Below are 72,089 nucleotides of genomic sequence, written 5' to 3' on the forward strand. Positions count from 1 at the left end.
TTTCACTTCTTATAACAATGGAATTAATGTTGGTTCTTTACAGAAATTATTAATTTTAATTCTCTCCACAAGCTCATAAGGCAGATATTCTTCCCTCACAGTACTATTTAGAGATGTTCATTTACTTAAGAGACATGCACACTTGAACAGAAACAGGCTTTGTGAAGTTGATGATATGGCTGATCACTCCTCCTGTGGTCACAAATGAGACCCTCTCTCATGAACATGTCAGAAGTAATAAAATACCAATACAGTGGTGACCTATGCACTTTTACTTGGCTAATTAGTGTATTGAAGTAAGGGGTTTTAAGTAATTTATAGTAATCAATCCATGGCATGATTTTGGTATCTAGAGGGAAAGAGACAAGTAGCTCACACAGAAAAGCCTTAGTGTAGAAGAAGAAAGCCATGAAATAAGCAATTTGATTAAGCTTTTGCTATATGGGTGTGTAAGATGAAATCTAATTTCACATTGCCCCAGTATCTTCAGTAAATTTTGAAATTCTTAGTGGTTTGATTTATTTATTGGATAGAATACTAATAGTTGAGATTTAATGAACTCTTTTTCTTAGTCAAATGCATGATCACATTTATTCTTCAATGTTGTTAACAGTATATTATTGCTATTGTTATTTCTACTTTAGATGAAGAAACTGATGCTATGAGAGGTGTTTTCATTTGCTCAAGATTATTTAGTTGACAAATGGTAGAGTGGAGATTTTAACAAAGGCCCTCTGATTCCTTAGAAAACATTCCCAAGTACTGGTTGGTGCTGCTATGGTTTATCCTTTTTGAGAACAAAATCTGTTCACATGATCCTGTTAAGATTGGTAGATTTTTTTTTAATAGATGAAACTATATCTTAAAGAGATTATCACAGAATGAGTTACTTTCTATGGGGAAGGGTCTGAACTTGATTCCTGTCCATCCAATTCCACAACTCCTCAATTCACCATTCACATTTTAAGTAAGTGTGCTCAATCTTCCTTAATGAGGCAACAGCTTTACTGCCTTAAGTGATATTTATTATACTTTTAATATGGTTGATTTAGTCTGGGTTAATGTATACCTTTAATTGTCCTGATAAAGAGCCTAACTCCATTTTTCATATTTGAATTCTAAAAAATTTTAAGCCCCACAGCTCTTTCCACTTTGCTCCATATTTGAACAAACTAGTAGAAAACATGGATGTTTACTCCCTTTAGTATTTGTAAGAAGATCAAATTATGCAACTTAGTTTGCTGCATATAAGAAACTTCATCCAGCTATGCTGCTGACCACCATAATGCTAGACCTAGCTCCTTTTTCCACTCTTTAAAGACATTTTCTGGCCAATTTGGGAGCCAGTAACACCCTTCCCAGCATGTCTCCTACTGCATTTAATAAACTCCTTGTCTCCTTGGTGTGTATTGTATGATCAGTTTTGATACAGAACCACATTTTAGGTGAACATCCATCTTGTTTTAGCTGCCATGGTTCCTAGAATACTTTTTTTTAAACTCAAGCAAAAAAGAAAGAATTTGCTGGAAGGATATGTTGTAGCTCATGATATAAACAGAAGTCTGAAAAAACAGGTTCAGAAATTGGGCAACTACCAAGAGACTCTAGGGAGCAGGAAAGAGAGCCAATGTCATGGCTCAGGGACTGTCTGGTTAGGATATTGCTGCTGGCACTAACATCACTGAGCATTTATCAGTGTCTCCATTGCTAAACTTTCACAGTGCTGACTGCCAATAGTGCATGAAAAATGCCTTATGTATCCATATCATTTGGCCTCTTTTTCAAGACCCAAACCTGGAGGTATAAGCATTTAAGGATCAGAGTCTGAATATCTGCCTTCTAGCCAGCTACAAAAAAAGGCAAATGGATTAACTGGATTCTAATTTAATTCTATCTTCTCTAAAACATGAACAGATGAGGATAACTTGAAGTAGAAATTCAGTAACACTATTCCTAAGGGGTTATTATTTCTTTTTTGAAATCCTTTCTTAATTAAGCCTCATGAGGTTTTTATAATTGAATTAGCCATATTTACTTCTAAGTTTTTATTTTTCTTTGAATATTTTCCTTTACACTCATTTCTTTTTTCTTTTTCTTTTTCTTTTTATTTTTTTGTTACTGGGGATTGAATCCAGGGCACTTAACCATTGAGTCATATCTCTAGTCCTTTGTTGTATTTTATTTAGAGACAGGGTCTCACTAAATTAAATTTAGGGTTTCACCAAATTGCTGAGGCTGATTTTGAACTCACAATCCTCTTGCCTCAGCCTCCCAAACCACTGGGATTACAGGCATGTACCACCATGCCAGACTTCCTTTACACTCTTTTCTTAAAGATAGCCTCTTACTATTATCCAATAGCGATAGCACTCATCTTTAGAGTCTCAGATATTACCTATATGTATGGTACTAAATCTACATCAGTAACCCAAACATCTGTGTATCAATCTTTAATTTCTATTTTCTCTCTAGATATTTAAAACCAGATTTTTTTCCCTACAAGTTCAAAGTGGAAATCACTAATACCCAGACAACTCCCTCCAAACCCAGGTCTTTTTTATTTATTTACCTCTGTAGGATACATTGTCTTCAATCATTCTACTTCTTCCCATGGAATGTGCTTACTTTTTCATGGCCTACATCACTTAGGATTATCATATGTCATGCTTTCAATGATTAGAAATAATGGCAAAGTTCATAAATGAAACTGGATCTCTTTTTTAGAGAAAATTTTGTATTTCCAAACTGTGATAAGTGTATTTAACCTATGCAACAAAAATCATGAAACAGGAAAGAAAAATTCATATAATACAAAATAATTATATGTTAGTAGTTTCAATGAGCTTGGAGAAATCATTATAAAATAAGTCTGTAGATTGTGAAGCATTCTTGATTTATTTCTCAATTATCACTGACATTGAGATTTTAGACATTATTTATCCCATTACCACTACCTTTCAATTTTTATAAATTGTGTGTGTGTGTGTGTGTGTGTGTGTGTGTGTGTGTGTGTGTATGGGGTACAATGTGGCAATTTAAAAATAAGTACAATTGATAATGTTCAAATCAGGGAAATTAGCACTTGTCATATCTTTATGCTTATAACTTTTAAACTTATCCTGTCTAGTTCTTTATGAAGTATGTAATAAATTGTTGTAAATATTTTTATCCTTCTGTACTGTAGGACTCTCAAATTTATTCATCCTTACTTATGAGTATATTTTGATACCAATTTTTCAACCTTCTCTTACCCCACTCCTGAATACCCTTTCTAAATTATAGTGACCACTATTTTACTCTCTACTTCTGGGACTTCAATGCAGTGTATTGAGGATATAATTAAATGATCTATTAAAAATAATTTAGTTTTGGATACCTGAGTTTTTTTCTTTTTATATAATAGTTGAACAGCATTTATCATTGTACAACATTAATACATATTAATTTCTGTTTAAAAGAAATAATCTTTCCTGCTATTCTAGTTGCCAAAATTTTATATGTTGAAATCTACAGAATCTTTACATAAGAAAGATCAGATTTAATTGCTTTTTAAAAGTAAAACTCAAACAAATATGGTTTTTGATTTCTAGTTAAAATAAAGAAATAATAAATTGAAGTCTATCCATAATTTTAATCATTTTGAAATTAATTTTGGCACTAAGAGAATATGATGGTTTGCTTTCAAAAGAAAATATCAAGTAAATTGACTATAAAATGAATTCTCAAGAAATAACCAATCTTTTCTGCCCACCTTCGAAATAGCTGGATGGCCCTGCCTACCACTGTTGGCCACAAGAAACAGTCAGTGAGCCCCTCATCCCTCCTGCTGCCCCGGGAAGTAGCCAGGCAGCCAGAGTTACTGACTTGGCCAGGAGACACCTTGAGAAACTGATAAATGATCTTATTCTCACACCTTTGGTCCTGGGAAGCAGCTAGGCAACCCAGCTTGAGCAGTTTGCACCCAGAATCCCCTCAATGTCATTTCACTGTCTCAAACACTGATAGGCAGCATGCCCAATTCTACCTGTATTGTTCATGTGCTTTGTGACACTTGCATGGCTCTGAGTTACTGACAGATGCCTTGACCAGCTATTGAGAAGACTTCTCCACACACCAGGCCTACCAGACCAGTCCCAATATGTACGTGACTTTCAGAAGTTAATGAGTGCCCTGCCACTGATGCCATGGCATTAGTACCTTGCTTGCACAGGACTGCCAGAGTGAACCCATGCCACGTGACCCACATAAACATAGGAACTTCAAACCTGTAGCCAGGCACACCATGGTCAGTATCACAGGTGTATACATCCACCTAAAAGAGCTGTCCCAGTTGGTGTTATAATTCCTCAATCTTTTCAGAATATGGCACTAAAAAATATTTTCCCCAAGCCCAACTGCATAGGAATTCTGAGACTACTGCAGCTATGGTCCCAAAACATTTGGATACTGCTTGAGAAGTGGCAGATCATGGTTGCCATTAACCATGTCATTTTGGTTCTGCAGAAGTGCAGGATGCTGTAGTTAGGGGATCATGGAAGTTTCCATCAAAATTGCAGAGGAAGACCTGGGAAGCCAGGCAAAGTGTTGAAGAGTCAAAGAGTCTCTGCAGGCTGTCCCTGAGAGGCTGATGCATGAAAATGTGAGAAGAAAGTCAAAATAGCAGTGGAGACATCCATGATTAAGAGATGCCAGTTACACAGGACATCTGCCAAGGAAAGCCATAGGCCTCCAATAGAAATAATACAAGAGAGAGGGCATGTGGGTTGCAACCATTAAGGGCACAGGGGAGGAGTTATGCAAGCATCGGAGAGAACATCACAAGGCCATGTGCCCCAGATCCTGAATGTGTACCCCAGAACTTGTTTCCCCAGGAGGACTTTGCTCTTGCTTTGATCCCATCCCTTCTTTCTATATCTCTATTTTTCTCTTGTGGAATGGAAAGTTCTACTCTTTGCCATTATTTATGGGAATAATGTAACTTGCTTTTGATCTTTACAGGGGAAAACATTCATGACTTTTCCTTAAGTTTTAGGTGAGATTTTGAATGAGAACTTTTGGATAATGCTAGAATTGTTATGACTAGAGTAGCTCTTGAAAGTGGAATAAAAGTATTTTGCATGAGCTGTTGGGGGTCAAGGATGGAATGTTAATGTTTAGATATGAGGTGTTCCTGAAAGCTCATTTTTCTAATTGGTAGAAATTTTGAACATTTTTTCATATATTTGTTGAACATTTGTATTTATTCTTTTGAGAGGAATCTGTTTAGTTCCTTTTCCAATTTATTGATTGGAGTATTTGTTTCTTTGTTTTTGAATTCTTTGTATAACTTGGAGATTAATGCTCTAAGATGCAGGTGATAAAGACTCTCCCATTTTTAGACTCTCTCTTTACTTTCTTGATTGTTTCCTTTGCTGCAAAGAAATTTCGATGCCATTCTATTTGTTGATTCTTGATTTTACTTCTTGTGCTTTAGGAGTCTTGTTGAGGAAGTTGGTCCCTAAGTCAATATTTTGGAGAATTGGGTCCATATTTTCTTCTAGTAGGTACAGGGTCTCTGGTCTAATCTCAGATCCTTGATTCACTTTGAGTTGAGTTTTGTGCATTGTGAGGTATAGGATTTTATTTTGTTCTCCTAAATATGGATTTCCAGTTTTGCCAATACCATTTTTTGAAGATGCTATCTATTCTCCAATGTATGTTGATGGTGCTTTTAAGTATGAGACAACTGTAATCATGTGGGTATGTCTCTGTGTCTTCTATTCTGGTCCATTGGTCTTTATGTCTGTTTTGGTGCCAATACTGTGCCATTTTTGTTAATAAAGTTGTGTAGTATAATTTAAGTTCTTGTATTGTGATGCTTTCTGCTTTGCTTTTCTCATGCAGGATTGTTTTAGCTAATTTGGACCTCTTATTTTTTCCAAATGAAGTTTATGATTGCTTTTTCCATTTCTATGAAAAAATCATTGAAATTTTAATAGGAGTTGCATTAAATCTGTGGTTTTTGGTAGTATGGCCATTTTGACAATATTAATTCTGCTTATCCAAGAATATGGGAGATATTTCCATCTTCTAAGGTCTTCTTCAATTTCTTTCTTTAGTGTTCTGTAGTTTTTATTGTAGAGGTCTTTCACCTCTATTGTTAGGTTTATACCCAAGTGGTTTTTTCTTTTGAGAGTATTGTGAATGGTATGGTTTTCTTAATTTCTTTTTCAGTTGAGATTGGTGTATAGGAACCAAATTGATTAATGGGTACTATGCTGACTTTATTTATGATTTCTAGTTTTCTGTTCTTCTAAATGTAGAATTATGGCATCAGCATGTAGGAATCATTTGAGTTCTTTTCCTATTCATATCCATTTAAGTTTTTTTCTTCTAATTTCTCTGACTGGAGTTTCAAGGATTCTGTTGAATAGAAGTGGTGAAAAGGGACATCCTTGTCTCGTTCCAGGTTTTAAAGGGAATGTTTTCAGTATTTCTCCATTTAGAATGATGTTGACCTTGTGTTTAACATATAGAACTTTTATAATATTGACATATGTTCCTACTATCCCTAGTTTCTCTGGAGTTTTGAACATGAATGGATGCTATGTTTTGTCAAATGCTTTTTTTGAATCTATTGAGGTAATCATGTGATTCTGGTCTTTAAGTCTATTGATGTGCTGAATTACATTTCTTGATTTCCGTAGGTTGAACCATCCTTGCATCCCTAGGATGAACCTCACTTGATCATGGTGCACTGCCTTTTCAATATATTTTTGTATGTAACTTGCCAGTGTGTGATCAAGATTTTATGCATCAATGTTCTCAGGGATATTGGTCTGAAGTTTCCTCTCTATTTTTTGTCTTTGTCTGGTTTTGGTGTCAGGGTAATATTGGTTTCATAGAAGAAGTTTGGAAGGTACACTTCTTAATTTCATGAAAAAAAAAATGAGGATTGGTGTTATTTCTTCTTTGAAGGTCTGGTAGAATTCAGCTGAGAATGTGTTTGGTCTTGGGCTTTTCTCCATTGGTAGGTTTTTGATGGCATCTTCAATTTTATTGCTTGAAATTGATATGTTTAAATTGTGTATGTCTCCTGATTCAATTTGGGTAAGTCATATTTCTCTAGAAATTTGTTGTTGTCTTTAAACTTTTCTATTTTAATGGTGTGTAAATTTTCAAAATAGTTTGTGATTATTGTCTAAATTTCAGTAGTGTCTGTGTGGTATTTCCTTTTTCATCATGAATTTTAGTAATTTGAGTTTTCTCTCTTGGTTAACTTTGCTAAAGTATTATCAATTTTATTTGCTTTTGGTGTTGATTTGTTCTTCTTTTTGTAGAGCTCTGAGGTTATTTATGTTAGGTTATTTATTTGATAACTTTCTATTCTTTTAATTAATGAGTTGAATGCAATTAACTTTTCCCTTATAACTGCTTCATAGTATCCCAGACATTTTGATGTGTTGTGTGTCTATTCTCATTTACCTCTAAGCATTTTTTTTATTTTATTCCAGATTTCTACTGCTATCATTGGTCACTCTATAGTGTATTATTTAGACTTCAAGTGTTAAAGTAGCTTCTATTTTTCATTTTATTGTTGATTTTTTATTTCATTCCATTCTGAGCTGATAGAATGCAGGGTATTATTTCTATTTTTATTTTTATTTTTTGGATTTGCTAAGAGTTTCGTTGTGGCTTAAGATATCTTCTATTTTAGAGAAGGATTCAGATGCTGCTGAGAAGAAAGTGTATTCAGTCCTTGATGGATGAAGTATTCTACATATGTCTGCTAAGTCTAAATTATTAATTGTCTTTTTTGTTCTATAATTTCTTTATTTAGTGTTTGTTTAGAGCATCTATCCAGAGATGAGAGATGCCTTTTAAAGCCACCCAGTGTTATTATGTAGTGGGTTATTTAGTTCTTGAAATTGAGAAGTGTTTGTTTAATGTATATGGGCACTCCATGGTTTGGGCAATAAATATTAATAATTATTATGCCTTGTTTATGTATGACTCCCTTAAGCAGTGTGAAATGACCTTCTTGGTTTCTTCTGATTATCTTTGGCTTGAAGTCCATTTTATCTCATATGAGGATGGAAACCCCTGCTTATTTATGAGATCTATGTGAATGACATATTTTTTCCCATGTTTTACCTTCAATCTGTGGATGTCTTTGCCTATGAGGTGAATCTCTTAGAGTCAGCATACTGGTGGGTCTTTTTTTAATTCAATCTGCCAGTCTATGTTTGTTGATTGATGAGTTTAGGTCATTTGTATTCAATGTTATTATTAAAAAGTGATTTTTCCCTCCATGTCATTTTGATTAATTTTTGTTTTTTAATTTGAATTCATTCTCTTTTGATTGTCTATTCTTCTAGTGTGGTTCCTCCCTTTGCTTGTTTTCAGTTTTGTATTTCATTTATTCTTCATGTAGTATTTTAATGAGTATGTTTCATACTGCTGGTTTTCTAGTAATGATTTTTTTTAACTTTTGTTTATCTTGAAAGATATTATTTCATTGTGCATTCTGAAGCTTAATGTTGCTGGGTATAGAATTCTTGACTGTCATCCATTTTCTGTAAAAGCTTGATACTTATCTTTTCAAGATTTCCTACCTTCTAGGATCTGGGTTGAGAAATCAGCTGAGATCTGGATTGTTTTCCATATACATGAGACCTGCTGTTTTTCATTGGCAGTCTTTAAAATTCTATCTTTATTCTGGAAGTTCCATATTTTCTTAATAATGTGCCTTGATATAGTCTGTTGTAATTTTGTATATTTGGTATCCTTTAAGTCTCCTGTATTTGATTTTCCATTTCATTCTTGTGTTTGGGAAATTTTCAAATATTATTTCATCAAATATTGTGCATTCCTTTGGATTTTATCTCTGAGCCTTAATCTATCCTGATAAATGATTTTGGATATTTTATATTACCCCATATATTTTGGAATTTCTGCTTATGGTCTCATAAGATCTTTTATCCATGGTCAACTTTATTTTCAAGAATATATATTTTGTTTTTATCACCTCAAATCCTGTTTTCCATGTGGGCTAGTGTGCTGATGATGTTTTCCATTAGAGTTTTAATTTGGTCTACTGATTTCTTTATTTTGAGGATTTCTTTCCTGTATTTTCCATCATATTTTACTGCTTACATCATCCTTTCTCTTGAAGATAATTTTACTGTGAACATATTAACTCCTTCTCTGACATTTTTTTTTCACTGTAGTGCCAGGGGATTATTTTATTATAATATCATGGTTTATTTAGGTTGATTTCTTCCCTTGTTTTTTGATGTTGTGTGTGTACCCATCTACCTGTATGAATCTGAGGCAGTAGAATTTCTACCCTGTGGACTTATAGAATTCCTGAAATTCGCCAGTATCTCACTGTTTATGGGGAGACAAATAATAACAACAACCAATGCAAACAATATACAGCATTAAGCCAAATATTTCCTGCTATGACATCTACAATAGTAATTGTCACAATAAACAGAAATGACATGATCACTACTTCCCAAAGTAATAACAGTAAGTTTTCAAAAACATTTACAATTTTAAATGGTGGACATATTTTAAATATGTGGAGAAATGATGTAGGATTCAATGGTTATGAGGGTGGAGGAGAGAAAACAGAAGTAAAAAATTAAAGGACAAGTGAAATAGAACAATAAAGATTGGCTGTTGGCAGAGGAAAAGAGAGAAAAAGAATCAAGGATAATAATTTATTGAGAAAAAACTTATAAAGTATAAATTTTTAAAAATTAAAAATAAAAATAAAGAATCCAAAACAAAGAATACTAATCAAACATCCTAGTTCTCAAAATTCTGATCCAAGAAATAAACTGGTTTCATAAATGCTAGAAATAAGAAAAAAAGAAACCAATATGAATATGTGTCTCCAAACCATTCAGATTACAATTAAACAGAAAAAAATGAAAAAGAAAAAATTAAAATTAAAATATAAAATAAGATCTTGATGAAAAGATAAAGCATTTTTCCCATTGGAGTTCAAAAATTTCTCAGCCTCCTTTCTCAGCAGTGTTATGTGAGAGGACTTGGAATGTGATGCCTGCTTCACCCTCAGAATGGGGTTGTTGGAGTCAGAGATGAAGTCCCAAACATAGAAATCATGGAGGCAGGGTTAATCTTAAGTATTCTCCAGGTTATTTGTTGAATGGTGATTATTCTGAAGATTTTAAATTAGCACAGCTCATGGCTCTAGCAGTTGCAGGTCCATGCTGGATGGTTGCATCTCAGGAATCTCCCCTGGGTTCCACTCATGTTATGGAGCAGCCAATTCTTAATCCTCTCCATTCCCTTTTTTCCTGGTATCGTGGGTTCAGCCTCCCAAATCCATCTCTCCTACCCCTTCATTTTCAAATTCCTGGTAAATCTGAAGCTGTAAGCCCACAAACAATCTTTTCCTCCTTTAAATTGTTCTTATTATGGCTTTTGTTCACATCAACAAAAAAGCTGACTAAAACAGAAATTAGTACCGAGTAGTGGTTGTTGTTGTGCCTACCCTGACCACATGATTCAGGAGTTTTTTTGGAGTTTGTGGGATTTTGAAAAGTTTAGCAATGTAACCTGTTAAAGCTTTAGATTGTTGTAATTGGAGCTTAATAGATATTTCTCATGGGAGTTCAGAAAACCATAATTCCAATAGTACTGTGAACAGTAAAGACAGGGCTCATGAGGTTCAGAGGAGAAGAAGGACTCTATTGGAAATTGAACTAGAGGTCATTTATATTATGTTCAGGTCAAGAACATAGTATGTGTCCTGAGACTTTCTGTAAGTTTGATTTTAAAAGTGATGGACTTCTTAATCTGGCAGAAAAAATTTATAGAAAGTGTAGTATTCAGGCAGTGGCATGGGTATTGCTGGTGTCTTGTAGTCAATTTTATTGTTACATTCAGGAGTAGAAGTCAGAACAGAAAGATTTGAAAGACCCTGGCTTGAAAGATAAGAGTAAAACTGGGTTGAAGGATATTGCAGTTGTTAAAGACATTACTATAATGAAAGACATGCTAGATTTTTCCCAGAGTAAATAAGAAAGATGGTTTGAGAACCTATTATGAATTGGCAAGATCATACCCATCTTAGGCTTAAGGGAGTAAAACTAAAACTTTCTTTGAGAAGAGAACAGTGGAGCACCCTGGTTGTACAGAGTGTCCTAGGAAGTTGTTTACCTTGCTTAGATATCTAGGTACTCAGGGACTACTACAGCTGTGGGCTCTGAATGCTTGGCTACTTCTTGAGAGGGCAGCAGACATTGATGGCAACCAAGTGGTTCTGGTTCTCCAGGACTGCAGGGTTCTGGAGTTAGGGGGTCATGGAAGCTTCCACTGAGATTTCAAAAGAAGGTCTGGGAGACCAGGGAAAATGAAGCAGTGTTGGAGTCCCTGTAGGTTGCCTGTGATAGGCAATGAGTAGAGATATGTGAGGAAGTCAAAGTTACAATACTGCTTTGCATACTGGTTGCACTAATTTTCAGTCCTCACAGCAATGTATGAGGGTTCATTTTCTCCCACATCCTTGCCAACTTTTATTGTTGCTTGTATTCTTGATAACTGCCATTCTGACTAGAGTGAGAGAAAATCTTGGAGTAGTTTTATTTGCATTTCTCTAATTGCTAGAGATATTGAACATTTTTAATATTTTTGTTGATTGATTGTATATCTTCTTTGAAGTATTTGTTCAGTTCCTTAACTGACAAATTGATTGGGTTTTTTGTTTTTTGGTGTTTTTGAGTTCTTTTTATACCTCAGAGATTAGGGCTCTATTGAATGTATGCACAGTAAAGATTTTCTCCCATTCTTCAGGCTCTCTCTTCACATTATTGATTGTTTCCTTCGCTGAGAACAAGCTTTTTAGTTTGACACCATCCCACTTATTGATTCTTGGTTTTACTTCTTGCACTTTAGGAATCTTTTAAAGAAGTCAGTTCCTAAGCCAATATGGTGAATATTTGGGCCTACTATTTTTTTCTTCTATTACGCACAGGGTTTCTGTTCTAGTGCCTATGTCTTTGATCCACTTTGAGTTATGTTTCATACATGGTCAGAGATGGGGGTTTAATTTCTTTTTGTTACATATGAATTTCCAGTTTTCCCGGCACCATTTTTGAACAGGTTATCTTTTCTCCAATTAAAGTTTTTGGTACCTTTATTATGAGATAACAGTATTTATAATGTTTTTTCTCTGTCTTCTATTCTGTACCATTGGTCTATGTGTCTGTTTTGGTGCCAATAGAAAGCCATTTTTGTTACTAAGGCTCTGTAATATAGTTTAAGGTCTGGTATTGTGATGCTTCCTGCTTCACCCTTCTTGCTAAGCATTACTTTGACTATTCTGGGTCTCTTATTTTCCAAATTAATTTCATGATTGCTTTTTCTAGTTCTATGAAGAATGTCATTCAGATTTTAGTTGGAGTTGCATTAAATCTGTGTAACTCTTTTGGTAGTATGGCCATTTTGACATAATTAATTTTACCTATCCAGGAGCATGGGAGATCTTTCCATATTTTAAGGTCTTGTTTAATTTTTTTCTTTAGTGTTCTGTAATTTTCATTGTAGAGGTCTTCCACCTTGTTTGTTAGATTGATTCCCAATTATTTTATTTTAGTGTTTTGAGGTTATTGTGAATGGAGTAGTTTTCCTAATTTCTCTTTCAGTAGATTCATCATTGGTGTATAGAAGCTCATTTTATTGATTTTGTATCTTGCTACTTTTCTAAATTTATTTATTAGTTCTAGATGATATCTGGTGGGTCTTTCTCAATTTTTTAAATCTGGAATCATGTCTTTGACAAATAATGATAGTTTTAGTTCTTCCTATCCTCTTCATATCCTTTAATTTCTTTATTCTGTCTAATTTCTTTGGCTAGAATTTCAAGGACTATATTGAATAAAAGTGGGGAAAGAGGGCGTCCTTTGCTTGTTTCAGCTTTTAGAGGGAATATTTTCAATTTTTCTCCATTTAGAATGATGTTTGCCTTGGGTTTAGCATGCATAGCTTTTGAAATGTTGAGATATGTTCCTAATATCCATAGCTTTTTTAGTGTTTTTAACATGAAGGGATTTTGTATTTTCTCAAGTGGTTTTTCTGCATCTGTTGAGATGATCATGTGATTCTTAAGTGTATTGATGTGATGAATTATAATTATTGATTTCTATACATTGAGCCAATTTTGCATCCCTGGAATGAACCACACTTGATGGTGGTACACTATAAATTTAATACACATTTGTATTCAATTTGTCAGAATTTTATTGAGAATTTTTGCATCTATGTTCATCAGGGATATTGGTCTGAAGTTTTCTTTCCTTGATGTGTCTTTGTCTGGTTTTGGTATTAGGGTGATACTAGCTTCAAAGAATGAGTTTGGAAGGGTTCCCTCCTTTTCCATTTCATGGAATATTGATGTTAATTCTTGTTTGAAGGTCTTGTAGAACTCGGCTTAGAATCCATCGGTCCTAGGCTTTTCTAGATTTGTAGACTTTTGATGGCATCCTCTATTTCATTGCTTGAATCTGAATTTGACCTGTTTAAATGGTGTGTGTCCTGATTGATTTTGTGTAGGTCATATGTCTGTAGACATTTTTTGATGTCTTCAAGTATAAATTGTCACAATAGTTTATAATTATCTTCCATATTTCAATAGTGTCTGTTAAGATCTTTCCTATCTCATCACAGATTTTAGTAATTTGAGTTCTCTCTCTCTTCATTAGTATGGCTAAGAGTTTATCAATTTTATTTTTTTTTCAAAGAACCAACTTTTCATGTCAATTTTTTGATTTGTTTCTTTTGTTTCAATTTCACTGATTTCAGTTCTGATTTTAATTATTTCCTGTCTTCTACTGTTTTTGGTGTTGATTTGTTTCTCTTTTTTTAGGGCTTTGAGATGTAATGTTAGGTCATTTATTCATTGACTTTCTATTCATTTCATTTATGAATGAGCACAATGAAATGATCTTTCCTCTTAGCACTGCCTTCATAGTGTCCAAGAGAATTTAATGTATTAGTGTTCTCATTTACCTCTAAGAATTTTTTTCACTTCATCCCAATTTCTTCTACCGTCCTTTCATCATTCAATAGCATATTATTTAGTCTCCATATGTTACAGTATCTTCTATTTTAATCCTATCATTGATTTCTAATTTCATTCCATTATGATTTCATAGAATGCAGTGTATTATCTCTATTTTTTCATATTTGCTAAGAGTTGCTTTGTGGCATAAGGAATGGTCCATTTTAGAGAGGAATCCTTGTGCTGCTAATAAGAAAGTGTCTTTAGTTCTTGATGGATAAAATATTCTATTTATTTCTATTCAGTCTAAATTATTAATTGTATATTGTGTTCTCTAACTTTTTAATTTAGTTTTTGTTTGGAGGGTCTATCCAGTGATGAAAGATGACTCTTAAATTCACCCATTATTTTTGTGCTGTGTTCTATTTGATTCTTGAAATTGAGAAGGGTTTGTTTGATATACAAAATGGTCTATTGTTTGGAACAGAAATATTTACAACTGTTTTTTCTTGTTTTAACAGTAGGCTCCTAGCAGGAGAAAAGAGATAAAAATAATCCAGGGAAACAGATAATTGAGAGGAAGAATATACACAAAGTAAAAATAAATAAATAAGAAAATAAGGTAAAAATACAAGAATAAACAACAAAACTATAATGTAGTATTTAGATGTCCCCATCCTCAATAAACTGATGCCTTAAAAAATACTTGGTTTCAAAAATTGTAGAGATGTGAGGAACAGGGGGAAAACAATTTCAATGGAAAATTAAATAATTTTTTTCATTGGCATTCAAAAGTTTCTCATCTTCCCTTCTCTGCCAATAGGTGGGGTTGTCTGGAGTTTGATGTCAGCTCTACTCCAGTGAGTGCAGGACCAGATGTTTGGGCAAGCAGATAGCAAGATGCCCTCTTACCCTCTTCTAACCTTCTGACCCATTGTAGTCAGCCTAGGCTGTCCCTACAAACTTAAGGACTCACTGAGTTGGGGAGAATCCAGCTCTATTCAGTCTTTCCAATCTGTGATCCTCCAGGTGAAATGACCCCAGTCTCCAACTTTCAACAGGATTGCCAGGTCCAGTGTGGCCCACACAGACCTGGCTGAAAATGGACAAATCTGGACTTCAGATTCCCAGGTTCCAGTATGACACAGTTCCAAAATATCAATGCCATTTTAATTTTAAATCAGAGAGACCACCAGTGATGTGCTCACATAAAGGAGCAACCATGCAAAAAATCAGAAAGATGGTGATCACCAGCACACCCAACATAAAGACCTCAGGTGCAGCCAAACCCACAGGCACCCTGGCCCTGGTCCCCTAGACCCTGTCCAGTGACCCCAGGAGGCAGCCACATGCAACCAAACTTGTGGGCACCTTGACAATGGATATCCAGGCTCTGGTTGGGTGGCAGTAACAGCAGCAATGGTGGCCACCATATTCAGTAAATTTTAATTAATGTTTGGTTTAAGATTGTGTATCAAGAGCAATTTGTTAATCCATTTACAATTCTAGCATTCATGATTCCTTCTTAAAAAAACAAAGTTAAGCACAACATTTGATTTGATGACTATTAGAGATAACTTGAGATTTAATAGGCAGAATAAAACAAACATATGCACTCCCCTTAGGATATTCATACTTCAACTTCAGAATAATTGTTGGTTTGTATATTAAGGCTTTTGAACAGGATAGGTTGACCTTTACTATAGTCATGAATATTCACTCTTCTAAGTATCTAAATATCACACAAGTTTATTTCTCATTTCCAAAAGGGCTACTGGGGACTTTGATCATCAGTGCCTTTTGGTAGTGTATAGTTTACAATCACCAGAGTAGAGAACGTGAGACTGTAGGATTCTTGGTAGTTAAGTTCTTCAGTAAGAATGTAAGGTGTATGGATTTCACCTAGGGATAATCAGTCAGAATTCATTATATGACCTTGACCGTCTCAAGAGAGAGGCAGTGTATATTCTTACCTGGACAGGAAGGTGAGGGAGCATTAGATACTGGCGAACAATGACAATATTTCCCACACTTAAGTGATGGGAAAGTCGGATTCTGGGGCCATGGAATCATAGACATTTCTTTCCAACCCAGTAGAAAAGGAAAGTTGTATTTGGTTATGTGGTTAGAAGGTCTACCATTTATTAATATTTGTAAATAAATTATGAACAGTCTTTAATATCAAAATGATTTTAGCAATTATTCCTAACCTCCCACTAACATAGCAACTAACCACTACTACAGGACAAAATTAAAAAGTACAAATTAAAGTATAGCATTTATTTCATAATATTCTCCTTTCATTTCATTGGAAGACATTTAATAGCCCAAATGCCCCAATGATCACTGCTCCCTGAAGCCTTATTCAATAACATGTAAAAGTTATAAAATTTCAAAGTCCTTTCTTTCTCTTTCCAGCTGCTCCTGACCAAAACACCTCATATATACATGTATATGTATACATGTGTTTTTATATGTATATATATACAAATATATATGTATATGCACAGACAGTAAGTTTAATTGAAAAGAAAGAAAAAAACCAAACTTACAAGTTCCTAATCCACTCTTTATAACAGTTTTACTTTTTCCATGTTTGTATTTTAATCATTGTCCATTTGTAGACATGATTTTTATGTATTATTAAGTACTGCACAGATATAGTTAATGCTTTTTTTCCCACTGAATAACATATTATTAGAAGTTTTCTATGAATTTCACTGTGTTTAAAGAAAATATTGTGAAGCCTGTAAACTAATTAAAAATGATCAGGCCTATATTCTCAGCCTCCCTTACCATAAGGATTTCTAAATTCTGACCAGTAAGAGATATTTTATATGGTATTTCTGGGAAGTAGCCTAAAAAAGGAATGATTAGTCACATTTTTTTCCTCATTCAGAATTTAGAAAAGATGGCCTAGTTTGAGAAAATCGTATTAGAATATTAAATTTGGATGAAGCTGGGTTTTGGAAGACATGGCAAATATTAAAACAACTCAAGAGATTTTAAAAAATGACTTGTTAATTCACTATTTTGATTCTTTGATTTCATTTTAGTTTTGTCTTTTTCCAAATTGTTATACCTAATGCTAACGAATACAGGTCCAACCAACTCTTTTATCACTAAGAACTTATCCAAGAGAAAGAAAATACATATGAATAAAAAGTCTTTTATAGAAATGTTCACAATTGTCTTATTTGTAATAGCCCCAAGCTGGGAACAACCTAAATAGCCAAATAACAAGTGAGGGACTAAACAAACGGTATTCATACAATAGAATCCATGATCAATGATAAAGAGTCATGAATGATTGACACATGCTACAACATGAATAATTATCAAAATCAGTATAAGGAGGGAAAAAAGGAAGACAAAATAATATACGTATGATTTCATTTATATAAAATTTTAAAAATAAAAATCATTAATAAAGACAGAAAGCAGATCAGAGTTTGCCTGGGAATGAGGGCAATGAAGACAAAGAGGGAAGAACACAAAGTTGCATAACATAACTTTGGGGAGGTGAGGCATATATTCATAATCTTGAAATTAATAATGGTTTCACAGGTATGTATGTGTCAAAATCTATTAAATTGCACATGTTAGACATGTAGTATTTCATATATATAGAAAGCAAAAGCAAAAACACAGACCCAGAACACTATACCAAAACACTTATGTTTTTTAAACTTCCAGATATTCATATATTTTTAGTATTCTATAGTATAAAAGGTTAAAAAATACAATTTTGAAGCTAATCACACCTTCCTTGGACCTTCAGAAGTGTATAGGTTCTGCTGCATTGTCTTCAGGGATTCTCTATGAATGCTCAGAGCTCTGGAGAATATAGGTGCTGCTTTCTCCTTTCTTCCCATAATTTTTGAACAGTTCTTTTTATTAGATTTCAATTATTTGTCTCAGCATAAAATGGTTTTGAAATTATTTTCCTCCTAAATTACCGCAAACTCTTCCAATCTCAGAACATTCAATTCTTCCTTAATTCCAGGAAAAATTCCTACAATGTTTTAAGCTTTCCTTCATAGTATTTCTTCTCTACTTCATGAGCATGACTTTTTTTTTTTTCTTATCTTGGGTCAGTTTTTTTCATCATTTAATAGTTCTGAGATATATAATAATACCTGATGTAAGCTTCAGGAGAAAAGAACAGCAAACAGCATTTATATATTTATATAATCCACAAATTTCACCCTCACAATACTCACAATATTTTCTCACAGTCTGAGAAAAAGACACAAGTAATATTTTGGAGAAAGATTTGCATTTTGAAGATGTCCTTAGTTTGTTTTCACACCAAATAGAAAATTTGATTAGATATATAATTCTAGATGGAAGCTAATTCTTTAGAATTTTGGAAGGATTTTCTTTGTCATTTTTATCTTTCAGTGTAGCAATTACAAAGTCTCATGCTCTTCTGCCCAAAGATTTTTTATAAAATTATATAATAATAATATTATATATTAGTTATAATACAACCTAATACTATCATTTTTCTCTAAAAACTTTTATAATAGTTTCTTTATTCATTCTGTGGGTTCTAAAATTTCATGATAATAAGTAGTATTGATATTAGTCTCTTTTCATTTATTTTGCCAGGTAGTGATCTTTTAATCTGGAAACTCATGTCTCTTAGTTCTTATGACATTTTAAACTTGCTTATTTCACCCTTTTCTCTCTTATATTTTAGTTTATCTTTCTGGAACTCCCACTGTTTGTACTTGAAGTATCTGAAATGGTTCTTTAATAATTTTACTTTTCCTCTCCTGTGTTTCAATTTTCTTTGCTCAATTTCCTAGAAAATTCTTGTTTTAGCTTCCTTTCCTTCATTTATAGTATCTTTTTAATTTCTCAGGACTCTATTTCTATCTGTTACTTTATGCCATGTTTTATTTTCTTACAGATGTATTATTTTGCTATATTGATAGAAAATAGTAGTGCTTCTTTCAAAGTTTTCTTCCCAGTTTGTGAATTCTGCATCTTTATGTGGTGCTTCATTGTTGTTTAGATTATTTGTTTCATCTTTTTCATAGTTGAGGCATACTGAACAGCTGCCAATGTTTATCTTCAGCCTCACATTTAATAATGGGCATAAAATCTGACTGCAGGCTAGTGCCTAAGGGTAAGGCTTGTTAAGTGTGAACTTCATTTTCAAATATGCTGGATGTGCAGTTTCATTGGGGAACCTTCACATCACACTTTACATTCTGAAGACAGCAATACTCCTAACACAAGTCTCTTCAAATCTCATTTCCGAAGTCATGAGTGATCTGCTAGTCTTCTGGGAACCAACTGAAAAGAGTAGAGAAAGTATGGGTCTCCACATTAGGTATCCACCAAATTTTACTTTATTATCCCTTTTCCAAACATATGCCCAGGACTTCAATAGTTCCTGATGTCTCTATTTTATTCTCTTTTGAGAATAAAACTCCAGATTTCTGACTAGATACAGGAAGAGAAATTGCCTGACTGCTCAGAGTAGGCAGGAAATTTGGGCAGTCTAGCTAGTTCTTAAACTTTCCAACTATCCCAATGTAGTTTAGTTTCACTTTCATCTGCTTTCTGAGAGATATTAGATGTTAAAAACCTTTGAACCTTTAGATGGCTAAGGTGCAACCTGGGTTACTTTCTTGCTAACACCACAACTTTAGGATTGAAGTTTCGGATTAGGCTTCCTTGATTATGTTTTTTCAGTTATCATTCTTATATCAGGATTCCAGTTCCTACAATTATTTTGAAGTTTCCTGTCTATTCTCTGTACCATTTTAAGTGTACACATTCTGTCTACCTTAACTAAAAAAACCTGTATAAAACACAACTTATCAAATTTTCAATATTTTATCAATGTTATTTATAAATGTAAAAACAGAAAATAAAAGAAAATGTTAAATATAAGCAGACTGCCAAGGTACTTACAGGAGGAGAAACCCTACTTCACATAAAGATATATAATTGTTTTAAATTTGATAATAAAGATTATGTGGCTTGAGTTCTAATGTATATAGTAAAATAAACTAAGTGACTGAGGATCTTACTCATACTCTAATATAAATATTTAATCAGGGCATTATATTGGAGTCAAAAGAAGTGGCATAAAGTCTTGAGCTTAAGAAAAAAATCCCTCATAATCTTTAAAAGTTCCAAATGACACAATAATTTTTGAACAGTTGAAATAACTGAGCAGATAAAAATAACCACAGTCACTGGTTCTCTTGTCTACACATAATTTATGTAAGCTCATGCTCTTTATTGACCATGGTCCATTTTGCTTTTCCTTCTCCCTCTGCCTTGAGCTCTCTTTCTCATATCTCCCTTCTCCTTTCCTTCATGAGACATATTTTGGCATCTAAATGTGGGTGCAGATAGAATGTAAGATAGGAAAAAAAGAATGGAATTTTACGGATCTGAAACTGCCTGACACAACACAGCTGTTCATGTTGGAGGACATTTTATTGAAAACACAAAATCTTACAAGCAGCACCTGGTGTCCAAGAGTTTTTAAAGCTAACAAGACTACTGTGAGCATTCTAAGTGAATATTTAGCAACTGTGGTAAATGTCAATTATGTAAAATGGCAAAATGAGACACCCGAGATTTATGTAGCACAACCTCAACTCATAATGGGAAAATTTCTGCTCATGTAACATTTGATTCCTTATATGGAATGTTACAGAAAACTCTTAATCAATGTGAATACAGATCAGTACCTTTCATCTGAGATTAATTAACAAGTAGAAAAAATAGAGATGGAATAGAAATTCACAATGTGATACTAAATAAGTTAATAATGCAATTGTAATTTCTTTTCTGACACAAAATATCATACATATTATATCAATTTCTCCTTATAAACCACCTAAAAAATTTTAAAGGAGCAGAAGATTTGTGTTTAATGATTGTAAGTATTTGAATTAAAATTGAAATTTTCAGTTGATCTTAATGTTTACAAACATTTGGGTGCCTCTGTTGAGTAAATTAGCTCATAAACTTTAAATATCTCTTAAAAATTAATTTTCATCTCTTTCATCAGAAAATACACTAACTGATTCAAAAATTGATCATGCAGTTATTTTTTATCCATTAACAAATATACACAAATCAGTCAATCTCTTATTTAGCTTCAAAATTAATCATATTCTTAGTGGGTGTGAACAGGATTATGTTCTTTGAGGATATATTCAGTTTGGAAGTGAGAGATTTTAGAACAAAAATTTATGCATTCCAGAAAGATAAACTCTTAGGAATGTGTAGTCCATGTTTTCCAATGCTTCCCCACCTCTTCCATCTTCAGCAACATTACACTGAAAAGAAGAGGTGTAGTGGGAAATTATCCTATATCAGAAAAAAAAATAGTTACATAGTTTTGCCTCAGGGTTAACTTCAATCCTGTGTGTGTGTGTGTGTGTGTGTGTGTGTGTGTATTAGGAAAACAACATCATATGTTCAAAATATCATTAGATTATTCAGACATAATTGGTCAAGCAGTACAGTTTTAGTGCATGAGGAAAACACCTGCTCTCAACTTCAAACAGCATAAAACATTTTCAAATAATAATTACTAATACCTTTTGGCTTTTATTTCTTAATTGTACTTTTAAGATGATTTAAAGCCTAAAGATGATGAAATAACCAGATAAAAATCTGAACCTTTCAGAAGAAATAAAGTATTTTAAGGTGAGAAAAATCAAATACTAATATACAAAGCATTATTAGCTCAAACTGATTATTAGTTTTATACTGGGCACTGTGGTAGGTGTTTTGTGAATTAGCCAATTTACTTCTCAATACAACCATTTGATGAGGTTATTACTATTTTTTTCATATTAGTGGTAAAATAAATACTTATGTTGAGGAGTTAGGAGAGTTTGGACCCAGCTGTGCTCTTGCTTTTGGCTTAGGCACAGTTCTCAAGTGTTTCATTGGTAAAATGAGATGCTGTGTCAAAGAAACTTGAATGTATCCATCAATACTCTAATGATACAAATTTTAGGCTCTTCTATTTCATGTATCATATGAAAATAATTTATCTAATTTATGTATTGTTCTTCATGAACTGAGACTCAGTCCTTTGTCCTTTTTAATTACTGATGCTACAATATCTAATAAAACAAAATATACTTGTAGTATATTTTACTAATATACTAATATAATAAATTAATATATTAATAATAATATACTACTAATAATGTATAAGAGTAATTATATTTTTCTCACAGGATTAACCGAGAAAGGTAATAAATTATTATTATGCATTAATGCAGATAAATAACAAACAATGCCCAGTCCACAGGAGAACTCAGTAAAGTTGAGCTAATGTTCTTTGTAATTAAATATCAGTAAAGATTATTTATTATTTAGTCAAAATTTAGAGATATTGCATATCATTCACTGTAATCTGCTTAATGCTTTAAATTGAACTTCAATAATTTATTAATACTTGTATAAACAATTGTGATACCCCCTGCTTCACTCTTTCTTCTGAGAAATACCAGATCTTCAACTCTACTACAAAGCAATAGTAACAAAAACGGCATGGTATTGGTACCAAAATAGACAGGTAGATCAATGGTACAGAATAGACAACATGGACACAAACCCAAATAAATACAATTTTCTCATACTAGACAAAGGAGCCAAAAATATGCAATGGAGAAAAGGTAGCCTCTTCAACAAATGGTGCTGGGAAAACTGGAAATCCATATGCAACAGAATGAAATTAAACCCCTATCTCTCACCCTGCACAAAACTCAACTCAAAATGGATCAAGGACCTCAGAATCAGACCAGAGACCCTTCATCTTATAGAAGAAAAAGTAGGTCCAAACCTTCAAATTGTTGGCTTAGGATCAGACTTCCTTAACAGGACTCCCATAGCACAAGAAATAAAAGCAAGAATCAACAACTGGGATAGATTCAAACTAAAAAGCTTTCTCTCAGCAAAGGAAACTATCAGCAGTGTGAAGAGAGAGCCTACAGAGTGGGAGAAAATCTTTGCCACACATACTTCAGATAGAGTGCTAATTTCCAGAATATATAAAGAACTCAAAAAACTCTACACTAAGAATATAAATAGTCCAATCCACAAATGGGCTAAGGAAATGAACAGACACTTCACAGAAGAAGATGTACAAGCAATCAACAAATACATGAAAAAATGTTCAACATCTCTAGTAATAAGAGTAATGCAAATCAAAACTACCCTAAGAGTCCATCTCACCCCAATTAGAATGGCGATTATCAAGAATACAAGCAACAATAGGTGTTGGCGAGGATGTGGGGAAAAAGGTACACTCATACATTGCTGGTGGGGTTGCAAATTAGTGCAACCACTCTGGAAAGCAGTATGGAGATTCCTCAGAAATCTTGGAATGGAACCACCATTTGACCCAGCTATCCCACTCCTTGGCCTATAACCAAAGGACTTAAAATCAGCATACTGCAGAGATACAGTCACATCAATGTTCATAGCTGCTCAATTCACAATAGCCAGAGTGTGGAACCAACCTAGATGTCCTTCAATTGATGAATGGATAAAGAAACTGTGACATATATATACAATGGAATATTACTCTGCCATAAAGAATGATAAAATTATGGCATTTGCAGACAAATGGATGAAATTGGAGAATATCATGCTAAGTGAGATAAGCCAATCTCAAAAAACTAAAGGACAAATGATCTCACTGATAAGCGGATGAGCACATATAATGGGGGGTGGGAGGGGCTAGCATTAGGGTTAGGGTTAGGTTTAGGGTTAGGGTTAAGGAGGGTGGCAAGAATGGGGTATAGAGGGAAAAGAGGGATAGGAGGGGTGGGGGGCAAGGAAAAAAAAACCAGAATGAATCAAGTAACATTTGTAAATTTATGATTACACAAATGGTATGCCTTGACTCCATGTACAAACAGAGAAACATGTATCCCATTTGTTTACAATAAAAAAATTGTGAATTATAAATTTTTAATATGATCTTATTGTAGCATCATTTTAGACATTATTATCATTCAATAATATCAGGATTATTTAGTTTTGTTCTATTATTTTACCTAGAATATAGATTAGTGTTGTCCTAAAATGCTTGGTATTTTAACTCTGAGTTATGTGATTGTTTTCCTCAACTTCCTTTTGCTATTACTAATGTTGAATTTTTACTTGTAATTAATCTAAAGTCCTGTTTGATTTTCAAACCTCTCCACAATTTCATCTTATGAACTTTCTATTTTGCTTTTGTCCACTTCTCCTTTTAGTCTCTGACTCCACAGCCATTCATGGAGGACATCTCACATTTAGTCTTGCCTGATTTTCTAATTCATATTTCACTGTAATAGGAAGTACTATATATCAATGCATCAGTCTTCCAGGTGGCAAAGTCAGGAGCTAAAACATCAGAAACTGCCTTTCCTAAGAACGTGTCAGGTAGCCAATGTTAGGTTCAAATATCATTTTTTTTTCCAATATTGTTTCTTGAATACATCCAAACTTCTTTTCAGAAAACTATACATATCCCTACATATTTGTTCATAAGGATCTAAAAATCTTTCATGGTATGGTTATATAATATGAAAATATGTATGAAAGTACTTACATACAAATATGAAAGTATTTCCTTTGTTACATAAATATTGCCATTTAAAAAGAAACTATTATGTTTTTCTGGTATGTATCCATTTGAATTATTATAGCAATCTGAAACCTCTCATTCATTCAAAAAATAAATAAGCAAGAATATGAATTTGGTTTCTTTTCTCCTAAATCCATATTTCCATTCCACTGCATGCATTCAGAATTCACTTAATATATTATATATTTATGTTTGAGAATGCTTTATCGATCATCCTGTCATAGTTCTTTACATTAAAAATATGCACATCTATTAAAATTAAATTCATTTCAAATATTCAATATATCATAGAACAAAAGTTTTAAAGATTTTGATTATATTGTATTACAATTATTATTAATTCATCTTCATTATAGCAATATAAATATATTTTGTTTGCATTTATAATTATTACGAATAGTGCAAATTTAGAGGATAATACATTTTAAATGCAAAGAAATACAGCTTATTTTTCAAAATTGGATTCCTTTATCTATAGATTAATGTTGCCCATTAAAATGAGACATCATATGGCTTTACTTCCTTTTTTGTTTCACAGATATAAGTCTGAGGGAAAATTTTTCAAATAAATAACTTGAAAGGAATGAAACATTTTGATATAACAATGATACAGATCAAAGGATCTGTATCAAAGGATCAAATTTGATCTGAGCTGCATTGTGATACACCATCAAAAGTATTTTTTCCATCTATCAATACAAATCTCACTTATTTTTCTCTACATTCTTAAAAAAATAAAGAAGATCTCAAATCTACTAGATTTGTAAAAGTACGTATCACCCAGCTTCTGCCTGAATTATTTAGAAGTAGCTCAAGGCCTTATTGAATCATATAACATCATTATTAACTAATATGTTGTCTTAGTTAAAGTACACAAAGAGTTGGGAAAATAGGAATTTCATGAGTATATTGAGTATGATATATTTGATAAAATGTTTTTATCTTATCATGTGCATCAAATATGTTTTAGTGGAACATATCTTTAGATTCAGCTAAGCAATGTCTCATAACATAAATAACATATATAGCAAAATCATGCCTCCTTGACATGCGACCCACTAAATTCAAACTAAATTTTTGCCAAGGAAAAAATGACTTCAGCTTTTAGCATAAGCACATTTGTAAGATAACCATTTGACTTCTGAATTTTCGTTCTAAGATGGATGGATAAATGACTAGCTCAATGAAAGCATGAAAACATTCCATGGATATGTGACCTGGATACTTTTCCAATTTTCTTACCAATATTAGCTTTATCTCATGAGTTGCAACAATGCATTTTTTGACAGTAACTGGAGAAAGGTAGTATGAAGTGGAGAGAGGAAGTAGATCAATGAAAATGTTCATATTCCTTAATCTATAAAATTAATCTATAAAATTACACACTGTTTAAAGTCAGAAAATTCTAATGCTAGCCAAAATACATCCTTTCTGAAACCATTTTTCAAGTAATTAAGGTTGACAAAAACATGCTAAGACAAACCATATATATATATGGTTTTTCTTAGTTTGTATGTAACTGACATTACTGATACCACTATTTTCAAGTTTTCTTTTATTTTGTTTATCTAGAGGTTTTATCATCCTGGGACATGACAATATAGTTAAGATTTGAAATTCATGAGAGGTAGGAATGAACAGCTGTGAAAAGAAAGATTGCTGAAGAAAACAGGATGGTTCCCTCTTCCAAATGTCTTCTCAGTCAGATACATTATAAGAAAAATTATATGTGTTTTGAAATTTTGAGATTTCATTTTCTTAAAACTATGCATGCTCAGGTATGCCTTGGAAACTCTTTGGGAGCCTTTGGGGTTGTATATCTCATCTTGAAGATTGCTATTGCAAACCACAGATAAAAAATATCAGTATATATACAGTCAGGCAGGTAACAAAACTATATTAAGAAGATGAAGTAGGGACTCTGGTGAATTTATGAGGCAGCACCCTAGAAGAATAGTGCATACTGCATGCCATTAAGGATTGTAAACCCAGTTTTGCAAATGAATTTTGTAAAGCAAGCCAAAATTTTGGACTTTACTCCCTAATGTTAAAGAGTCTAATGTTAAAATGTTGGTTACAATAAGTAGCTGTAACTATCTGTTGTTTAATTCAATACTTGCTAAAAAGACCAAGTAGCATACAAAAAACCTATATATGGACCAAAACTATCTCAGGGTTATTTGTCTGTCTTCATTCTTTCTTTGTCTGTGCTCTGAAACTTATTTGAGTTTATACTTTCATTTTTCTTGCAACCCAGTAAACAGCTGAGATTACAGCCTGATAGAAGTAACAATCCGATTGTGTCAGACATTTATTTTTGAATTTGGAGTGGCTCTTTCTATTCATAGCAGTTGAAATCTAGACATGAATAGAAAGACACTTGAACAAAATGTACTTTTTGATATTCTAATTATTTGTCTTAAAGGTAAGGTACTATGTGAAATCCTCTGCTACTTTCTGTCCCATGTTGAGTTAGAACGCTTGTTTCTCCTAAGTACCCTATGGAAGCTTTCAAAATGATGTCTGGACTTGCATTCAAGCATCCAGAGACTGGCAAATAGTCCAGCCTTTCCAAGCACAATTACATTCTTAGTACATTTCACAAATATTCTTATTTATTCTGTGCCCAGTTGGCCAATGTTAACTGTGGTACCAAAATCTATCTTCTAATCAGCTCTCATGCTGATATTCCAAATTTCCTTCTGATTATTCTCTCCTGTATCCTACAAATAAGCTCTGATTACTCTTAACAGTGTACTTTATCATTGTATGTTTTAGAAACTACTCATCTTGAAAATTCCCCCACATTGTTACCACTCCTAAACATTTTGCCCATTTTCAATACTTAACTCTAGCTTACCACACTCCATTTACTCTGTCTTCATTTTCTTCTTTTAAATTTCCTTTTGCTTATCTCCTCCTAATTCAAACTTCTTTTCCTTTAAACCTGTAATATCATGAAGTTCATGATACGAAAGCAATTGAACATCTTGAGTTTTTGTTATTTTTAAATTTGTATCTTTTCATCAGCTGTGTTCTTAATGTCTCAAAAACTGTTCATATCATTTGACTCTGGCAAATCACTTTAGAAAGTATTAGTGACTAACCTAAAATAAGTAGCCAATAACTCTTTGTTGTTTAATTCATTTTAGCATCTCAAGCAGATGCTAAAGGAATAAGCATTGTATATTAAGTGATGGAGTTAGAACTTAATGTCTGCTTTAGAAAATAGTTTCAATGAATAAATCTTCTGAAAGTAATTAGAATTAATTCATTATTAATCAATTAATTGTAAATTTTTATTTTATTTTGTGTTTTCTTCCTACTTTTCTCTAATTTTATTGGACTACTTGGTCTTTTTCAGTAACAATATTTGGGTATTTTAAATCACATCCTAAATATTATCTGGAATATAAGAGAAATGAAAAAGAAAGAGTGGATTCATTACTCAGGGGAGAAAGGTTCTATGCAATGGTCAAAAAAGAAAAAAAAACAATTTTTATATCTCTAGTATTTTACAATTATATACATGACTTTTTTCAGGAAGAACACTTTCACAAAAAGTACAAGTCAAAAAAAGTCAATTTTGTTTCATTCAGTGTTAGTGAAGATAAACTTCCCTATGTTTTTGAACAAACTTAATCTAATCTGTTCTTTTACATTTCTTCTTTTTGATTATCAAATATTTTTCTGGGTTCTCACTTAATAGTTATTCTAACTTTTATAACATCACTGAGATTTTCCTGACTTTATTCTTACTGAAAATTGACAGGAAATAGTAAATACATATTTAGAGAGCAGAAATAACTGGTCTCATCTTCAAACTTGTTTACATTTAATTTACATTTTCTAAGTAAACCCTTTGCTTAATTCAACTTTAGTGAACATTCCACTGCACAGCTACAGAGGGCCTTCTGAAGTAACATAGAGAAATTAATCTACTTGCATATTATAATGACGTTAAATTCCCACTAGAGATTCATGATTTCATGCAATCTTTACAAAATTCGATGGTGAAAACAATTTTTGTGCATAAAATCTTGTGAAGGTAATTAGAATTGGAATCTTCTTTGAGTTGTAGAGAACATGGCTTGGGGTGACTTAGCTTCACAAATTATTTCTGGAAATAAAATGATTAAGCTATTTTAAGTACATTGACATTCATAGTCTCTGTGGGCCCATTTATGAATGACAGACTCAGTGTCTAGGTTTTTATACCTGATTTCAGTTTTTGGAGATCAGAATATGTCAACACAAAACATAACCATGAAGGAGTTCAGAACATGCCACTTTGATATAGTGATTACTTTGAGCTGGAGGTATTTGAAAAACACCATATGCAGGGAATACTTTCTAAACTCCCTTATCTGCCTAAAATCACATCTTTTAAAAGGAATGCAGTTGTATCAACTTACACCAGAAGAGTGGAGATACACTTTGTCACAAATAATCATGTCTCCTATGCATTCCAAGAGTACCCATACATCTTTCCTAAAAATTCACTCTAGCTGAGAGTGGTAGCACATGCTTGTCATTCCAGTTACTTGGGAGGCTGAAGTAGGAAGATGCAAATTCAAAGCCAGCCTCAGCCACTTAGTGCAGTCCTAAGTAACTTAGTGAGACAGTGTCTCAAAATAAAAAATTAAAAGGACTACGGATATAGCTCAGTGGTTAAGCACCCCTAGGTTCAATCCCTATTACAAAAAAAAAAAAAAAAATTATCCTAAGTGAGCTACATTGTTTTCCCTATCCCCTATTACTTAAACTCTCAAATCTCACTGATTTTTTAGTGTTTACTTATTTTCTCTGATGCTTACACACGCATAATATTAAAATCTACAAATTTGTATACATTTTCTTCTGTTACTGCCTATTTCCAGCGTATTTCAGAGACCTAACTACAACCCTAGGAGAATAAAAGAGTCTTCTCTCCCAATATTCATTTCCCTTTTGCAAATTAATATCTATTAGGTGAATCAAATTAATATCTATTAGGTGAATCAGTCTGAACTATGATATTGATTAATATCAGATGATTTTTTGGACAAATTTTTTCTTAGGTCAAATTTTTCTCTGTTGTATATTTACATTTGATATGGTAATCTGTTAACATTCTGATCAGTTGATTTCTTAGTGTCAACATTTTCACTCTCCTTTAATGAAACAAGTTTTATGATGAGAGCCCAGACATTTTTTTTCCTTGAAAGTTAAATACAATCTTATGCCATAAAGAAGTTGAATAGCTGGACCATAATGGGTTAGTAATGAGTCATTAGTGAGTAAGGTGAGGGAAAAATTGCTGCAAGTTAATAAATGTCTTTGCAGCACATGCAAGATTCATCAAGAACCAAAATGTCAATGGGAATCTCGGTACCAGGTCTTCCCATAAGTTTATAAACTATTTAGAAGTACACAATTTATGCCTTATAGTAGAGAATAAAATTGGATGCTTAATTCCCCAATTCTCATTAAACTTAAACCACTTAGGTGTTAGAGAGAACAGTACAAACAGTTAAGAAAATTGTGTAGCATACTGATTATTCTCAGCTCTTCCTAAAATCAGACTATAATCATATTCTAAAACAGCTGCCAGCAGTACTTGTTATTTCTTTGAAACTGATACTCTTTTCCAAAAGGTTATGCAGAGACCTTGAATTCTCTGACAGGGCCATACATGTCTCATTCTGAGAGGTGTTTAGTATGCTTGAGAAATATTTGTTAAAAGCAAGAGTCTTTTTAAAACTTTCTTTCACAACCAGCCTAGGAAGAGTTCTCTTTAGTTGGAAAGGACATAAGCTATGGATCAGGAGCAGGGATCTCAAGGAGTTCTACAGTGTCAGACATTGCCTTTTATGTTCTGGACACTAGGGAGGTTTGAGAGATCAAGAGAAGCCGGTGAAGGAAGCATCCTGGAAATCAGAGGGACATTTAGAATCCAGGGCAGCCACCATTACCATCCAGGAAGTACTTCAATATTTTAATCACCAATGTTGGCTTATCAAATCCTCCCTGATTAAAGGAAGGATATCCTCACCAAAACTGCCACATTTCTTATTAGGAAATTTCCTAGTGCTTTGTCACCTCATGACACTATCACCAGATGCCTTCAATGAAGCTGATACTTTAATTTTCAGTAGATATTTCCTTCTCTGTTAATAGTTTAGAACATCAAGCTTCATTCAAATTATAAAATTTAATTCACAAAATTAGCATATGGAAAGGCAAGAATTCTGCACATAATATCTTTTTATTTACCCAGAGTTTGTTTTAAGGGCTCCATGTCCAAGGGACTCAAGAGGAAGGAGTAGAGGTGAGAGGAGAGTAGGTAGAAGGGAGGAAGAGTGTCCTTGTTGTAAGCTTGCAACATTTTGTCCCTTGTAATTCTAAAACTAAAACTTCAACTGTTTTAACCAATAGATACATTGTATGAAGTGTATTTAAACAAGGCTTTTTTATGCAGGTTGTTCAAGAAATATAGTATTTTGGGCAGAAAGGCTCCCTGTTGTAAAAAGGTGAATCCTAAGTTCCTAAGTGAGTTCTCTAAAGTTGGTTTCAGAGCCAGCTTGCTCTAGTGTGACTCCCATTTGGAACTTGGCACAATGATTGGCAAATAAATAAATACTAAATAAATGTTGTTTCTTAACTATTGCTGTGTTTGCATAGAAAAAAGGAAAAGTGAAAGCCTTTTTTTCCAGTACAGGGTGTTGAACCCAGGGACTTGCATGTGCCAGGCAAACACTCTAGCACTAAGTGGCATCCCAGTCCTGATAGAGTCTTGCTAAAGTCAGAGGATTGTGACACTGCACCTGGGAAATCTGGTTTTCTGTAGAGTTACTTCTGGAGACCAAGAAGGGGGCAAATCAAAAGCAAGAAACTGGCATAGAAAATAACTCTGTCCCCAAGGAAAGGTTATTTTCTAAGGTCCTCTAAAATGTGACCAAGAAAGATAATGAAAAGAACATAAAAGGATGCTGAGAACCTGCTTAGAGGTAGCAGGGACTCAAAGACCATTTGAAGAGTTGAAAAGGTGCAGGCCTCTAATCCCAGTCACCTGGGAACTGGGGCACAAGAATTGCAAGTTAGAGGCCAACCTCAGCAACTTAGAGAGACCCTGTCTCAAAATAAAAGAGGGTGGAGTATAGGTCACTGGTAGAGTGCTCCTGGGTTCAGTCCACAGAACCAAGAAAAGGAAAAAAGAGTTGAATATGGACAACCCTTTTTAGAGTAGGATGGAGCTCTAGGTAAGAAAGCATTCGCAGAAAAAGTAGAAGTCTTGACCTCCCAGGCTCAACAGCTATTAAGATCTTTTTAAAGAGTGGATACTTGATAAATGTTTCTTCAGTAATTGACCAATGGATGATATCATGAAGGTAATTTTAGAAAAACTTTCACTTAATGTTCCTCTTTTCCATTTTAAGTAAATATCCAACAGAGTCTGGGATCACCTGATATTTGTTTTGGTTTTTCTCTGTAGATATATATTTTTAGAGTTCCTTACATGGAAACCTAAAAGGTTTCAAGACTTCAAGACTGTGGAAGACTCTAATAATAATCTTTCAACTAGTAATATTCTAAATTTATTCCATTTTATATAGGTACATCCATGAAGCATATAAATTGAAACAATAATGTATAACATCATACTACAGCCCAACATTACATACTAGCAGTTAAATTATAGCATGTGGCAATATTTACTATTTGTTATATGCTATATACTTATAAGAGCTATGAAATGTAAGATATGATTTCATCTCCGAAGAGTACCACTCTAAGTACTAGATAACATACTCTTATTTATTTGTTCATGTGTATGTGCATTAATTCAATTAATCCGCACACATTAGCTGGGCATTTGCAATATGACATGCACACCTCTAGGCATTGAGGATACAATAAACTTGAAGCAATGATTTTGCTTTCAAAGAGTTGACAGTTTTCTGGAAGAGATAGACATGTAAGTAACTAATTAAAATGAAATGTGATAAGAATTATGAGAGTGATATACAGCAGAATGTGATAGAGCATTAGTATGAACAGAGAGTGACTGATAATGTGGTTAATAGGAGTTCACAGGTGAGAAAGTTAAGACCCTAAAAAAAAATTTCTGAGGCTTAAACTGCACATTTCTCTAAATTATATTAAGATAATTACAAGTCATATGAAAGTGAAAGTAGTCCATAAATCAGAAACAGATTTTAAAGAATGGTATTATTTGCTGAAGTATAAGAAAAGGAATAGAAATGTTTAATACTTTAAACACTTTAGTTTTTTACTTTGAATTGGTCATGTTGACCATCTGCCTGCCAAGTGAGCTAATTCATGTCTTTTACTTTGTGCCATCAATCAAAGAATTATAGTGGAGTCATTATTGGATGTTATTTGAATGAGTTATCTATTATTTACTATAGAAGATATCCCTGGGATTTGGTCCCTAAAATGTGATCTTTACTTCATTTAGAAACTCCAAAGGATTAAATTGCTCACTTTCTGCCTCTTTTAGGTTTATTAAAATTTATCTCACATTATTTCTCTAAATTTTCTCTGCATTTGCATAAATTATTTGGTCCCCTTTTCATTAAATAGCCCTTTAAAATTTTAAATATCACTTCTGTGTTCACATAGAACAGCACAAAATAAGACACTGTACAGAGCACTTAAAGCACAAATGGATGATATACAAATCTGCTTTACTGAGTGTGTTTGTGTATTTACATATGTACCATACATTCATGTGTTTTATATGCATGTGTGTTTGTGTGTACTTTTAGGCTGTATCATTGTATTTCTTTTTTTTTTTTTATTTGAGGTGCTGCTGGGGATTTGAACCAATGGCCTGCCTCATGCTAAGCAAGCACACATGCTACCACTCAACTGTATTCCCAGTCCCATATATATGTTCTTGTTTACATGTATGCATATATTTATAAACTTTCATATGAAATTTCATGAAAGATATACATAATTAATATTTTTAAAATTTACAGATAGCATCATGGCACATTGCTCCAGAGAATCTGTACAATTGAGATATCTTAGCCAGCTCACGGGAGGGAAGATAAAGCTGAAAGCATTAAACTTATTTATTCGAGAGATTTTGAGGTCTTATAGAATAGAAGAGAAAGTGAGATTCTCACAATTGCCATGTAGCAGGATAGCATTTCAATTATTATACTGTTTGGAAAAGGTTATGGTCTTGAAAAGGTAATTTTTATTCAGCATTATTATAGGGTATGCAATTGCTTCCATTCACTTCAGTACAGGGAATCAGAATCATAGATGATGGATCTCTTTTTAAAGAGAAATATTTTCAGCTTTAAAAAGTAATTTATGAGACTGTATTCATGTCATGAGCAGAAAATAAAGAATGATAAGAGAAAGCAGTAAAATTCTGCTATTTACCAATGGTCCCCTTTTCTTTTCTTTGTTCTGTGACTCTAAGAAGTACTGTTTATTGTTCCTGATTTTTCTCTCTCATGTGAGAACAGCAATTGCTGTACTCTCCTGTATAAGACCATATCTTCTTCATATCCTTCCTGCTTTCTTCTCTCACTATAAATTACACACACACCACTGAATCCTAGCCAGGAGAAAGATTGAGACAACTGCTTCCACTAGGAATTATCTTTATTGTTGTTGTTGTTGTTGTTGTTGTTGTTTAAGGTTAGTGTGCAGTCAGCAAAGGCAATAGCGACCTCTGAAGTCACCAGTTGTTCTAATAGCTCTGTAGATACATTACATCAGAGTTTTAGGGCCAAAGCAGATTTGAGAATTTATCAAGTCAAAGTCTCCTCATTTTACAGAAGAGGAAATAGAGGTCTAGAAATTCAATATAGATAAAGTTGAGTTTAATCCCCTTTCTGACTAACAACACCCTATCATGGATAATATGTCAGGGATAAGTGTACTTTCAGCACTATAAGCTTAGACCCCTTAGTCTATTGGGAGCTACTGGAAGGTGGAAATTTTAAGAAACGAAGCCTAGTGGGAGGACTTTAGGTCACTGGGGGTTTCTCCTCAAAGGTGTTATTAGGACTCCATCTCCTTCTTGTTTTTTTATTTCATATCCTAGCTATAAGTGATTTTGCTCCACCACATACTCAACCCATTATGTGCTACAGGCTCAAAGGAATGGGTCCAACCAAGAGGACTGAAATCTCTAAAACTGAGAGCCCAAACCAAATTATCTAACTAACAAAAACTCAAAACCTTCCCTCCTTCTAAATTGATTATCTTAGGTATTTATTATAGTGGCAGAAAGCTGACCACACATAGTCAAAAAGTAAAATCACCATAATCATAATAAGAAGATCGACAATTTACCTAAAGAAGACAAGTACAGAACTTGTATTAGGAAATGCAGAAGTCTAACGGGGAATATGGAAAAATGAAGGAAATAAAGAAAAAGCTAGGGCAATAAGGTAACTTAGACATTTCATTCTGAAGGGAGCCATCAATATGTACAATCAGATATCTCAAGGTCATACTGAAAATTTGAAATCTATCCCTGCTAGTAGATAAAAATACTACCAGTGCCTTTACTAATCTTCCCTAAATGGTCAAAGATGTACTGTGCAAGACACAGTTAAAGTTCTAATGTTTGGTCTACAAAAGAGTTCTGTGAACACAAAAGCAATATTTAAAAATTTGAAGAACTTTTTACAGAATATCACAGACTACTTTTTTTTTTACTGTGTTTCTTTATAAAATAAAGATTATTTGGCTTATGGTTCTAGAGATTTGGAAATTCAAAATCAAGGAGCTTCATGTGGTGAGGGCCTTCTTTCTGTATCATAACAGCAGAAGGCATCACATCATGAGAGTACAGGCAAGGGTATGGATTCGTAACCTCAAGTCCTTCAGTAATCAGCATTAATCCATTCATGAGGATGGAGTCCTCATGACCAAAATACCTTCCAATAGGCCTCACTGGCAAACTCTGTTCTATTGGGGGTTAAGTTTCTAATATATCAACTTAGAGGAAAGCATGCAAACTGTAGCATACAGAAACTCAGGTCATCGTCAGACTCACAGTAAGTCTATCAGGTATTATTATGGCTATTTTATAAATAAAGAATCTGAGGCACCATGAAATGGATTGACTTAGCCAAGACACAGTTAAATGATGGAGGATGCAATTTGATTTTAGGGATATTCTCTGATACTATTACTTGTCGCTATGTTGCCAAAAGATGTATTTCATAAAGATACAGAAATATATGACATTAATAAATTTAACCAAACTAGTGGTGACTTAGTAATATTACATCATATCATCATTTGGTGTCAACTAGTAGAAGGGTGGACTATGATAGAAGCAATCATCTTTTGCCCACACTTGCCTTAATCTGTGCCATTAATTCAGAAACCTGCCAGGGTCTATAGGGAATGGAAAAAGGAAAAAGACATAGAGATAATTCTGGGGCCGGTAGTTCATTACACTCTGATGGAGATATAATGACCCAGAACCAGCTCAGCAAAATTATATAGGTTTTAACATCAAAAGGATTTTGTGTGAGAAAGTTTCTTCAAAGTACACGTGATGAAGTTTGAAGTTCTGGGCAGCCCAGAACTCATGCTCATAATTCCTTACCCCCAGCAACTGGTGTCTGAATGCAGGGTCAAGACTAATAGTGCTGTGGCAAGCACAGAACCTCCTTTGAACAGGATGTCACCATAGCAACTGGGCAGTCTCAACTGGTGCCTTTGCACCAGGAGTTCCCAGCAGAGGCTCTTCCTATTGCCAGAGAATCAGAGATTGGACCTTAATTTAAATTACCATTCTTGACAAAAACTAAAAACTTGTAGTTGAAAACTGAAAACTAGCCATATCCATTTTATGCCAAATATCTTTTAATTTCTTGTAACATCTAATTTTCAGCCACCTTGACTATAATTGAATGTATGGACAGTAGAAGAGAATTACTATTACCAGAGTCTATTTAAATACTGGTTATATAGGAGGATTTAAATATACAGTAAAATATGATTTCTAATTCTCCTTACTCATCATATTCAGTCTTCTTTTCCTTAAAAGAAGGTAGGGGTGTAAGTGGAGATGGTGAAAAAGTACATTATTCAAAACCTCATAGTAAGTCATCCCAAACTGAAATTAGTTACTTAGACGTTTTCTTTATAAAGAATAAAAGCAGATGCTAGGAAAGTTCTAGTGTGGTATATATAAAACAATACTTTATCTTCAATTGCTTATATCTCTCTTTATTCTTTACTTTTTCATCTTCTTGTACCTAGGAAAAGGAAGGACTAATTACTATTGAAGACATTGAATTAAACAGAAGTCCCTGGTATTAATCTATCTTTAAACATTTTTTAAGCCCATAGTTACCTGAAACATAGCTCAGATCAATTCAAAATATAATCTCAGAAAATGTGGCCCAATAATGAGATTTTTAATATTTCTCCAGGTGATTGCAATATGTATACTGAACTTAGAAATGCTGCTGTTGATGTCGTAACTCCATTTCGCTTCTAGGATACAAAATCAAGAAATTTGAGTTTACTGTGAAAAGAAACAGAACACTGAAGAAAACCTTGACCATTTGAGTCCTAGTTAACCTTTGTGACATTGTATAATCTTGACCCTGCTTTTCTTCTTAATGTCATTTCATGCTCTTCTCTATCTCCTGTACTTCCATCCACTACTTTAATTCTCAACTCATCAAACATAACAAGCACTTTAACACCTCAGGGACTTCAAAAATATTAGTCTCAATGTCTAGAGTGCCTGACTAGTAGGATTGAAATTTATTGTGTCCATTTGGTTAAGTTATAATCATATTTCCCATGACTCTCTTGTGTATAGAATTGCAAATTTGCAGTAAACAGAGGAGGTATTTGGCATGAGATGTGGAAGGCTGAAATGGTGCATCCTGATAGAATATTTTCACACTTGGACAGTTGGTACAGGACAATTCTGTGCAGGTGCCATTGTTCACACACATTTTTTTTTTTCTTATCTGCTGACTCAGTTAACAAAGGGAAAGAGTTGAACCTACAAGTCCTTTGGCAACTACCAAATCCTTCTTTGGCTTCTTCAATTCCTGAACCTGATGTACATTTAACTCTGTGACAAATGTTTCTGTTTCCCTGAAGGTCACCTGAATCACCACTGAAGCTGGTAGCTTGTGATGGTGAGAAACTGATGCAAGTTCCAGTATTTCGTCACCTGCTCCTGTGGGTCCCTGTTCTTCCCTCTTCACCCATATCTTCCCTTCCCAACTTCCTTGTCCTGCTGCCTTCTTCCTCCAGATGCAGTGATGAAAGACTCACAGATACTGTTTGTTCAGCTCCTCCCATTGTGTGATTAAAATATCAACAAGAAATTCCTGTATTTCATTCTTAGTGGTTCTCTTCCTTCAAGCAAACCCTAACTGATGCATCTAGCTTCTCTTCATTTATCAGTTTCAATTTAAATAATCCCTTCACAAGAGTTTTCTAGACAACATTATAGAATTTATCCTGGTTTTACTTTGCCAGTTTTACTCTGTAACTGAGCATTTATTATTTCATTATAAAACTTATGTCATCATTTACCTGCTTTTTTGATTAACCTCTGTTACCTCTGTTGCCTGTCTCCCTCACCACAGTGCAGTTCCATAGAGGAAGGAGTTACTTCCATACTCCTATCACTTCATTTCCAGTGGTCCTCACAGTGCCTGGCACATAATCAATGCTCAATAAATACTTCTGTGTACATGAATGAATGAAAAATGAATAGATGGATATGTTTTTAAAAGATAGCATTGAGAGACCTGTGAATAAAGAATTCAAGAAGAGTCCAAGGTTGGTTGAACAGGGAGGGGATTATTAAAACTAATAAATCTGAACTAGGAGAGGGTGAAAAATAAGGGGGATAGATATAAGAGATATGAACATAAAGAAGACTACATAAGATAATTTCACTCCTGTATGGTGAAAACATAATAAAAAAAAGAAGGCAAACTCAAAGTGACAAATTTCTCACAGACAACCAGGAAGATGGTGATGCTTCAGTAAGTTAGAGATTTAAAACAGGCTTTAGGGAGTGAGATACTGAATTTAAAGTTTTTATTCAGATGGAAATTTTTAGATAAATGTCAAGATTGGTGACACACTAATCTAGATGTATCAGACAGTGGTATTATTTGAAGCCATGACAGTAGTTAACATTATCCAGGTAGATCACAGAAGCGAGTTAAGAAATTTAAGGAATTCTTAAATATTTGTTTTGGGGAGGAAGGTGAGCATAAACATAAAGCTTAAGAGATTGAAAAGAATTTTCCATTCTTTGAGTATAAAGATACATTTTTTTCACATTGGCAAACTGCATTAATATTAGGAGCAGACAAAGTCTCAGGAGTTCATTCCTGTAAACCAGCAACCTCAGAAACCAGCCAGCCAACACTATGAACATGTCATACCTCTGTTCTTCTTTCTTTATTTTTCAGTTCTTCTATCAAGATTCTACCTTGTAATATTCAAAACTCCCTTCAATAAGTCCAGACCGGAATGCAAAACTCTTTGAATTGTTTAAAAATGCTTTGCCTTGTCTGAGTAGCTCTCAGCTGAGGGCATTGTTGAGACTCTTGAGACTCTCAGAATATATTTAGTGATATTTGGAGGAATTTTTGACTACAGCTGGAATCTGGTGGGTAGCGATCAGGATGCTCCTAAACATCCTTCAATGCATAAGACAACAGTGTTCACCCCCCAGCAAAGAATTCTCCATCCCCAAATGTCAATAGTACTGAGGCTGAAGTTTAGTATCTAGAGAAACATTTTGCAGATGACTTCTGGTGGAACAGTATGTATATGAGTCCTAGGGAATATTAATAAATGTTGGGCACACATATATACACAGATAAGCAAGTATGTGGCCAAACTGACTGCCAAAATATTAAACTGGTTTACTTACTTTGGTATTCCTCAGTATTGAATATATTAATGGACACTTTAAATCTCTTAAGTGGTGTTCTACATGCCCTGTTTCCCAAGCTTAATTGACCTTAGAGTCTATTTCTGATAAAGCACATTCAGGAACTAATGTTCTTCAAGAAAAGTTTGGGAAATACTATTTTAAAGTCTAGGAATGGATTTTATAAAACAAGGAACACAGTAATAAGATTCTTGTCTGCGGAAATACTTACTTAGTGATGAGTGTATAGACCTATCATCCAATTGCAGGTCTAAGTGGTCACTTAATCTAAGGCTGAAATTGTAACTACTCTGAATGCAAGGTTTTAACATGGGGCTTACATATTATCTGATAAATAAAGGCACATATCTTTAAGGATGTATTGAAATTCAAAACCCAATACCTATGCTATAATTTTTAGTCAATCAAAATAAGAAATATATAATATAAAACATGTGAACTAAACCAAATAATTTGGACCAAGTACAGCACTTGTTTAAGCAATATAAATTAACAAATTAATATAACTAAAATAAAAAGTTTAAGGTTATATTCAAATATATTCAAGGTATATAGAGTAAAAATGTGTGTCTTACATTAACTAGGCATCTCTATAAACAATTTATCTAATATACTCATTAGCTAAAACCATTAACTAATTTTTTGTGAATTTAAAATTCACAAATCTGACTTCCAGGAGAAAACCAGAGTATCATCAAATGCACTTTTATACATGATTTGAACATCACGTTATTGGCAATATGTTTTTTTAAAAGCAAGCCATCTTATTTGTCTAATGATATCTCTCACATCTTATATCTACTTCAAGGAAGAGTGGTGGGCCTCTGACAAATAGGGATATTATGACACACAGAGATCTTCTATTAGTATCAAGTTTATCTTATTCTGAGGATTTTATGTTATAAATTTAAAAGAAGGAAAAATCTGTAAAGAATCCAGAATGTATAGCAGTGAGTGATGATAACATTAAATAATCTGGATAATAGGATATATAAAGAAGCCTCAAAAGATGGTTGCCATATAAAAAAGAATTCTGAAGAATGAGTGTCTGAAAATAATGTTCGAACCAAAATGGAAATATATAAAATATACTTAAATTGTACCAAGAGAAAAGGCTAAACATAAAGATTAACTGTGTTATTACACACTTGAATCATTTCTGAAATTGGTACTTTTATAGCATCTTGAGAGCAATAGTCTAAACCTTTGAGCATGTTGAATTTTATTTATTAAACTAAATTTACTTGGACAAAAAGAAAATGTATTATTTATTTTTATGTATGTACTCTTTTATGATTTTAAGAAATATTTCTCTAAATATATAGTGTAAAAGTGGTTTAAATGGAAACATGTAGCAATGGTAGAATGAAAATATATCAAAATATTTTATCGGGCGGATAGAGGTGTTTATATACATAAGGATAGGGTAATACTCAACAAGGAATTACTATTGTAATGACAAGACTTCAATATTTTAGATTCTACATTATTTTATATTTAGGGGAAGTAGTTATCATTTTGACTGATGAAAGTTAAGCAAAGTAGGAAGCCCAAGGCATAAGATCCTACTAATATATTAATTGACAGTGGGGCATGTACCTACACATATATGGAAATTTTTGTGTTGGTTTGATGATATCTTCTTTCTCAATAGTTAGGGCTAGGTACAAAACAAAAGTATACCTTTGGTAGGTGTAAACTTACAGTAAAGTGAAGATAGCTAAACTTACAATAAAGGCAGATAGATCAATTTGTACTGTAGTAACACATTAAATGCTGAAATCTCAGTGGTTTAACACAGCAAGAATTATTTTCTTCTTTAGGACATATATCAGTTCTTAAACATTTAGCATGGAAGTGACACACATTATTTTTGTTTAAACCAATTGCTAAAACTAGGCATGTGACAATGTCTAACTAGAAGAGAGTTAATAAATGTGGAAATGCACTCATGTATATGGTAAATTGTAGTTGACTTTATCCTGCTTAGATCAGTTGATTATTTAATGGCATAGGTTAATATATTATTCTGCAATAATCATCCTGAAGGTTGTGTGGAATTTGTCAATGATCTGAACAGCTTAAACTGGGATGAGAGTCTCATCTTATCTTTTCCAAAAAGCTTTAGGGTAGACACTATTAATATTTTTTTATTTTATTTTTTCTATGATTCAATATTTGATCACCCATTGTCAAATGGCATGGTCCGCTTAAGATGTATTTTTATTTGTTCTTTCTAGATATATATGACAATAGTGTATTTTGACACATTACACATATGTAGAATAAGTATAACTTGTTCTAATTAGGATCTCATTATTGAGTTTATATATGATGTAGAGTTACATTGGTTGTGTATTCATATAAAAGGAATAGGAAAGATGTCCAATTCATTCTACTGTCTTTTCTATTCTCAGTCTTCCTCCCTTCCCTTTATTTCCCTTTGTATATTCCAATAAACCTTCAATCTTCCCCTCCTTTGTTGTAGATTAGCATCTATATATCAAATAGAACGTTCTTCCTTTGTTTTTTGGGGTACTGGCTCATTTCACTTAGTATGATATTCTCAAGTTTCATCCATTTACCAGCAAATGCCATAATTTCATTCTTCATTTATGGTTGAGTCATATTCTGTTATGTATGTATACCACATTTTATTTATCCATTCATCTGTTGAAGGGCACCTAACTTGGTTCCGTAGCTTGACTATTGTGAATTGGGCTGCTATAAACACTGAAGTGATTACATCACTGTAGTATGCTGATTTTCAGTTCTTTGGGTATAAACCAAGAAGTGGGATAACTAAGTCAAATGTCAGTTCCATTCCAAGTTTTCTAAGGAATCTGCATACTGCTTTTTTGTTGAATTTATACACAATTTTCACTAATGTGAGCTGACTTGTAGTCACTCTGTCTTTAAGGCAATTTAAAATATTTCCGATTTCATTCATTGTGTGTTGATTTTATATTTGAACTGGATGAAAGAATGACAGTACAAATAAAGAATTAATTGTAAATCCATTAATACTTTAAGCAAACTGTCAATTATTATTTTGTTATTAAGGAAAAGTACAGAGTTTAGAATATATTATTTGGATGTTACATTGTCATTAATAATGGAATCTTTTAAATTGTGTTGACTAATTTAATTTTACAAAAACAATTAACTTAAATATGCAAGGGAATTCGTTAACTGAAATAGTTTTTTTGTGTATTCAAGATACAATTGATAAATGCACTAAATATTTCTAAATAATTTGACTCATATTCTATTGAATACATACTGATAAACTCTTGAAAAATATTTCAGTAACAGAGAATTCATTAAACTAACTCAAACGCCCATCAGGAGAAAAATCTTTAAAACATATCATGCTTAATTCAACATATCATTACTTAACCTGAGTAAGGAGCACAATTGGAAAGAATGACCTATATCTAGAAGAGCTGTTCAAGTTCATGTAAAGGAAGAGATTTGACAATATCACATATTACATGGCCAATTTATTTGAGAATCAAATCAACTAAAGCATGACATATGTTAATGGATGAATGGGGGAAACCTGGCAAAATAGTCACTAAACTTTATATTTAGTGAATGTAACTTATGAAAATATTCTATAATGTTTATACTTTATATAAGGAATATACATATTTTTAGTCAGAAAATTCAATCACATTATGTTTAATGAGATACCAGATAATATTTGACTAGAGAAATTAGGTAAAAGGATAGTAACCTTATTATTTTTGAGGTTCAAACTTTGAATAGAGATTTATTCAAACTCACATGATCAATAAAAAAATTTGATTATACCTGAATTGCACTCTTTATTCCATATACTATTTAACTAATACAGCACAACAACTTACCTCCAAACATAGTTGCTTAATCTGGGAGCAGCTTAGCTGTACAGTTCTGGCCAGGATCTTTCATGAGGTAGTAGACAAGCCATGAGCTAGAAATGCATCTCATTTGAAAGTTCATCTAGGAGCAGATCTGCATCCCTGCTCACTCTTGTATTTATGGCAGGCCTATGTTCCTCACTAGATGGACTGAAGCCTTCAGTTTCCTGTCGTGTGGGCCTCTCTGAAATCTCACCTTGTCCTGCATGGCAAGAGAATAAGTAAACCCTGTGGAGGTGTTGGCTGGGTGGAAATAAAAAATTGAAAAAGTAGGATTAAGAAATAAAGACAGGCCACTGCCTGTCTTTTCTGCAGGTGTAGCTGCTATCTACACTACTGCTGTGATGCTGCTGTTGCCACCAACATCACTGCCACCAACACTGATACCATCCCCTGGAAGTCTCCTGGAGGTCTTCTTGCTGTGTGCTCCTATAGCCATAGCCTCCCCGTTGACCAAAGCTGCTGGTCCCCCACCTGCTTCCAATGCCACTCACCTACGCCACTACTGCTTCACCAGAGGTCTGCTGCCAGGGAGACTCCAGGTTTGATTGCACATGGCTACATCCATCTTCAGATGCTGGTCAGGGCTGGTGGCGGGGGGGCAGGTTAAGTGCCAGCAGGTTTGCTGTCACCACCATCTTGAGGTGCAGCTTCCCCTGTCTGGGGATGCCAGCCAGAACCTAGAGGTTCAGTGTCCAGGTACCTGAAGATTTGACTGTGCCTGGGGTCTTCCTCCTGGGAGTGCTGGTGGCCACCACCTAGTTGCTTACCTCTGATGGTCTTTCTCCATATTGCAGTGGTATTGAGATCTTGGGACTGTAATGTGACCAAACTTGGGATATCTAAAGGCCAGATCAGTGGGATAGTGGAATAGTGACTGGGTCTGCCAGAGTCAGTCTGGGCCAGGGAATCTTGGGCCAGCCCAAATTAGAGACAGGGCTGGGAAACTTTTGAACACTGACACAGACAAATGTTCAATTTTCCATTGAGATTTATTTTATTTATTTTATTTTTATTTTTTCTTCTCTAACACCTCTCTCCACCATATTTGGAACAAGGTATTTTTCATCCATCAGTTTGTTCCATATTCTTATATATTTATATATATATATATATATATTTTTTTTTTCCTCTTTATATGTATACTTGTCTGTTTTCCTAGATTCACTTTTTGCCTTTTCTCCACCTAACAGCCAATCTCTATTGGTTCCTCTTCCTCTATTTCTGTGGATTTTTACAGAAGCTTCTCTCTTTCTTCCTCACGAACAACATGTCCTACACTATTTCTGTTCTTTGTTCACTACTTGAAATTGTAAATCCTTTAAATTAATTTTCTGTTTATATTGTACTCAGGGATTGAACTCATCATTTCTGTTATAGCAAGAAAGCAGTAGATGCCTTGGTGGGATCTATTAGATTTAGGGCTATATATTGTTTACACTGGATACTGTTGATATTGGTCTCTCTTTTAAAACTGGGTACTGGATATTTTCAGGGACAATATAGGTCTACGGGGTAGAATCTATACTGCCTCAGATTCATACAACTAGATGGGAAAATATACAAGTAACCTGAAAAAAACAAGGAAACAAAGATGTCCCAATAAGAGAATACACTGACGACACAGAAGAAAGGTCCAAGGAGTTTAGAATGTACATATTTAAGCTGATCTGCAAAGCGAAAGATGGTATAAAGAGTGAAACCAAAGAGAAAATACAGGAAGTGAAAGATCACTTCGATGAAGAGATAGAGATTCTAAGGAAAAAAAAAAGCAGAAAAACCTTGAAATGAAGGAATCAATAAACCAAATTATAAATTCAATGGAAAGCATCACCAACAGAGTAGATCATTTGGAAGACAGCACCTGAGACAATAAAGCCAAAATATTTAATTTTGAAAATAAAGTTGGCCATGCAGAGAAGATGGTAAGAATTCATGAACAGATATTCCAAGAATTATGGGATAACACGAAAAGACCAAATTTGAGAGTTATCAGGATAGTGAAAGGAGCAGAGATACAAATCAAAGGAATACACAACCTGTTCAATGAAATAATATCAGAAAATTTCCCAAACCTAAATAATGAAGTGAAAAATTGAATATGAGAGGCTTATGTGACCCTAAATGTACAAAATTACTGCAAACTCACACCAAGATACATTATAATGAGAATGACTAAAATATCGAATAAGGATAAACATCTTAAAGACTGTGAGAGGAAGAAAAAAAGCAAATTATGTATAGGGGGAAACCAATTCGGATCTCAACTGATTTCTCAACCCAAACACTCAAAGCTAGGAGGTCCTGAAATAACATATTTTGAGCTCTAAAAAAAAAAGAAAAAAAGGATGTCAACCATGAATTTTATATCCAGCAAGATTTTTTCAGATTTGAAAATGAAATAAAAACTTTCTATGATAAACAAAACTTAAAAGAATTCACAATTAGAAAGCCTGCACTACAGAACATTCTCAACTAGACATTCCATGAGGATGAAGTGAAAACCAAAAAGGGAGGAACTATACTAAAGGAATAGTCCATCAAAGGAGAAACTAAATCAAATTAAAAACCAGCAATAAACCAATATGACCAGGAATACAAATCATATCTCACTAATAACCTTGACTGTTAGTGGCCTAAACTAATCAATCAGAAGATGTAGACTGGCAGATGGGATTAAAAAACAAGATCCAACAATATGCTCTCTCCAAGAGACTTACCTCATGGGCAAAGACATAGACAGACTAAAGGTAAAAGGATGGGAAAAAAACGTATTACTCATATGGATTTCATAAACAAGCAGGGGTTTCATCCTCATATCAGATAAAGTGAATTTCAAGCCAAAGTTAATCAGAAAGGTCAAAGAAGGACATTTAATTCTACTGAAGGGAATTATACAACAGCAAGACATAACAATTGTAAATATTTATGCCCCAAACAATGGAGCATCTATGTGCATTACAAAAAAAAGAACCTTCTCAATTTAAAGAATCGAATAGACCACAACACAATAATACTGGGTGACTTTAACACAGCTCTCTCACTATTTGATAGATTTTTCAAACAAAAACTAAAGAAACTATAGAACTAAATAAAACAATCAATAATTTAGACTTAACTGACATACATAGAATATTTCATTCATCAATGAGCGAATACACTTTTTTTTTTCAGAAGGAAATGGATACTTCTCTAATATAGACCATAAGTTATGCCACAAAGTGACTTTTAGTAAATACAAAAAGAATTAAGATAATACCCTGCATTCTCTCAGATCAAAATGGAATGAAATTAGAAATCAATGATAAAATAAAAAATAGAAGCTACTCTAACACATGGAGATTAAATAATACACTATTAAATGATGAATGGATAGTAGAAGAAATCAAGGATGAAATAAAAAAAATGCTTAGAGGTAAATAAGAATAGCCATACAGCATTCCAAAATTTATGGGACATTATGAAGAAAGTGCTAAGAGGAAAGTTTATTGCATTGAACTCATTTATTAAAAGAATAAAAAGTCAACAAATAAATGACCTAACATTATATCTCAAAGCCCTAGAAAAAGAACAAGTCAATACCAAAAACAATAGAAGAAAGGAAATAATTAAAATCAGAGCTGAAATCAAAGAAATTGAAACAAAAGGAAAAAATAAGAAAAATTGACAAAACAAAAAGTTGGTTCTTTGAAAAAAATCACTAAATTGATAAACCCAAACTATGCTAATGAAGAGAAAAAGGGAGAAAACCCAAATTACTAAAAGACAAGATGAAAAAGGAAATATCACAACAGACACCACTGAAATACAGAAGATAATTAGGAACTACTTTGAGAATTTATACTCCAATAAAATAGAAAATATTGAAAACATTGACAATTTTCAAGAAATATATGACCTCCTGAATCAGGAGTACATATACAGTTGAAACAGAACAATTTCAAGTAGTGAAATAGAAAACACCAATAAAAGCCTACAATTAAGAAAAGTCCAGGATCAGAGAGATTCTCAGCCAAATTCTACAAGATCTCAAAAAAGAATTAACATCAATACTCCTCAAATTATTCCATGAAATAGAAAAGGAACGAATCCTTCCAAACCCATTCTATGAGGCTAATATCACCCTGATACCAAAACCAAAGACACATCAAGGAAAGAAAACTTTAGACCAATATCCCTGATAAACACAGATGCAAAAATTCTCAATAAAATCCTGGCAAATTGCATGCAAAAAAGTATTAAAAAGTGCACCACAATCAAATTGGATTCATCCCAGAACACAAGGTTGGTTCAACATGTGGAAATTAATAAATGTAACAAACTTAAAGATAAGAATCATATGATCATCTCAATAGATGCAGAAAAACCATTGGACAAAATATAGCATCCCTTCATGTTCAAAACACTAGAAAAACTAGGAATAGTAGGAATATACCTCAACATCATAAAAGTCCTACTAGCTAAACTGAAGGTCAACATCATTCTAAATGGAGAAAAATTGAAAGCATTCCCTCTACAATACAATGATGCCCTCTTTTACCACTTCTATTCAATATAGTCCTTGAAACTCTAGCCAGAGCAATTAGAAGAAAGAAATTAGAGGTATACAAATAAGTAAAGAGGAACTCAAACTATCATTATTTGCCAATGACATGATTCTATATTTAGAAGATCCAAAAATTTCCACCAAAACACTTCTGGAACTAAGAAATGAATTTAGCAAAGTATCAGGATATAAAATCAATGTATTCCTATATATCAGTAATGAATCCACTGAAAAAGAAATTAGAAAACTACCCCAACCCCAGTAGCCTCAAAAAAAGAAAAAAAAGAAAAAAAAAAAAAAAAAAACGGGAATCAATTTAGCAAAAGAGGTGAAAGACCTCTACAATGAAAATTACAGAACACTAAAGAAAGAAATTGAAGAGGACCTTAGAATATGGAAATATCTCCCATGCTCCTGGATAGACAGAATTAATATTGTCAAAATGACCATACTACCTAAAGGCCTATACACATTTAATGTAATTCCTATTAAAATCCCAATGATATTCTTCATAAAATGAGAAAAAGCAATTATGAAATTCATTTGTTAAAGTTAGAGACCCAGAATAGCCAAAGCAATCCTTAGCAAGCAGAGTGAAGTGGGAGGCATCACAATACCTGACCTTAAACTATACTACAGAGCTATAGTAATAAAAAGAGCATTGTATTGGTACCAAAACAGACACCAATGGAACAAAAGAGAAGACACAGAGACAAACCCACATAAATACAGTTATCTCATATTAGACAAAGTTGCCAAAAACATTCACTAGAGAAAAGATGGACTTTTCAACAAATGGGGTTGGGAAAAATGGAAAGCCACATAAAGTAAAATGAAATCAAATTTTTATCTCTCTGCACAAAACTCAATTCAAAGTGGATCAAAGACTTAGAACATAGACCCTGAACCCAGCTGATGAAAAAATAGACCTGAATCTTCACCATGTCAGCTTAGGATCTGACTTCCTTAACAAGACCCCTACAGTACAAGAACTAAAATCAAGAATCAATAAAAGAGATGGATTCAAAATAAAAATCTTCTTCGCAGCAAAAGAAACCATCAATAATATAAAGAGAGAGCCTACATATTGGGAGAAAATCTTTACCACATGAACTACACATAAAGCATTAGTCACTAGGATATATAAAGAATTCAAAAAACTTAATTCCAAAAAAAAATAAATAAGTAAAACAAATAACCCAATCAATAAGTGGGCTATGGAACTGAACAGACACTTCACAGAAGATATACAATTGATCAACAAATATATGAAAAAAAAGTTCAACATTTCTAGCAATTAGAGAAATGCAAATCAAAACTATTCTAAGATTTCATCTCACTCTAATCAGAATGGAAATTATTAAGAATACAAGCAACAATAAATGTTGGCAAAGATGTGGGGGGAAACATACACTCATAAATTGATGTTGGGACTGCAAATTGGTGCAAACATTATGGAAAGCAGTATGGAGATCCCTCAGAAAACTTGGAATGGAACCACCATTTGACCCAGTTATACCATTCCTTGGTATATATACAAGGAAGTTAAAATCAGCATACTATAATGATGCAGCCACATCAATGTTTATAGCAGCTCATTTTGTATTAAAATATGGAAACAACCTAGGTGCCCTTCAACAGATAAATGGATAAATAAAATATGATTAATAATATATGATAATATATAAATGTGATATATAATATATAAATGTGATATGTATGTCACATATGATATAAAATATATCATATATATTATGTATAATACATATATAATATAATGTGATATTATACATAAATGTGTGATATATATACATATATATATACATGCACACACACAATTGGAATGTTACTCAGCTTTAAAGAAAAATGAAATTATAGCATTCTCTTGTACATGGATGGAGTTGGAGAATATCATGCTAAGCGAAATAAGTCAAATCCCCAAAACCAAAGGCCAAATGTTTTCTCTGATATGCAATTGCTAAGTCATAATTGGAGTGGTGCTAGGGAAGAATAGTTAACTTTTGTTAGGTAGGGAGGAGTGAAGGGAGGGGAAGGGGTATGGGGGTAGGAAGGATAGTAGAGTGAAACAGACATTATTACCTCATGTACATATATGACTGCATGACCTATGTGATCCTACAATATGTACAATCAGAAAAATGAGAAATTATACTTCATTTATATACATTTATCAAAATGCATAAATGTATTCTACTGTCATGCATAACTAATTAGAGCAAATTTTAAAATTTAAAAAAAGAAAGACAAATTACACAAGAAATGTATTTTCTTGTGGGGGTTGACAGGTGGAAAAGACTTCATGGGTCTGATCCTGACAAAGGGAGAAAGCCCCCAAATCTTTATTTTATTGGTGAACACATCCAAGGAATTCATTGTTAACAAGGGCTCTTTAAGATAAAAAAAGAGGTGAGAAGTTGTGGGAAATTGGCCTGGTTGCAGTGGGGTGTGTATCACTTGCACAGTAATTCTTCCTCTTCTAGGCAGCTGGCGCCTCAAAGCTTGTTTAGGTACATTGGTATCTCCTTCACCCAAGGCTAGTAGGCATCTAAATTCAAAACTATCAAACTCATAAATTCCATGCCAGGCATGGAATCGGCCCCATAAACAGAGGCTGCCTTCAAATGGGTGTGTCTTTCTACACCTTTGCATGGAAAGGTTCCCAGATGTTAGTCAATCTGTCCAAGGCTATGGAGTGCAAATCAACACTTTATTTGCCACTCCTGACACTGAAAGCTTCCATAATGTGGACATGTAAGGTAGCTAGATTTCTCCAGAGAAGGACATCCCAAAGAAAGGACATACTCAGGCAGAAGCTAGAGTCTTTTTATAACTGAATCATAGAAGTAATATACTATCATTTATGCTGCTTGATATTGGTAATGATTTATTATAAATGGTTTTTAATTAATGCAGAGTGATAGGATGTATTAAACTGTACAGTTAGGGATGGCACAGCAAGGGTGTGCACAGCAAGAGACTGCCATCTTTGGAGGTTGTCCTAGAGACTAGCATACCCCTGTATCCAACTCCTCCTTTCCTCATAAACTTACCATTTTCTCACAATCTGATTGTACACTGGTTTGTTTCTTTACTATTGTTCCTTCCTGAGTGACATGAAGGTAGGAACTTTGTCTCTTTTGTCATTAATGCCTAAAACAATACCTGCCTTACAGTAGATACTCAATAAACATCTTTCGAATTAAATGATGGATAAGCCCCTCTACACTGCATATTTTGGAGAGTTGATTAATAGCTAAATTTGTAAATTTTTTTATAGTTGAGTTCACATTTTTATCATTTTATTTAATTACTTCTTATTTCATTCAAAAGCTTGCATTTTGGTGAATGTACGTATGGCATAGGTCACTAGGTTCAGAAGTCTTTGTGCTCTTAAGAAAGCAGAAGAAAAAAATGGAAAATGTTATACAATCCATGTCTCCAAATACAAAACTAGGACAGAGTGTATGTCATTCTGGAAAGATGTCAACAGATACATACAAATACACAGACACCCCCACACATAATTTCATTATGGATAAAATATTTTAAAAAAAAATCCATTTTTGAGAGCTTCAGTTCCAAAGTTTTTTTTGAGAGGGCAGAAAAAAACTATCTTCATATTTATTGGACCATGCATTTTCAGCTACAGAGCAATTATACTTCTTAATATCACTAAGCACATTACAATGCTGAAAAGATATATTGGTGAAAATTATAATTTAAATTACAGTAAAAACTCTGAAAAGTCAGCATTATTAAAAACTGCTGAAAATTCAAAATCTGAGTAAGTGACTAAACATCTGGCTTAGGGGAAGAATACAATAATGGACTAAAAAAAGAAGATAGTAAGTGCCGAGAATTTGATTCTTCAAAGGATAGACTGAATTTATTTCAAGTATTTCTGGAGAAGTGAAAATAACTTGGCATCTATTTGGAAAATTGTGGTCACATACAGGTTGAATAAGGAGTGGATATGCTCCAGTTGGATACACCAGAGTGTGTCAGATCTTTTTGTTCACTGTTTATTTTACTTGACTTTTAAAATATTTTGAATATCATTGCTAATAGGGCCTAATTAATTTATGTTTAATTGAAGGAAGTTAATTTGAGCATTTTGTTTTTCTCTTACATATTTGAACTTTTTCTTGTACCTTTTGTCAGACTTTGTCATTGAAATCTCAAGGAAAAATTTCAGTTCCTTTAGTTCCTTACTTAAGGCTCTTTTATTTCCAAATAATACATAATTTTATCTAAGACTGGTAAAAGTCAGCTCTCAATCAACACTTGCTAAATGCAGGAAATATCTGGCCTGTCTGGTTCCATCACCTCTTTGGTTTTTACTCCTACCTCCCATAGCTCTGGACAGCTTTAGGATGGCTTTGCTGGTTCTGATTCTACTCAGGCCTGACAATATTGTGTAAGTGAAAATGTGGTATAAGTGAAGTGTTTACATTTACCCTTCCTTTGCTTTAAACCATTTTTTAAAACTCCATCTCACTGGTTAAAATAAGATTATAATTTCCCCTACTAAAAGACTCTTGCAAGGTTTCCATTTATAATTTGAAAAACTAGGGAGCTCCTAATCTTGAGGGGAAAATATTTATGTACAATCACTATTCACCTTCACATTTACTTATGTTTTTATTTAAACTTCAATGTAGGCTCCCCCAGTAAATTAATTTGTTAAAATGATTTATATGGAGAGAAAATTTGAGAGAAAAAATTAAAACCAAAAATTGGTAAAGAAATAATGTTATAGATTCTGAAAAGAAGACATTTAACTTTGGGTGGAATAAAGGACCTCAGTTCCAGTGATATTAAACAATCTATTAGCCAACAAATATTTATTAAGGAGTTTTTATTCTCAAGACTCAATATTTGACAGCTTCTCTGTTCTTTTGTGACTTAAGGTTCTTTGATAGATGAGGGAGATAATGCCAAAATGGTTACAGACATGTAATAGTGCCACTAAAACTAAGATTTGTGAGGATAGAGAACATAATCCCATGAGAGTAGGAAAACACCTGTTGTTGGTGGTAAGGGAAATATTCTCTGAGGAAATTAAACTCTGATATGAAGGACCAAAAAATAAAAATCTGAAGGATTTAAGAAAGGGGAAGAAACTAGTAAACAGTCCAGCAATCAAGATTGAGATTCATGTGTACACTGGAAGGAGGTCAGTGGGCTACAACATGGAAAGTAATGATGATGTCAGACCATATCAGCATTTTAAATATTTGACCTAATTCAACTGGCTTTGTAAACTTGTTGCCTTGGTAGAGGTGAACTGGATTGAATGTAGAGGGACAAGTCCTCAGAGTTGCACTTCAATTGCCCAGAAAGGAGATTGTAGTAGCTGGTTCTAGGAAAAAATAGGTAAAGAATGGAAAGCAGATACATTCAAGAGATTCCTAAGAGGTAAAATAATGAGATTTGTTGATGGATCTGAAAGATAAGAGATACAATATATCGGCAGTGATTTTTTTTATTGTATCAAAAGACTGAATAGATGATAATTATTTGGAGTTAAATACCACTTAGAATCAGGCTTGCTAGGAGAGAAAATGAGTCTCCTTATAAATGTGTAAGTTTATATTACACATATTTTTTTTCTCTGAACTATGAAATATTTCTTTCTCTTGGGGTGAATGCGGTGGTGAACCTCAAGAAGGAAGTAATAGAAGATGGGTATGCTTGGAATAGAGTGTGTAAACTGTTCATTCTCCACTACTAAATGGGGTTTTACTAGGAATGAGTTGAGAATTAGTGGGAAGCACTTCACACACAATGGTAGCATGGAATCCTGAATTTATGTAGAAAGAAGTAAAAGTATTAGAGGTTTTCTTTTTTATATATTCTGGTCCAACAGCAGGGATTTGGAAATGCAAAAGGAATGGAAGTAGTTCAAACAGCTAAATAATAGGAAATTTTGATCTAAAAGTGGAATACTATATTTAAGTTTGAATAGTGGAGATATTGTTAGAGCAATGTCAAGATTGAAGATTTGGTTATGTATGTAAAGAGATGGCAACTATTTTTTTTGACATTGACTCTGTCTTTTTCCAGCTGCACAGCTTCAGTAAAAAGATATCAATTCTTGGCACTGATGTTTTCTACCTGTAAAATCACAGTCACTTTCTCACAGGCTAGGCATACATTTTAAATTAATGTTTCATGTGTACATTTAACTGCTAGAACACTGTGAATTGTTCATAAATGCTATTTTTATTAGGTCTAGTACACTTTTTATTATATATAAAACTCTTTACCACTGGCATTTAGCAGAATAAAATACTAGAACCATTTTAATAGATAATTCCTTTGTAAATCTTTCTTTGAGACATAAGAAAATAGTAATACAGTATCATTAACAATAGCAGTTTCTCAATTGAATACGATGAATTCTAATGGCTACAAATAGCAAAATGATCTTCTACCTGTTAGAATCACTTACTTAGTGTATTTTCATATGTACACATTATGGTCTCATAACTCTGCTAATATCTTCTCCTTGTTTTTATTATAATTATTATTACACATTGGAGGTCACTTGACATTTTCAGTACTAAGTGTATTTTGTAAGAGCTTAAGTAAGCTGACATTAAGTAACCTCTCAAGAAATGAACAGGGCTCTTTGTAAATAAAATACAAAGACATACTGTGTTGAAGAACTCATCAAATCTAAACTATCTGCTACACATATTTTCTCATTTAATCATCATAAGTAAACTGCAAGCTTGGCATTAAGCTGAGGAAATAAATGGCTACAGAAAAAGATCACTTTGCTAATGAGTAAAGGGCAAAACATTCAAATCCAGTAGCTAATCTGGTTTTAGAATTTAATTGTTAATAGATTTGTCTTTATTTCAAAAATAATTTAAGCTATCTTTAGTAGAGGTGAAGTGTAATTTGGACAAGAGAATATTTTATTATACAAAAGATCTTCAGATAGCATTCAGGTATTATCCTGTCTCTGGGGGTATAAATGTTGGAAACACGTGGCACACACATTCTTAGACTCCATAGTGAATGCACTAGAAATTAGGGAAGTTGCAAATGATATTTTTAGAAGTGCACTTGTGATAGATCAGACTCCTGAAGAACTACTAAATAGTGGTTGTCAAAACACATATATGGAAAAGATATTAAGTGATGACAAGAATGGGAACAGAAAATTGGTGATGTTAACCTAAACCCAAGTACAGAGCACAAATGCTTACACAGACATGCCACATCTAAAATGAAAAAATGAGATTTCTTCAGTAACCTATTTTGGATACACTTTCAGTCCCCTGTGGAATATACACTGGCATTTATATTCACACTAATTTCCCACCTAAAAAGTGAGCTTTTAGTTTCTCATACAGCACATGTAGTAGTGATTCAAAAGACAAAAGCATATTTAGATGTCAGCATTGGTCTTTAAATTAACACATTCATGTTAACACCATTAATACCCTCAATCCTCTCCCCCTGTTCGTAGTTCGTCTCACTCACTCTCTCTCTCTCTCTCTCTCTATATATATATATATATATGTGTGTGTGTGTGTGTGTGTGTGTGTGTACATTCATATATATATTCCTTTACATATAAACATTCTCATACACACACAAACATACACACACACACTTTTTGACTCTTTTCCTGAAGAGCCCAGGTGAATCTCTTTCATAGGTGATAACAAGAAGATACGAAAAATACATAAAAATTTTTTAAAAACATGAGTTTTCTTAAGCCCTAAGCACACTGACACTTCCATCTGTATTATATTAGCTAGGATGACCACTTGTTCAAACTCAAAATCAAGTACCAAGTACACAATGAGCATTATGTAGAAAAGGCAAGGAAAAATCCTTGAGGTCAGCCACATATTCGTTATAGCACAATACAGCCAAAGATTTAGTATGAAGATCCATAAGAGCTTAGGTTTAATGTTGCTTTCTTAATTTGTTTGCTAATCAAAATAATAAAACTAATTTTCTAATCGAATATGCTTTCTTGATATAAGACAGGTGATTTAGAAAATCACACTATAAATCCTATGTCATAAAACTCTACACCAAGAACACAAATAATCCAATCAACAAATGGGCTAAGGAAATGAACAGACACTTCACAGAAGAAGATCTACAAGCAATCAACAGACATATGAAAAAATGTTCAACATCTCTAGTAATAAGGGAAATGCAAATCAAAACTACCCTAAGATTTCATCTCACCCCAATTAGAATGGTGATTATCAAGAACACAAGCAACAATAGGTGTTGGCAAGGATGTGGGGAAAAAGGAACACTCATACATTGCTGGTGGGGTTGCAAATTAGTGCAGCAACTCTGGAAAGCAGTATGGAGATTCCTCAGAAATCTTGGAATGGAACCACCATTTGACCCAGCTATCCCACTCCTTGGCCTATACCCAAAGGACTTAAAATCAGCATACTATAGAGATACAGCCACATCAATGTTCATTGCTGCTCAATTCACCATAGCCAGATTATGGAACCAACCCAGATGCGCTTCAGTTGATGAATGGATAAAGAAACTGTGGCATATATATACAATGGAATATTACTCCACAATGAAGAATGATAAAATTATGGCATTTGCAGGCAAATGGATGAAATTGGAGAATATCATGCTAAGTGAGATAAGCCAATCTCAAAAAACTAAAGACGAATGATCTCGCTGATAAGCGGATCAGGACATATAATGGGGGGTGGGAGGGGTTAGCATTAGGGTTAGGGTTAGGTTTAGGGTTAGGGATAAGGAGTGTGGTAAGAATGAAGGAAAGAAGGACTGTATAGAGGGAAAAGGGGGGTGGGAGGAATGCGGGGGAAGGGAAAAAATAATGAATCAAACATCATTGCCCTATGTAAATTTGTGATTACACAAATGGTATGCCTTGACTCCATGTACAAATAGAGAAACAACATGTATCCCATTTGTATACAATAATAAAAAAAAAAGTTGCTCTGAAAATTGAATGTATAAACAGCTAAAATTGATATATTTGTTGCTTTAACTATTTAATTATAAGTAACATTATTTCATTATTTAGTAAATATGAATGATATTCTATTTGACTGTGACTACCAGTAATATATTTTTAGATTCCAGTTAACATTGCTGGTGGGGTTGCAAATTAGTGCAGCAACTCTGGAAAGCAGTGTGGAGATTCCTCAGAAAGCTTGGAATGGAAACACCATTTGACCCAGCTATCCCACTCCTTGGCCTATACCCAAAGGACTTAAAATCAGCATACTACAGAGATACAGCCACATCAATGTTCATTGCTGCTCAATTCACCATAGCCAGATTGTGGAACCAACCTAGATGCCCTTCAGTTGATGAATGGATAAAGAAACTGTGGCATATTTATACAATGGAATATTACTCCGCAATGAAGAATGATAAAATTATGGCATTTGTAGGCAAATGGTCGAAATTGGAGAATATCATGCTAAGTGAGATAAGTCAATCTCAAAAAACTAAAGGACGAATGATCTCGCTGATAAGCGGATGAGGACATATAATGGGGGGTGGGACGGGCTAGCATTAGGTTTAGGGTTAGGTTTAGAGTTAGGCTAAGGAGAGCAGTAAGAATGAAGGAAAGAAGGACTGTGTAGAGGGAAAAGAGGGGTGGGAGGGGTGGGAGGGGTGGGAGGGGTGAGAGGGGTGGGGGGGAGGGGAAAAATATAATAAACATCATTACCCTATGTAAACGTAAAAAAAAAAAAGAAAAAAAAAAAAGAATATATAGAAGTCCGTTTCTCTTTAATGAAGTTAAATAAACTAATAAATTCAAAGTAAAAAAAAAAAAAAAAAAAAAAAGATTCCAGTTAAACTTGAAAATGAAATTTTGTGTTGACCCCCACTTTCACCTGGAAAAGTTGAAATACACATAGAGGTAATACTCAAATATTAAAGATAGAGAAAATGAGAAAGATATAATATAAATTCTCAAAATTTATAGTTTATCTTTTTAAAAGATAAAATGTATTCAGAAAGAGAATAGCACAAAAATTGGAATAGCACAGAAATTTAGAAAAAAGATCTTAGAAGTTTAAGATATTATGGCAGAAAAAATTCAATATAGTACTTGGAAGACAGTTTTAGCTAAGTTTCTAGAACACAGAACAAAAGCAACAAGCAAACAGTGGTAGAAAACCAGAAGTTAGAAGATTTAATGCCTTGTCCCAGGAAATCCAATACCCAACCACTGAGATATCCAACCACTAAGATGCCCAAACGGGAATAACATAGAAAGCAGAAAGGAAGTAACTGTCACATGAGTAACATAGTGGTAATTTTGCCTCCCTTCACAAATCCAGAGCTGAAGAATGAGACTTGTATCAAAATTTTAAGATAAGAACGTTATAATGCTATTTAAACTGTTCTGCAATGTAGAAAGTAAAGGAGATAAAATTCTGAAATAATTTTAATGAAAAAGTCATGTATATCAACTCATGATTTTTTTAAAGAAGAAACCAATTTTAATAATCTGGTTCTTAATTACCCAGAGTCAATTGACACAATTAATATGAATTAATTGGACTAAAGTTTATGTGAAGGAATAGAATATTAAAAGACCCTGAAAAGAAGAAGGCATATCTTATAGCATATGTTTTTCAAAAGTGACATTTTTTAATATAACAATTACAGTATAAGGTGGGTAGCTGATTTGAAACAGGTGGGAGAAGGAAGAAGGGAATAGAAAATGCAAAGCATTCTGTCTGGGCTTCTCCAGGAGGTCGTCATTAACTTAAATGCAGTACGATGGCATCAGAGAGCTTTGAATAGTAGAGAGAGGTGAGCAGGTGTGTTCACTTGTAAAATATGTTTGATTATGATAATTTTGCCAATTTTACAATCTTAAGGAGTGTTCTTGGTGTCTAATCATGGGTCACAGAGAAATTGTGTACTTGCTCATGATGATGAATCTGCTAATGGATCATGGAATTTAAGTTATGCATAGAACAGGTGAGAATCTGTAGTACATAATTTTTAAAAATTACATAAAATGCATTACTTCATGTATTTGTTTATATGTAAAGCATTTTATAGGGCAGTCATATTAGTGATATCTCTAATTCTTCCAGTCCTTCCTCCCCACCCCTAATATGGCTTAGAAGAAGCAGTCTATTTTTTAAAAGATTGTATTCAAGTGCAAAAACTAAAAAGCCTTTAGATTTTTCATATCGAGGGCATTTTTCCAGTGAATTTTACAAAACTCTCCTTTAATAATCTGATTCTTGCTTACTTTCCAGGGTCAACTTCTTCCCCTTTGCCACTTAGGCACCATGGACTAAATCTATAAGAAAACAAAACAAAACTTGCTTTTTCTCTTTAGCTGAATTTACATGCCAATTAATTTTTATATTTTGTGAGTGACTTGAGATAAATAATGGTAATCCTTTTTATCCTATAATTATGAAATATGAATCTAGCATATTTTTTGTTACATTCTGGGGACTAAAGTTATTAATATGTAGTCTTGTCTTGACTTGTCTAGATTCTAATAGTACTGATCTATAGCAATTGCCAGATAAGTAAATATGACTGGATACTACTGTGTACCAAATAAATATATTTTGAATGAATTTTAATCCCAATTCACTTTTCACATAATGAATCTGCTAGTGGATCATTTAAAATTAATTTTGAGCAGGTAGAAGTTTATTTTTAAACAAAAATTTGAAATGTCTTAACTCAAAATATTTTATAACTTATTTATCTATGGTAGGAGGAATTTTTTCATGTGACCTTTGTCCCTGGTGTCACAACAGTGAATGCTGTATTATATAATAAAGGAACTTTTCAAGTATGATTAAAGTTACTAATCAGTTGACTTTAAAATTGATAGATGCTTTTAGATTTATGATAGGGCTCTGTCCTGATAAATTTATCCTAAGTCAAAGATGGCACCTAACTTACCAAACATCAGAATTTAGCGAAACAGTACTGTGTAGAAGAGTATTAACTGTTTCCTTCTGTGATTTCATGAATGACTGGGAGATACTGCTTGGTGATAACTGCTCAGCATCAGGATATAACACAGTATACAGCAAGCCCAGGAAAACATCCAAGTATGGTTATTACCAAATACATAACATTTTTGCACCATCATAAATTTTAAACATTGTAAGTCAAACCATCACAATTTAGAAATCATATGTAGGCCCAATGCAATCACATGAGGTTTTAAAAGCTCAGAAATAAGAAGTCAGAGAGTTGTCACAAAAAATGCAGATGAGAAATTTGAAGCATCAAAAGGACTATACCAGATATTGCAGACTTGAAGACTTAGGAAAGTATGTGGAAAGTAGGAGAAGGAAACAAAGTATTCTAATAACAAGTGGTCTTAGAAAAAGTTTCTGATCCCTAGATTGAATTGCAGTTCCCTTGGCATTCTGATTTTGACTTTGTGAAATACTGAGCAAATAGTCTACCCATGCCATACCATACATCTGACCTGCCAAAGCTGTGTGATAAGTAATTGCCACTGTTTTAAGCTACTAAGTTTGTGTTAATTTGTTCATAGCAATAGAAAACTAACAAACTGTCCAAATCAGTGCTCATTATTATTATGGTTTTAGTTCAGAGAAAACACCTTAAAGTTAAGAACTTTTAATCACATAGAAAATATTAATTAAATTATATATTTAAGGAGTTATAATAATAAGAATTCATTTATTGTTAGGTGAAAGTATAAGCAACATGGGAATAAGGCAAATTTGCCTCTATTTCCAGAGAGATTTTGTGCTATAATAGAAACAGCACTGGGACAGCAATCAAGACAGCTGTCTTCAACTGGGTGATGGCCTCACACCTGTAATACCAGAGACTGGGGAGGCTGAAGTAGGAGGATCATAAGTTTGAAGACATACTGGGCAACTTACTGAGATTCTTTCTCAAAATAAAATTGAAAAGAGTCCAGGGATGTAAGTCAGAGGTATAGCCCTTCTGGGTTCAATTCCCAGTGTCTAAAAAACAAAATAAAACTGCAATGCTAGCTATGTGAAACTGAACACATCTCATTTTCTTTATACCTTCTTGCCTCTCTATTTAAAATGGGAGTCATACTACTTGCTTATCAACTTCTTATTGCTGTGACAAATACTTGAGCAAAACTACTTAAAGGAGGGAAGATTTAGTTTGGCTCATAGTTTCAGTCCATAGTCAGTGGGCACCAAGGCAAAAGTACCGTGGAGGAAGAGCACGGCAGAAGAAAACGGCTTGCCTCAACTTGTAGCAGACAGAAATCAGAGAGAGAGAGAGAGAGAGAGAGAGAGATAAAGGGGGGGGGGGGCGGGTACAAGATAGAGGGCACACTCTGGAGGACCCCCTTCCTCATAATACTAGGCCCTGACTCCTCCAGTTTCTACCTCTTCTCAATTTTGTGATCAAATTATGACTCCATCATCAATGAACTGACCTACTGATGAGTTAGACCCCCATGATACAATTATGACCTCAAGGCCTCCAGCTGCATTGAGAAATGAGTCTTTGGAGGATAATTCATATCCAAACCATAACATTACCTCTTTCACTCTCATAGGATTGTGAAATTCTGATGTGATAAAGTATATAAACACACTTTGCAAAGCATGAAAAAGAATGTTCATGGGATTTATGATAATTATTAGACTGCTGCTAAGATAAATATTAGTGGTTATATTTTTTTAGTTAACTAGAAAGTTTCCATAAATCCTAACTAGGTTTTATAATCAGATATAGTTTTCTGCTAAAAATAAATGAATTGATGGATAGGAAAATAGATAGTTAAAGGTATATGGATTTATACTATTATAAAAATTGTTGTGTTGGAAGGAAGTTTTAAAATGTATTTAGAATTCCTCTTTCTGCATAAATGATATTACAGAGTTAATATCAATGAAAATGTCTCAACTCATTAAAAACCAGTGGGTAATTTATATACTTTTTAAAGCAAAGTTGCTCAAGCAGCAAATTCAAAGTGACAAGCCTCTTTATATCATATATGTGGCATTATTAATTTTTCAGCATCTCCAGGATTTGCCAAAAATAGTATGTCATTAAGTCATAGTCATACACAGAATTTGCTGAGGTATAAGTACTCACAAATCTAAGCTCATAAAGAAAAGATGAAGACACTAAAAAGCTTCTTAATAAGAAGAATGAACTGAGAAAAACATATCTTGCCTTAGGCAATACAATTATTGGTCAGTAACTCCTTATTAGCCATCTGTTACCACTAGTTTACATATTGTTTCTTATATTTTGATCAGGTAATATTTGTTAATATTCTGGACACTTTTGTTATTTTCTGGCAAGCAAAATGCCATTTAGTAATGATTCAACCCAATCAACCCAATCAATCTGTATTTAAGTATATTCCCTAGATATTTCTGTATAAATAGCAACATCACCTATTTTAACAGTACTAGTAACGATGATGGTGGCTACACTCATGAAGTGCTTAGTCCTTGAGGTACATATTCTAAACTTTTAAATGTGTTGATACATTGAGTCATTTTATAATGATGTCAAAAGGTGCATGGAAGTTATCATCCTCAAGATAGATAATACGTGTAGCATTAAGAAGATGGTGTGATTGGAAGGTCAGTTTAACCCAGGCCTTCCTTTCACTCAAAATACTTCTAACACTTCTCACACTTTCTGTTCTTATTTTTGTGTGATGATTTTTTACTCAGAAAATGTTGAACATCTGTTGAATGCACACACTATGCTGATGGTAAGTGTGGAAAGTTACAATCATGACCTTGATGGCTCAGTTTAGTAGGGACAACTCTGAAAAAAAAAAATTGCAATATAAATCAGGAAATAGACTATGCCTAAGAAAGGGAAAGAATACTTGAAAGAGATTATGTTATTTAATCATATCTCAAATCACTATACTGAAATTGAAACACATAACTACCTAAAATTAATAAATTGTGTGTTCATGTGTTCTTGAAATAAGGAATATCGTTCTTTTATGGGATGTTGTATAAATGTAAAGAGAGTCACGTTAGTTCGAAATGCTACTCAAGTCTTCCACATCATTATTTTTTATTCAGTAAATTCTATCAATTGCTAAGTTTTGAAATCTTCAATTATAATCATGAATTTTTCTAATTTTCTTAATTTTGAAGCTGTTTTCTCTATATACTTAAAATTGTCATATCTTATTGAATTCAACCTTTCTCATCATAAAATATCATTCTGCTTTTTGTAGAATTCTTTCCTCTAAAGTCTCCTTTTTCTGATTATAATACATACAATCAACTTCCCTTTGATTAATGTTCATGTGGTGTTTTTATTTATTTTGTTTTGTCTTTATTTTTAGTTGTTGATGGGACTTAATTTTATTTATTTTTACAGAATGTCACTGGGATTTAAATAGGATTGCATTAAGTTTGTGTAGCGCTTTTGGTAGTATGATCATTTTGACAATATTGATTCTGCCTATCCAGAAGCATGAGAGATCTTTCAATCTTTTAAGGTCTTCTTCAATTTCTTTCTTTAGTGTTCTGTAGTTTTCATTGTACAGGTCTCTCACCTCTTTTGTTGGCTTGACTCCCGAGTATTTTCTTTTATTTTTTTGATGGTACTGTCAAGGGGACAGTTTTCCTGATTTCTCTTTCAGTGGATTCATCACTGATGTATAGAAATATATTTGATTTATGGGTGTTGATTTTACATCTTGCTACTTTGCTGAGTTCATTTATTAGTTCTAGAAATTTTATGATGGAATTTTTTGGATCTTCTAAATATAGAATCATGTCATCAGCAAATAGTGATTGTTTGTGTTTTTCTTCCTATTGGTATCTCTTTAATTTCTTGCTTCTGTCTAATTGCCTGGCTAGAGTTTCCAGGACAATGTTGAATAAACACAGTGAAAGAGGGCATCCTTGTCTTGTTCCAGTTTTTAGAGGGAATGCTTTCAATTTTTCTCCATTTAGAATGATGTTGGCCTTCAGTTTGGCAAATAGGACTTTTATGATGTTGAGGTATATTACTACTATCCCTAGTTTTTCTAGTGTTTTGAACATGAAGGGGTGCTGTATTTTGTCAAATGATTTTTCTGCATCTATTGAAATGATCACATGATTCTTATCTTTAAGTCTGTTGATGTGATGAATTATGTTTATTGATTTCCATATGTTGAACCAATCTTGCATCCTGGGATGAATCCCACTAGATCATGGTGCACTATCTTTTTAATATGTTTTTGCATGTAATTTGCCAGGATATTTTTAAGAATTTTTGCATTTATGTTTATCAGAGATATTGGTCTAAAGTTTTCTTTCTTCGATGTGAGTTTGGAAGGGTTTTCTCCTTTTCTTCTTCATGAAATAGTTTGAGGAATACTGGTGTTAAGTTTTCTTTGAAGGTCTTGTAGAACTTGGCTGAGAATCTGTCTGGCCCTGGAATTTTTTTGGTTGGTAGGCTTTAGATAATGTTTTATATTTCATTGCTTGAAATTGATATGTTTAAATTGTGCATGTCCTCCTGATTCAGTGTGGGTCAATCATGTGTCTCTAGAGATTTGTTGATGTCTTTGAGATTTTCTATTTTATTTGAGTATAAATTTTCAGAGTAGTTTCTAATTATCTTCTGTATTTCAGTTTTGTCTGTTGTGATATTTCCTTTTTCATCATGAATTTTAATGATTTTTGTTTTCTCTCTCTTCATTAGCATAGCTAAGGATTTATCAATTTTATTTATTTTTTTCAAAGAAACAACTTTTCATTTCATCAATTTTTAAAATTGTTTCTTTTGTTCCAATTTCATTTCTTCAGCTCAGATCCTGTCTTCTACTGCTTTTGGTGTTGATTTGTTCTTCTTTTCTATGGCTTTGAGATGTAATGTTAGGCATTTATTTGTTAACTCTCTATTCTTTTAATGAATGAACTCAATCCAATGAATCTTATCAGGGTTCTCATTTTTCTCTATTTTTTTTTTAAATTTCATCCTTACTATTTAGCTCCATGTGTTAAAGTAGCTTCTATTTTGAATTTTATCATTGATTTCTAATATGCAGAGTATTTTCTATTTAGTTTGTATTTGCTAAGATTTACTTTGTGGCATAAAATATGGTCTATTTTAGAGAGGGGATCCTTGTGCTGCTGAGAAGAATCTCTTTTGATAGTTGTATTCTATATATGTCCATTAAGTCTAAATTATTGATTATATTATTTAGTTCTATAGTCTTTGTTTAGTCTTTGTTTGGAAAAACTATCCAGTAATGAGAAAGATTTGTTAAAGTCTCTCAGAATTATTATGTTGTGGTCCATTTGATTCCTGAAATTGAGAAGGGTTTGTTTGATGTGCATAGATGCTCAATTGTTTGGGGCATAAATATTTACAATTGTTATGTCATGTTGATGTATAATTCCCTTAAGCAATATGAAATATCCTTCTTTGTCCCTTCTAATTAACTTTGAATTGAAGTCCACTTTATTTGATATGAGATTGGAAACCCCTGTTTGTTTACATGATTCATGAGTGATATGATTTTTCCCATCCTTTCACCTTCAGTCTGTGGATGTCTTTGCCTATTTGGTGAGTCTCTTGGAAACAGTATATTGTTGGGTTTTGTTTTTAAATTCTATCTACTAGTCTATGTCTTTTGATTGACATTCAGGGTTATTATTGATATGTGATTTGTATTTCTGGTCATTTTAGTTTATTTCTGGTTTTTAGTTTGAATTAGTATCTCCTTTGATTGACTATCCTTTTAGTGTAGTTCCTTCCTTTGCTGATTTTTAATTTCTGTTTTTTCATTTCATCCTCATGGAATATTTTGTTGAGAGTGTCCTGTAGTTCAGACTTTCTAATTGTGAATTCTTTTAACTTTTGTTTATCATGTAAGGTCTTTATTTCTTCTTCAAATCTGAAACTTAGTTTTGCTGGATATAAAATTATTAGTTGGCATTCATTTTCTTTCAAAGTTTGAAATATATATTATTCCAGAACCTCCTAGCTTTGAGGGTCTGGGTTGAAAAATCTGTTGAGATCTGAATCAGTTTCCCCCATATGTAATTTGATATTTTTCTCTCACAACCTTTAAGATTCCATCCTTATTATGTATGTTTGTCATTCTCAGAATGTGCCTTAATGTGGGTCTGTTGTAATTTTGTACATTTGGGGTCCTGTAAGCCTCTTGTAGTTGATTTTCCATTTCATTCTTTAGGTTTGGGAAATTTTCCAAAATTATGTCATTGAAAAGATTGAGTATTTTTTTGGTTTGTGTCTTCATGTCTTCATCTACCCTGATAACTCAAATTTGGTATTTCCATGTTATCCCATAATTCTTGGAAGTTCTGTTTATGGTTTCTTACTATCTCCCCTCCATTGTCAACTCTATTTTCAAGATTATATATTTTGTGTTCATTGCCTGAGGTTCTGTCTTCCAAATGGTGTAGTCTGTTGGTGATACTTTCCATTGAACTTTTAATTTGTTTTATTGTTTACTTCATTTCAAGAATTTCTGCTTGTTTTTCCCCTAGACTCTCTAACTCTTTATTGAAGTTATCTTTCACTTCTTGAATTTTCTTTCTGATTTCACTCTATACCATCCTTTATTTTCCTTTATTTCAAGGATCAGCTTAACTATGTGCCTTCTAAACTCCTTCTCTGACATTTCTTCTACTGTGTTGTCTATGGATTCTATTGTTGGAACATCTTTGTTTGTTTGGGGCTCTTTATTCCCTTGTTTTTTCATGTTGTTTGTGTGTCTTCCCATTTAGTTGTATGAATTGGAGATAGTACAGTTTCTACCCTGTATTCTCATAGTGACTCTGAAGGTTTTCTGTACCTCACCATTAAGGGGTAGACCAATATTAACAAAACCCAATGCAAACAATATAGAACCTTTAACCAAATAGCTCCTGTTAAGGCATCTATAGTAATAATAATAAAGATAATAATAAATTAACAGAAATGATGTGTTCAAGTATTGTCTACAATATAAACAGTAAGTTTGCTAAAAGTGTTTACCATTTCAAATGATGGACAAAGAGGGAACAAAAGTAGTAGAGGGGGATGTGATGTTTATGAGAGAGAAGGAGAAAAGATAGAGGTAAAAATTGATAGTAAGAACAAAGGAGGAATTAATAGAGGTTGGCTGTTAGCATAAGAGAAGTGAGAGAGAGAATCCAGGGAAAAAGATAAGGGAGAGAAAATATATACAGATATTTAAAAAATTAAAAATATAAAAATAGAGAACAAGACTGTAATATACTATTTAGACATCTAATTCCTTGATAAACTGATGCTTGAAAAATATTTGGCTTCAAAGATAGTAGAGATGTGAGAGAGAGGGAAAAAAGAAAAAAAAAAATTCAATGGAATGTTGGACAATAATTTCCATTTGTCACAACTAGCATGATCAAACTCTGGGATCTAGCAAGGGGTGACCCTGCAATAACGCAGCAAGATGGTAGCCACTAGTACACCCAGGGGGAGGACCTCTGGTGCAACCAGACCTGCAGGTACACTGACAATAGATTTCTAGGTCCTGGCTGGTATCCCCAGACTGTGGTGACCACACCCCAAGATGGCAACTGTAGAGGCAGAAAACCTTCAGGCCCCTTGACCCTGGCCTCCCAGGGTCTGATTGTTGTCCCAAAATGGCAGCCAGTTTCTTATAACCAAATGTGTTGGTACCCTGACAATGAACCTCGAGGCACCAGCGAATGGCAATAGGCAGGCAAAATGTGGGCTATCAGCAGCAATGGCCTAGTGATCTGAATGTGACTGGTGGGTGATCTTGCCAGGTGAATGGTCCACTAGCATAGGAGATTGGAAGGCAGTTAAGGCTGCCTTTCAGAGAAACAGTATTTCCTCTGCTTGACTTCAGAATCACAGAGTGACCAGGAATGCAGTCTGCCATCTTGCTGAGGTACGGTCTGTTGATTTGTATTGAATTATCCTTGAAACACTGGAATGAAAACAATTTGATAATAGTGTATAGTCTTTTTAAAGTTTTGTCGAGTTCAATTTTCAAGTATTTTATTAAGAATTTTTATATCTATGTTCTTTTTTCTATTTGCTACACTGATCTATTTTACTTAATAGTTATTGTTTTTTATTTACAATATTTGTTTATTTCAGCATCTTATCTCCTTAATGAAAAGTCCTTTCTTCCTTAATTCATTCCTTAGCTCTTTTAATACACTGACATTTTAATAATCAACTGTTTTAAATGGATGGATATCTCTTCCACTGTTAAAATTAGTGTATTTTAACTTACTTCTTTCTCTTTACTATGCACTCCAGGCTGGTGAGCATATCCCAGCATGAAAGAACCCATATGACATATTCAGTGTTATGTTCAGTTGGTTATAGTAGTGAATGCCTGTAATCCCAGCACCTTAGGAAACTGAGACAGAAGGATCATGAGTTAAAAACCAGCCACAGCAACTTAGGAAGGTCCTAAGCAACTCAGAGAGACCCTCTCTTTAAATAAAATACAACAAAGGGCTGAGGATGTAACTCAGTGGTTAAATGCCTCTGAGTTCAGTACCCAGTGCTAAAAAGTGTTATGTTCAATCCCTATCACAACTTTGAAAGGAGAGAATAACCCCCAGTAACAGAAAAGCTTAAAAGTAAACCATATACTAAAATATGATAAAAACTTACTGAAAATATTCTCTATAACTCAACTAATCTAAGAGAATAAAAGATAAGCAATAAATAAATAAAAGATAATATAAAATACGTGGATAACAAATAAGTTGATAAAATAAGTTAGATAACATAGCAGGACAAGTTAATATTAAACTTTTTGAGTCTAAATTGCAGAGGAACCATAATGTGTAGCCTACTTCAGTCCTTACCATCTTGATCTCCTACCTGCATGTGATATACATTTTTCCACCCTCTTTTTATAAACATATCTGTATTTTTACATTAACAGAGTGATCTTATGGATTGTGTGTTTAATTTATTTTTCTTTCATTTGACAATATATACCTTTTACTTAAAGTTTATATTAAAAAGTAATTATTGAAATGTTCATATTTAAATCAACCATACTTTCATTTGTATTTTTATAAAAGTTTCTTTGTTCCTTTTCCCTTTGTGCCTGCCTATTTTTGGACTCATCAATTTTTAATAATTCAAATTCATCTCCATTATTAATATTCTATCTATGATTCTCTCATGTATTCTAGTGGTTGCATAGACTGTGTACCTTAAATTACAACACATCAACTATACTGTTAGAATGCTACAGCAATGTATTTTTTGTTGTCATTCTTTTTATATATATATGACAGTAGCACGTATTTTGACATACATACACGGAGTATAACTCATTAGGATCCCATTCTTGTGGTTGATGTGATGTGGAGTTACACTGGTCATTTATTCATATATGAGCATAGGAAAGTTATGTCCAAATTATTCTACTGTCTTTCCTATTCCTATCCACCTCCCTTCACTTCATTTCCCTTTGTCTAATCCAATGAATTTTTATTCCACCACCACCCCACACCATTGTGTTAGTAGGTTTTTTTTTTTTTTTTTTTTTTTTGGATTGGCTTATTTCACTTAGCATGACAGTCTCCTCCAGTTCCATCCATTTAGAAGCAGAAGTTATAATTTCATTCTTTCTTATGGCTAAATAATATCCCATTGTGTATATGTACCACATTTTCTTTATCCATTCATCTGTTGAAGGGCATTTAGGTTGGTTCCATAGTTTAACTATTGTGAATTGAGCTACTGTGAACAATGATGTGGCCACATCACTGTAGTATGCTGATTTTAAGTCCTTTGAGTATAAACCTAGGATTGGGAGAGCTGGGTCAATTGGTGGTTCCATTCCAAATTTCTTGAGGAATATCATACTGCTTTTCAGAATGGATACACTCCTACATTGCTGGTTGGACAGCAGATTGGTGCAATCATTGTACTGGCTTTTGACCCAATGTTTTTTCTTCTTACTTGTGTGCCTACAGGAAATTTATTGAATTCTAGACATTTTAAATTTCATATTTTTGGTGCTAGAATTTGTTTTATTTATTTAAAGGGTTTTTAACTTTAATCTGGCATGTAAGTGAGTTACTTAGAGTCAATTTTATCACCTAAGTATTATTATTAAGCTTCATGAGTGTAGGTTCAGAGAAGGCTTTATTCTATAGCTGATTTGACCAACTTCTAAAGTACCATCATAAGAGGACTCTTTGTTGCTCCTATTATTTTTTGGGATTTAGGATTTGTTCAGATTGATATGATTCTTGACTCCTCATGGATTTCACCTGCTTTTATTTACTATAATAGAGTAAAAATACAAAGAATACTGTATTTTTCTGGAGCTATTACCATCTCTCTGTACCTTTGATTTAACTTCAGTACTCTTCCTAAAAAAAATTGAGCCTTCTTTATCTTCTTCAACTCTGAACTCTGGTGCTTCAACTCATTGAGACTTCTTGGCTTCGATTACTTTTACCTTTACTGCACCTGGAAATAGCCTTTTGAAAATAACCTATGTCAATCATAAAGCTCACTGTCAGTACTTCTTCTTTAATGGTACAGTACCATAAACTGAGTACTTTTTTTTCAAGAAGAAAGGTTTATTCCAGCAGCTCAGGAGGCTGAGACAGGACAATAGGGAGTTCGAAGACAGGCTTGGCAACTCAGAGAGATCCTAACAACTCAGAGAGACCCTGTCCCTAATAAAATATCAAAAAGGGCTGGGGGTGTGGCTCGGTGGTTAAGCACCCCTGAGTTCAATCCCCAGTACCAAAAGAAAGAAAGAAAAGAAGAAAGAAAGAAAGAAAGAAAGAAAGAAAGAAGGAAGGAAGGAAGGAAGGAAGGAAGGAAGGAAGGAAGGAAGGAAGGAGGAAGGAAGGAAGGAAGGAAGGAAGGAAGGAAGGAAGAAAATAAGTTTATTTTGGTTCAAATTTCTGAAGGTCCACAGTTGAGGGACCAAATCTCTCTTCTTGTATCAGTGTCCAGCAGCAGTTCAGGACCCTTGGATGACACCACATTCAGACTACAGCAAGCACTTTTTTTCCCTTCTATCCAAGCCTTAGTGTGCACCTTATTTATTTTTATTCTCTAGGTGATCATAGTCCTGCATTGGATATTGCCCAATATCTAAAACCTATTTTTACTTTTAAAATTTGTTTTCTAGTTGTTTCTAGTAACAGGATCAATTTCATATACTGCTTTTTGTATGGATATAAAATACTCTTAAAGTCATATAAAAAGTAACAAATTTCTTTTCACTTACTACTGAATGTGCCGAAAACTAGTGATATGTCGTAGACATAATGATATCTCGGACCCAGATCTTTGCATAAAAATATTATTAAGCACTAAAATACCCAAATCTTCTTTAAAGTAATGACTAGTTTCTGAAATGGGACCAAGAAAGTCAAAGATGATCCATGAAATTTTTGTTACAGCAGAAAGTAAAAACATGTTAAAATATTGATGAAGATACATAAAAGTTTTACAGGTATCTTAACAGCTCTCATGCAAACAATATTTAAACAACTTGAATATAAAGAAAAAATGACCATTAAATATTGTATTGAAAATAAAACTAATCTTTGATGCCATAAAAAGGTGTAAAATTGTGGGAAACTGGCAAGACTCTTGTCTACAGGGCAAAGGCTAGATAAAGTATACACAGAAGCAAATTATTAAAATCTTGCTAATTTGCAATAACTTTTATAATAATTATAAGTCTACAGTTAAAAATTATCGGTGGACATTAAAAATCACTGATGGCAAATCTGGGGAAGAAGAACTGAATACATAGATAATTAATTAAAAGGAAAATAAAATATTTGGGGGTAAAATGTGACAAAACAATGTAAAATGATCAAACTTATAACTCAAAAACTCAACTTCATGAGGTCAGTTGAAAAGCAGCATCAGGACTGAGAACAGCTGACCAGAGATTTCAGTGGCTTCCCCATTTTAGGAAGTCCGAGTTTGAAATTTAAGTTCTTTGCAGATAGCCCATCTTGGCAAGCACTTCAGGATTTCCATTGAAAGAGAAACAGGTCATGGTTTTAGAAACAAGTGCCTAT

The sequence above is a fragment of the Sciurus carolinensis genome, chromosome 9, assembly GCF_902686445.1.
Source record: "Sciurus carolinensis chromosome 9, mSciCar1.2, whole genome shotgun sequence".
Classification (NCBI taxonomy): Eukaryota; Metazoa; Chordata; class Mammalia; order Rodentia; family Sciuridae; genus Sciurus; species Sciurus carolinensis.